At 39.0% G+C, this 72,089-nt stretch overlaps 1 protein-coding gene across 4 annotated transcripts; it reads right to left on the bottom strand.

The window, feature by feature from the left end:
* Positions 1-18,595: 18,595 nt before the first annotated feature.
* IWS1 (interacts with SUPT6H, CTD assembly factor 1) lies at positions 18,596-65,672 on the bottom strand. Of its 4 annotated transcripts, XM_052657990.1 has the most exons (15): positions 65,377-65,672; positions 63,284-63,402; positions 44,113-45,262; positions 42,908-43,097; positions 42,297-42,354; positions 36,886-36,983; positions 35,364-35,514; positions 33,433-33,515; positions 32,298-32,427; positions 31,286-31,403; positions 29,146-29,257; positions 28,279-28,335; positions 23,921-24,032; positions 23,264-23,421; positions 18,794-18,914 (listed from the first exon to the last, which is right to left on the bottom strand). In XM_052657990.1, the coding sequence occupies exons 1-14, from the start codon at positions 65,408-65,410 to the stop codon at positions 23,293-23,295; spliced, it is 2,541 nt and encodes an 846-aa protein (XP_052513950.1). In that variant the 5' UTR covers positions 65,411-65,672; the 3' UTR covers positions 18,794-18,914; positions 23,264-23,292. The 4 variants fall into 4 exon arrangements, with proteins under 4 accessions (XP_052513934.1, XP_052513959.1, XP_052513942.1 ...); XM_052657974.1 differs by lacking the exon at positions 23,264-23,421 and having other exon boundaries at positions 18,596-18,914; XM_052657999.1 differs by lacking the exon at positions 23,264-23,421 and having other exon boundaries at positions 18,596-18,914; positions 42,908-43,094.
* Between the last annotated feature and the right edge of the window lie 6,417 nt (positions 65,673-72,089).

Here is a 72,089-nt window from a genome sequence, read left to right as displayed (position 1 = left end):
TTTTTTTTTTTTTTTAGTATTTATCATACTTGGTGTTTTCTAGGCTTCCTATATCTGTGATTTCTTGTCTGAAATTAATTTTGAAAATTCTCAGTCACTGTTACTTCCAATATTTCTTCTCTTTCTTTCTTCTGGTATTCCCATTACACATGCTAGACCTTTTGAAACTGCTTCATCATTCTTGGATATTCTGTTCCATTATTTTTTCTCCTTGCTTTTCAGTTTTGGAAATTTCTAGTGACATGTCTTTAAGTTCTGGATTCTTTCCTGGGCTAGTACAATTTATTGATAAGTTCAAAAGCATTCTTCGCTTCTGTCACAGATTTTTTGATTCCAAGCATTTCCACTTGATTCTTAGTTTCTACTTTTCTGCTTATATTGCATATCTGTTTTTTCATGTTGTGCCCTTTTTTCATTGGAATCCTTAGCATATGAATCAAATTAAAAAAAAATTCCCAACCTGGTAATTTCAACATCTCTGTCATATCCAAGTTTTATTCTGATGCTTGCTCTGTCTCTTCAAAATGTGTTTCTTGTCTTTTAGTATGATTTGTAATTTTTTGTTGAAGGTCAGTGTAAGGTACTAGATAAAAATGAATTGAAGTAAATGGGCTTTTATGTGAGGCTTTATGTTTATCTAGCTATGGGTTAGGCTGTATGGTGCAGTGGTAAAAAATCTGCCTGCTAATGCAGGAAAAGCAAAAGACTCCAGTTTGATCCCTGGGTAGGGAAGATCCCCTGGAGAAGGAAATGGCAACCCACTTCAGTATTCTTGCCTGGGAAATCCCATGGACAGAGGAGCCTGGCAGGCTACAGTCCATGGGGTCACAAAGAGTCAGACTCAACTGAGCACACACACACACATAGATGTAGATGTCAGAGGATAAAATTCCCTCTGGAGTCTTTGCTTTGGCTCCCGTTGCCTTTGGGTTTCCTTAGAGCCTTCTCATATTACATCTGAGACCCACTTCTTTTTGTTGTATCCCTTGTCATTAAACAGGATCTCTATTGATGTGGTTGTACAGTGTGGAAAGAGGAGAATGTTCTATAGTACTGTGAGTAAGTGTCATCCTCTTGATGAGCTTGTGATCCTGGATTGTGATCTTCACAAATGCTTTTCAGTTGCTTTTTTCTCTGTTAGGAGACAGAAAGGCTAGAGGGGGCTGGTTTGGGTATTTTTCTTCACCCAGATAGAAGCTTAGAGGAGGCTGTAGTTAGGTATTTCCCCTCCCTCAAGTCAGTTGAGCTCTGGTAAACCGCTTTCTCTGGAGGGCAGGCCTTCTTAAGACAGAGTGCTGTCAGTATACTTCAAAATGGCCATTTCCATTGCTTTCTCATCCTTTCGACCAATGTGAAGTGCAAAACGGTCATTTTCCGTCTGCCTGCCAGAAGCATGAGGGGATTTTTTTTCTCTGGGGACTTGGTAAGGTTTCTGGAGATAAACCTCAGAAAACTGGTGGGGTGGCGTTGAAGGGGCAGGTGGGTGGTAATTCTCAAACTGTTTTCACTTAGCCTCTAGCAAATCAATTACAGTTTAGCTTTTCCTGCCCTGGTGTTAATTCCTTAGAGATTCTGCTCCTATAAGTTATGATTCTGTCTGCTTGTCACTTTAATTTTGAGGTCGTGATCTCGAAAGTCTGCTGGATCTGAGAATAGTTGTTGATTTTGTTTGTTCACATTTTTTTTCTTGAGGTCAGCAATGATGACTTTTTAACTCCTTACGTGCCAGGTTGAAAACTAGTGATGTTTTTTGAAGATCAAAAGTTGCTTTGAGGAAGTCCAATTTATTGATTTTTTTTTCCTTTACAGTGTGTGTTTTGTGTGTTATGTTTAAGAATCTTTGCCAAACTCAAGGTCACTAAAATTTTCTCCAAGAAACTCTGTAGTTTTAGCAATTATCTACAGGCTTCCCTGGTGGCTCAGATAATAAAGAATCCTGCCTGCAATGTCAGGAGATCCTGGCTCAACCCCCGAGTTGGGAAGATCTCCTAGAGAAATTCTACACTCCATTTTGGGTTATTTTTTGTATGTGGTAGTGAGGTAAAGCAAGAGATTTAATTTTTTGCATATCCAATTGTTGAAAAGATTTCTTGCAAAGATTTATTTCTTGTAAAGATTACCCTTCTTCATTGAATTGCCTAGCCAAAAATCATTTGTGAGTCTATTTTGCTCCATTGATCTAATTGTCTCTCTTTATGCCAATACCACAGTTTTGATTACTGTGGCTTTATAATAAGCCTTTAAATTATGTAATTATTGTAAAGCAAAATTAATTCAACATTATTTTTCAAAGTATTTTGGCTTTTCATTTCCATATAGGTTTTAGAATTGGCTTGTCATATTTTATAAAAAAAAGTCTGCTAGTATTTTTATTGGTATTGCAATAAATTTGTAGATCAATTTTGGAGAGAACTGATATTTAATTTCTCCACAATAAATTTATTGAATTTCTATAATATCAACAGGCACTGTGCTAAGCATTTTACACTTATTCTTTTTTAAACCGCAGTATAATTGCTTTACAATGTTGTGTTAGTTTCTGCTGTACAATGAAGTTAATCAGCTATACGTATACATATATCCTCTCCCTCTTAGACCTCCCTCCCGCCCTCATATCCCACCTATCTAGGTCATCACAGAACACCGAGTGAGCTCCCTGTACTACACAGCAGGCTCCCACTAGTCATCTATTTTATATGTGGTAGAGCTGTCAATCCTAATCTCCAATTCATCCCAGCCTCCCCTCCCGCCCGTGTCCGCACGTCCCTTCTCTCTGTCTGCATCTCTATTCCTGCCTTGCAAATAGGTTCATTTGTACCATTTTTCTAGATACCACATACATACGTTAATATACAATATATGTTTTTCTCTTTATGACTTACTTCATTCTATATAACACATTCTAGGTCCATCCACATCTTTACAAATGATGCAATTTCATTCCTCTATATGGCTGAGTAATATTCAATTACATACATATATATGTGTGCATATATGTATACCTATATATGTATCTATCACATTGTCTTTATTCATTCGTCTGTTGATGGACATTTAGGTTGTTTTAATGTCCTGGCTATTGTAAATAGTGCTGCGATGAGAATTATGGTATCTGTGTCTTTTTAAATGGGAGGGTAATTGTTTTACAATGTTGTGTTGGTTTCTGCTGTGTAACAGCATAAATCAGCCATGCGTGTGCATGTGTGCTAAGTCACTTCAGTTGTGTGCAACTCTGTGCGACTCTACGGACTACAGCCTGCAAGGCTTCTCTGTCCTTGGGATTCTCCAGGCAAGAATACTGGAGTGGGCTGCCATACCCTCCTCCAGGGGATCTTCCCGACCCAGGAATCAAACCTACATCTCTTACGTCTCCTGCATTGGCAGGTGGGTTCTTGACCACTAGCGCCACCTGGGAAGCCCATGAATCAGCCATGAGTATACATAAATCCCCTCCCTTTTGAGCCCCCCTTCCAAGCCTACCCCCATCCCACCCTTTTAGGTCATCACAGGCTGGTTCCCTTGTTAAACAGGAACTTCCCACTAGCTATCTATTTTACATTTGGTTATGTATATATTTCAATGATACTCTATATGAGTTAATATATGATATTCGTTTTTCTCTTTCTGACTTACTTCACTCCATATAATAGGCTCTAGGTTCACCTACCTCAGCTCAACTAACTCATATTCATACCTTTTTATGGTTAAGCAATATTCTATTGTGTATATGTACCACAACTTCTTTACCCATTCATCTGTTGATGGACATCTAGGTTGCTCTCATGTCCTGGCTACTGTAAATAGTGCTGCAGTAAATACTGTGGTACATGTGTCTTTCTGTAATTTCATTTATTTATTTTTGGCAGTGCTGGGTCTTTGTTAATTTGTGCAGGCTTTCTCTAGTTGAGGCAAGTGGGGGCTACTTTGTTGTGGTTCGTGGGCTTCTCACTGTGGTGGCTTCTCTCATTGTGGAACACAGATTCTAGGCATGCAGGCGTCAGTAGCTGCAGCACGTGGGCTCAGCAGTTGTCACTTGTGGGTTCTAGTGCATGGGCTCAGTTGTCCAACAGCATGTGGAACCATCCCTGACCAGGGACTGAACCCATGTGCCCTGCAGTGGCAGGTGGATTCTTATCCACTATGCCACCAGGGAAGTCCCGTGGGATACATGAGTCTTTTGTATTATGGTCTTCTCAGGGTGTATGCCCAGTAGTGGGATTTCCATGTCAAAGGTAGTTTTATTCCTAGTTTTTAATGGACTCTCCATTCTGTTCTCCATGGTGGTTATATCAAATTTACATTCCCACTAACAATGCAAGAGGGTTCCCTTTTCTCCACATCCTCTTCAGTCTTTACCATTTGTAGATTTTAAAAATATTTATTTATTCTTGATTGATGATTGGTTTAGAATATTGTTAGTAGATTTTTTGACGATGGCCATTTTGATCTGTGTGGTGTGATGCCTCACTGCAGTTTTGATGTGTATTTCTCTAATAATGACTGAGACTGAACATCTTTCCATGTCTTTGTTGGCCGTCTGTGTCTTCTTTGGAGAAATATCTGTTAGCTCTTCCACCCATTTTTTGATTTGGTTGTTTTTCTGATATTGAGCTTCATGAGCTGCTCATATATTTTGGAGATAATCCTTTGTCACTTGCTTCATTTGCAATTCTTTTCTCCCATTCTGAGAGTTGTTTTCTCATCTTGTTTATAGTTTCCTTTGCTGTCCAAACTTTTTAAGTTTAATTAGGTCCCGTTTGTCTATTTCCATTATTCTAGGAGGTAGGTCAAAGAGGATCTAACTGTGATTTACATTGAGTGTTCTGGCTATGTTTTCTTGTAAGAGTTTTATAGTTTCTGGCCCTAAATTTAGGTATTTAATATATCTTATATTTGTGTATGATGTTAGGAAGTGTTCTATTTTTATTCTTTTACATGAGCTGTCCAGTTTTTCTAGCACCACTTATTGAAGAGGCTGTCTTTTCTCCACTCTCTCCTCTGTCAAAGATAAAGTGCCCATAGAAGTGTAGGTTTTTCTCTGGGCTTTCTATCTTGTCCCATGGAACTATATTTCCATACTGTCTTGATGACTGTAGCTTTGTACTATAGTCTGAGGTCAGAATTGTTGATTCCTCCAGCTCCATTTTTCTTTCTTAAGATCGCTTTGGCTATTTGGGATCTTTGTGATTTCATACAAATTGTAAAAATTTTTGTTCTAGTTCTGTGGAAAATGCCATTGGTAATCTGATAGGGATTTCATTGAATCTGTAGACTACTTTGGGTAATACAGTCATTTTCACGATACTGATTCTTACAATCCAAGAACATGATATATTCTTTCCATCTGTTTATGTCCTCTTTGATTTCTTTCATCAGTGTCTTAGTTTTCTGCATACAGGCCTTTTGTCTCCTTAGGTACATTTATTCCTAGGTGTTTTATTCTTTTTCCTGCAATGTGAGTGGGGTTGACTTTTAAATTTCTTTCTGATTTTTCATTGTTCGTGTTTAGGATCGCAAGGGATTTCTGTGTATTAATTTTCTATACTGCAACTTTACTAAATTCATTGATTAGGTCTAGTAATTTTCTGATGGTATCTTAAGGTAGTATCATGTTTGCAAACAAAGAGTTTTTCTTCTTTTCCAATCTGAATTTTTATTTCTTTTTCTTCTCTGATTGCCATGGCTAGGACTCCCAAAGCTAGGTTGAATTACAGTTTCAAGAGTGATCATCCTTGTCTTGTTCCTGATCTTAGAGAAAATGCTTTCAGTTTTTCACCATGAGAATAATGCTTACTATGGGTTTGTCATATGTGGCCTTTATTATTTTGAAGTAGTTTCCTTCTACGGAGAAGGCGATGGCACCCCACTCCAGTACTCTTGCCTGGAGAATCCCATGGACGGAGGAGCCTGGTAGGCTGCAGTCCATGGGGTCGCACAGTCGGACACGACTGAAGTGACTTAGCAGCAGCAGCAGTTTCCTTCTACGCCCATTTTCTAGTTTACCATAAATGTGTATTGAATTTTGTTGAAAGCTTTTTCTGTATGTTTCGATTATAATAGTTTTATCTTTCAATTTGTTAATATGGTATATCACATTATTGTGTATATTGAAGAATCCTTGCATCCATGGGATAAACCCCTCTTGATCATGGTGTATGATCCTTTTAATGTGTTGTTGGATTCTATTTGCTAGTATTTTGTTGAAAATTTTGCATCTATATTCATCAGTGATATTGGCCTGTAATTGCTTTTTTTTTTTTCTTTCTAATCTTTGTCTGGTTTTGGTATCGGGGTGATGGTGGCCTCATAGAATGAGTTTGGGAGTGTTCCTCCCTTTGCAATTTTTTGGAAGAGTTTGAGAAAGATAGGTTTTAGCTTTTCTCTCAATGTTTGATAGAATTTTCCTGTGAAGTCATCTGGGCATGGGCTTTTTAAAGATTTTTGATCACAGTTTCGGTTTCAGTGCTTGTAATCAGGCTATTTATAATTTCTATTTCTTTTTGGTTCAGTCTTGGAAGGTTGTACTTTTCTAAGGATTTGTCCATTTTTTCCCAAGCTGTCCATTTTATTGGCAAATAGTTGCTCATACAAGTCTCTTATGGGCCCCTGTATTTCTGCATTGTCCGCTGTAACTTCTTTTTTTTCATTTCTAATTTTATTGATTTTAGTCTTCTCCCTTTTATTTTTGATGAATCGGGCTAATGGTTTGTCAGTTTAGTTTATCTTCTCAAAGAGCCAGCTTTTCATTGTTTTCTTCTTCATTTATTTCTGCTTTGATCCTTATGATTTTTTTCCTTCTACTAACTTTGGTGTATTTGTTGTTCCTTTCCTAGTTGCTGTAGATATGAGGTTACGTCGTTTATTTGATATTTTTCCTATCCTGGAGAGTGTTCTGTGTGCACTTGAGAAAAAGTGTATTCTGCTGCTTTTGGATGGAATGTTCTATAGGTATCAATTAGGTCTATCTGGTCTAATGTGTCATTTAAGGTCTGTGTTTCCTTATTGATTTTCTGTTTCAGTGGGGTATTAAAGTCCCCTACTATTATTGTGTCACTGTCAATTTCCCCTTTTATTTTTGCTAGCATTTGTCTTATGTATTGAGGTGTTCCTACGCTGGGTGCATAATTTATAATTGTTATATGATCTTCTTGGATTGATCACTTGATCATTATGTAGTGTCCTTTCTTATCTATCAGTTTTTATTTTAAAGTCTATTTTGTCTGATACGAGTATTGCTACTCCAGTTTTTACTTCCATTTGTATGGAATATCTTTTTCCATCCCCTCACTTTCAGTCTGTATATGTTCCTAGGTCTGAAGTGGGCTTCTCGTGAGCAGCATATACACAGTTCTTGTTTCTGCATCCTTTCAGCCAGTCTATGTCTTTTAAATGCTTTACTTTTAAGGTAGTTATCAATATGTATTGCCATTTTCTTAATTGTTTTGAGTTTATTTTTGTTAGTCTTTTTCTTCTCTTGTGTTTCTTGCCTAGACAAACTCCTCTACCATTTGTTGTAAGGCTGACTTGGTGGTGCTGAATTCTCTTAGCTTTTGCTTGTCTGTAAAGCTTTTCTTGATCCAATCTGAATGAGATCCTTGCTGGGTAAAGTAACCTTGGTTGTAGGTTTTCCCCTTTTATCACTTTAAATATATCCTGCCACTCCCTTCTGGTCTGAAGATTTTCTGCTGAAAAATCAGCTGACAGTCTTATGGAGATTCCTTTGTATGTTATTTTTTTTTGCTTTTCTCTTGTTGCTTTTAGTATTTTTTCTTTGCATTTAGCTTTTGTTAGTTTGATGAAAATATGTCTTGGTGTGTTTCTCCTAGGGTTTATCCTGTATGGGACTCTAACAAACCTACCAAATACATAGAGATAAAAATGCAAATTAGACAAAATGAGACAACAGAGGAATATATTCCAAATGAAGGCACGGGATAAAATACAAGAACTAAGTGAAGCGGAGATAGGCAACTTACCTGGGAAAGGAAAGCGACATCCAGGTCCAGGAAGCAGAGTCCCAAACCAGATCAACCCAAAGAAGACTACACAGAAACACACTACCATTAAAATGGGAAAAATTAAAGACAAAGAGAGAATAGTTAAAAGCAGCAAGGAAAAAAGCAGTTAAATTAGATACAAGGGAGCTCCCACAGGCTGTCAGCAGAAACTCTGCAGGCCAGAAGGGAGTGGCATGATATGGTTAAAGTGACGCAAAGGAAAAAAATAGAACTAATACTGGCAAGGCTTTTATTCAGATCTGATGGAGACATCAAAAGCTTTACAAGCAAGCAAAAGCTAAGACAGTTTTCACCACCAGAGCAACTTTACAAAAAATGTTAAAGGTATTTCTCTAAGTGAAAAAGAAAAGGCTTGTCTTTCCTGATTTCATAATTCATGAAAATTATAAAAAGAAAAAGCTCACTGGTAAATGCAAATATATGTAAAGGGAGTAAATCCACCAAATTGTACTGCTGATCCAGCTCACAGTGCCAACTGTCTCGCTGTTCACACTGTTAGTTAAACCCAGGGTAGGCAAGGTGTGAACTAAGAGGCTGGCAAAAGACATGAAGAACCGTAGGAACTACAAACACGTTTATTCTCTCCTGTCTGGCACAGAAGCCGTACCGGAATTCCGTCCTCTCATGGGCGACCCCGTGGACACAGCTGTAACGCAGCAGTAAATGACGCCGCTTTCTAGGTGGAGCTCCTGTCCCTACAGCACAAAGCAGCTTATGACCAGGCGAGCACCTCATAGCCTGCGTGTGCAGTGTTGTAAGTCATCTCAGCTGCTACACAGTCATTATTTACAAAACATGGGGCGACAGAGCCTGAACATGCCATCTTGGCTAATTTGCTCTCTCCCTCGACACACGGAAAGCTAGGTTACAGACAAAAGGAGCAAAAGCATCTATATCCATGATAAGTAGGGAATCACAAACAAAACAGTAAACATGGTAAGGAGTAAAAATGCAGGGTTGTTAAAAATGCATGTGAACTTAAGAGATCAGCAACTTAAAACAACCACATATTGTGTAGAGATTGCTATATATAAACCTCACAGTAATCATAAAGCAAAAATGTGTAATAGACAGAGATAGAGGAAGAAAGGAATTTGAACATAATACTAAAGACAGTCATCAAATCACAAAGGAAGAGAACAAAAGAACAAAAAAGGCAAAAAAACCCAGAACAATTTACATAATGGTATATGTACATACCTATCAATAAGTACTTTAAATGTGAATAGACTAAATGGATCAATCAAAAGATACAGAGTAGCTGGATGAATAAAAAAAAGCAAAAGGTATATTGTCTGTAAGAGACTCATTTTAAAGCTAAAGACACAAACAGACTGAAAGCATGGGGATGGAAAAAGGTATTCCCTGCAAATAGAAACAAAAAGAAAGCTGGGATAGCAATACCTGTATCAGACAAAATAGACTTTAAGACAAAAACTGTAACTAGAGAAAAGGTAGGACATTACATAATGCTCAAGGGGTCAATCCAAGAAGATTTAACAATTGCAAATATATATGCACCCAAAATAGAAGCATCTGAATACACAGAGCAAATATTAACACACATAAAGGGAGAAACTGATAGTAACACAATAATAGTAGGGAACTTTAAAACCTCACTTACTCAGTGGGCAGATCATATACACAGAAAATCAATTAAGGGAACACTGGCCTTAAATACCAGATTATTCCAGATAGATACACATGTTACATATACACACACTCCATTCCATCCAAAAGCAGCAGAGTACATTCCGGTACACACAGAACATTCTCCAGGGCAGATCACATGCCAGGTCACAAAACAGTTCTCAGTAAATTTAAGAAAACTGAAACCATACAAAGTATCACTTTCAACCACAGTGCTATGAGACTAGTAAGCAACTTCAAGAATAAAACTGGAAAAATCACATTCACATAGGATAAACAATACGCTACTAAACAATTGATGAAGCACAACAGAAATCAAAGAGGGAATCAATAAACACCTGGGAACAAATGAAAACAAATAAAATCACCCAAAATATATGGGATGCAATGAAAGTGGTTCTAAGGGGGTAGTTTATAGTAGTATAAGCCTTGACCTCAAGAAACAAGAAAAATTTCAAATAAACAACCTTACACCTAAAGAAACTAGAAACAGAAAACAAAGCCAGAAAGAAAGAATTGATAAAGATCAGAGCAGAAATGAGTGAAAAAGAGATTTAAAAAATACTAGGAAAGATAAATGACACTGAGTGGTTCTTTGAAAAAATTGAAGGAGACATAAGAGACACAGGTTTGATCCCTGGGTCAGGAAGATCCCCTGGAGGAGGGCATGGCAATCAACTCCAGTATTCTTGCCTGGAGAATCCCATGGACAGAAGAGCCAGGTGAGCTAGGGTCCACAGGGTCACAAAGAGCTGGGACACAACTGAAGTGACTTAACACACTACATGCAGTATCTATTTATGATACAGTCTTCAAAAAGTGGGTACAGCAGGAATATACCTCAACAAAATAAAGGCCATATGATGAGGTCACAGCTTAACAGCATACACAACAATGACAAGCTGAAATCATTTCCTCTAAGATCAGGAACAAGACAAGGATGCCTAGTCTTGGCACTTTTATTCAAAATAGTATTGGCAGTTGTAGCCACAACAATTAGATAAGAAAAAGAAATAAAAATCCAAACTGGAAAGGAAGAAGTAAAACTGTCACTGTTTGCAGACGACATGATATTTACATAGAAAACCCTCAAGGCACCACCAAAAATTACTAAAGCTCATCAGTGAATTCAGTTGTAGGATACCAAGTTAATATAGAAAAATCTGTTGAAATTCTATACACTAACAACAAACTACCAGAAAGAGAAATTAAGAAAACAATTCCATTTACAACCATATGAAAAAGAATAAAATATCTAGGAATAAATTTAACCAAAAAAAACAACAAAAAAAGCCCAATGTGATTAAAAAACGGGCAGAAGACCTGAATAGACACTTTTGCAAACGAAACACCATGCTGGCCAACAGGCACACAAAAAGATTCTCAGTGTCACTAATCATCAGGTACATGCAAATCAAAACCACAATGAGATTTCACCACCTCACACCTGTCAGAAAAGCTATTCTCAAAAACACAACAAAAAAGGGACCCTTCACACACTTCATACACAAAGTAGGCTTTTAAGTCAAAATCTGTCATAAGAGACAAAGAAGGACATATGATAAAAAGGTTAATTCACCAAGAAGATAAAACATTTATAAACATATATGTACCAAACATCAGAGCTCCTAATATGTGAAACAATAATTTCTTATTGGCAAAATTAAAGGGAGAAATAGATTTATAAAGATAGAAGAAAACTTCAAACCCCCCTTTCAGTAATGGACAGAACAGCAAGACAGAAGATCAATAAGGAAATGGAGGCCTTGAATAACACTAGAGACCAATCAGACCTAGCAGACATATACAGAAGTGTTACCGAACAACCGCTCTCAAGTGCATATGGAATATTCTCTGGGGTAGATGATATGTTAAGGCTGCCACAAATAAGTCCTGATAAATATTAAAGACTTGAAACCATACAAAGCATCTATTCTAATCATAATGGATAAAACTAAAGAAATCAATAGCAAGAAGAAAATTGGAAGCTCCGAAAGTATGTGGAATTTACACTGTACATCCTTAAACAACCAATGGGTCAAAGAAATCACATGCAAAGTTAGAAAATACCTTTGAGATAAATGAAAATGAAAACACAACATATGAAAACTTACAAGATGCAGCAAAAGTCATGCTAAGAGATAAATTTATAATTGTAAATTTTTAATTAAAAAACATTAAGTCAGTAACCTAAGTTTACACCTTAAAAAACTAGAAAAAGAATAACAAACTAAACCCAGAGCAAAAGCAATAATGAAGATTAGAGCAGAGATAAAATTTAGAATAGAAAAAAAAAAGAAAAAAACAATAAAACAAAGAGTTGGTTCACTGAAAAGATCAACAAAATGAACTTTAGCTAGACTGACTAAAAAAAGACTCTAAATAACTAAAATCAGATATCAAAGAAGGGATATTAGTATCAACTTTACAGAAATAAAAAGAATTATGGAGGAGTACTATGAACTGTATGTCAAAACAGGATAACCTAAATAAAAATGGACAAACTCCTAGAAACACAATGGGCCAAAACAGAAACAGGAAAAAACAGAAATATGAATAGGCCTGTAATTAGTAGAGAGATTGAAATGATAATTTAAAAAGCCACCCAACAAGAAAACCCATGGCAAGACGGCGTCACTGGTGAACTCTAGCAGACATGAAAACAACTAACATGGATTCTGCTCAAATTACTCCAAAGGAAACTGAAGGGGAGGGAACACCTCCAAACTCCAAATTCTGAGGCCAGCAGTATCTTGATGCCAAAAACAGAGAAAGATTGTACAGGACAAGAAACACTACAGACCAATATCCTGGAAGTATACAGATTCAAAAATTCTCAACAAACAAGGGGTGGGAGTGGGTGAAGGGGCTCAAAAGGCACAAATTTCCCGGATAATTAAGTCATAGGGACGTAATGTACAGCAAGCAAGCACACCAACTGTAGTTAATAATACTGTATTGCATATTTTAAAGTTGCTAAGGGAGTAAATTTTATAAGTTCTGATCACAAGAAAAAAATCTGAACTATGTATGGTGATGGATATTAACTAGACTTACTGCAGTGATTTTACAATATAAAGACTGAATCATGTTGTACATGTGAAACTAGAATGCTGCATGTCAATTATATCTCAGTGAAAACAAACAAAAAAACACTGCTTCAGACTGTAATATTAAAGAATCTATTTGAAAATAACCTTTAATTGTAGTAATTCATCCCTCCGTACTCCCCCCACCATTGTCACAATTCAGCTTAAGGAAGTATATCAATTCTTTAAGGGTCACATGTTTAGGGTGGTGGTGGGGGGGGAAAGTCACGTGTTTAAAAGAACTGTTGCAATTAAATGGGGATACTGAACAAGATAGGTGGAAACATCCTCTACACAGGAGAATCATATAACAAAGTAAATAAATCTAATAAGCCTATATTAATCACATGTAACCCAGTGAAGGCCTTCTTCAGAATGACTTTTTGAATATTGGTATGACAAAGATGATTATGTTATCAGGTGACTGTGAGGTTGTTTAAGTTAAAAATCTCTAACTGATGCTATTAGTATCATTAGAGTGATAATTATTACTGATTATCATTAGAGTGAAATTATCATTTCTAATTATTTCCAAGGTTATAAACTTCCTGAAATTGGGTTCATACTTTCTACACTTTGAGATTCCCTATATTATTAAGTATCATGATCTAAACATAAATGTTTGTTAAACTGAATTTCTGCATAAGTTGACAGCCTTTTATTTTCTCTCTAGGAAAATAAGATTTATTAAGCTAAAAAGACAGTGTCTTTGAATTATTTTCAAAAATGTATTTTGACTAAGAAAAAAAGCTCTTAGCAATAAAAGTTATATAGATACTAAACAATTATCTCAACTGTAACTTTAGTTAAGAGATAACTTTATATACGGATAAACTGTATATATTACCACATTTTCAAAAATAACTTATGCCAAATTCAATGTTAAAACAGAGTAGTTAGAGATTGCCCTTAAAATTCTGAATTTTAAGGTATTTAGGTATTTGGCTAATTAACCCTTTATTCTACCAGTAGAGGTGGGTAACAGTCACCATGCTGTGATAATTCTCTTGCCGCATGTAATACCACTGTGTATTACACCAATTTAAGCAGCTGAACTAGGCCACACTGCCAGCACAGCCAGAAAAATAACGGTAACTTTACAGTTAAAACACCAGTTGCTTTTTGTTAGGTAAGAACTATCAATGAGCAGGAAGAGCAAGGCCATCATCTAGGAACCGCATGACTACAGTATACAATATAAACAAGAGTGCACTTCATTAGCTATCACAGGTGTTCCACGCTTGCAACAGTTCAGACAGTATTCGACTAATATAGAGGTAAACACAAATTTTAATCACCTTGTGACTAATGTTACTGACAGCAACAAAATCATGGTGCTTTTCCTAGTAAATGTTTTAAAACAAATCTTCAACAAAATCTTAGCCAACAAAATTCAATAGTACATAAAAGAATTATGTACTTTATGGTTCAAAACACAAATATCAATTAGTGTGATACATCACATTAACAGAACAAAGGGTAAAACCCACATGACCATCTTAATTGATGCAGAAAAAGTGTTTGACAAAATTCAACATCTCTTCATGATAAAAAAACATTCAACAAACTGAACAGAAGGAAACTATAACAACATAATAAAGGCAATACATGACAAGCCCACAGATAACATCATACTCTGTGGTGAAAAACTGAAAGCTCTTCCTCTAAGATCAGGAAAAGTTAAAGATGCCCAGTAAACTGATGTGGCTGCTTCCGGTCTTCGCGGCAGCATGCAGGATCTTTCGTTGTAGTACACAGGCTATTTATTTGTGGTGCACAGGCTTCCTTGCTCTGTGGCATGTGAGGTCTTAGCTCCCTGACCAGCGATCAAACCCACATTGCATTGCAGACGGATTCTCAACCACTGGGAAGTCCCAGGATGCCTGTTTTTGAGACTTCTAATCAAACAGTACTAGAAGTCCTAGCCAGAGCAATTACCTAAAAAAAAAAAAAGTTAACCAAATTGGAAATAAAATCTATTGGTAGACATAATCTTATATGTAGATGTGCCAAAAGATTCTACACCCCACACCCACACACGTTAGAATTAACAAATTTAGCAAAATGGCATGAGATAAAATATGTAAAAGTCTGTTGTATTTCTACACGTTAACAATGAAAAACCCTAAAAGGGAATTAAGAAAACAATTCAATTTACAACTGCATCAAAAAGAATAAAATACTTAGGACTAGTTAACCAAGGAGGTGAAAGAAAGACTTGTGCGCTGGAAACTACACTGGAAACAAAGCTGATGAAAGAAGTTACAAAAGATGACATACAGGAAGGCGTTATGTGCCCATAAATTGGAAGATTCTTAAGATGTCAATACTACCCAAAGTGATCTACCAAACCAATTCAATCCCTATCAAAATCCCAATGATGTTTATTACAGAAAAATATAGTTCATTCTAAGATTCAAACAGTTTCAAATGACTCCCAAATAGCCAAAACAGTCTCAAAAAATAATTAAGTATAAGGACCCACACTTTCTGACTTAAAATTTTAATACAAAGCTACAGTAGTCAAAGCTGTATACTGGCACAAAGACAGGTATACTGACAGGAGTCCAGAAAAAGACATAATAGACATACACGGTCAAATAATTGTTGACGAGGGTGCCAAGATCATTCAATGGGAAAGGACAATATTTCCAACAAATGGTGTTTTAAAAACTAGTCACATGTCAAAAAAAAAAAAGTATATCCTTACCTTAAATCAAATGCAAGTTAACTCAAAATGGATCAAAGACCTAAATACAAGAGAGAAAACTCTTATAAAAAACTGTAAAAGCTTCACGACATTGGATGCGACAATTATTTCTTGGACACCACAGAAGAACAGGCAGTTAAAGAGGAAACAAACTGAACTACACCAAAATGAAAACCAATTGTGTCAGAGGGTGCAACAGTGAAAATGCAACCCAAGAAATGGGGGAAAAAATTACAAATCTAATAAAGTTATCCAGAATACATAAAGAACTCTGACAACTCAACAAGGAAACACTTACTTTTAAAATGGGCAAAGGATCTGAACAGACATTTCTTCAAAGAAGATATCCAAAGCCTCCAAAAGAACACAAATGTTCAGTATCACTAATTATTAGGGAAATACAAATCAAAACTACAATATAATACAATCTCACATCTATTAGGATGGCTACTATCAAAAAAACAGAAAATAAGTGTTGGTGAGGATGTGGACAAATTGGTCCTGTTGGTGAGAATGTTAAATAGCCATTATGGAAAACAGCATGGCAGTTCTTCAAAAAAATTAGACAGAATTACCATATGATCCACCATTTCCACTTCTGGGTATATACGTGAAAAAATTGAAAGTAGGGTCTCAAAAGAAGTATTTGTATACCCATGTTCAAGGCAGTATATTATTCACAATGGCCAAAAGGTGGAAGCAACCCAAGTCTGTCAACAAAATGGATTGATAAAAGGTGGTAGATACAGACAAGAGACTGTTACTCAGCTTTAGAATGAATGGTACAACATGGATGAACCTTGGGAACAGTAAGCTAAGTGATCAAGTCAGAAAAGGGAATGTAGGATTCCACTTACATGAGATGCCTAGAGCAGCCAAAATTGGAGACAAAGTAGAATGGTGCTTGCCAGGCTAAGGGGAGAGAGGAGAAAGGAGTTACTGTCCAAAGGGTAGTTTCAGCTTTGCAGGCTGAGATTTCTGGAAATGGAAAGTAGTGACTGTGGCACAACAAAGTGAACGCTGTACTGCCACTAACTGCATACATAAAAACTGTCCTCTATGATGGCAAAATGTATGGGTATTTTACATATTCACAATTTCCTCAAGTTAAAATTAATTAACAATTAAAACTTAACTGAAAAAATAAGTGTGATTCTGCATCACTGCATCCATGTGGTCAAAGTTGCCACCAACACTGGGAAAACCTAAAGGTCCATTTTGGAAAGAAATATGCTTAAGTATTTGGGGATCAAGAGGCAAGCTGTAAGCACGTTACACTTCTGTGAAAGCAAGTGTGCATGACATTCACACTTGCTGTACACAGGTGAAATGTATATGGGATTTAGTTCACCATTCTTGCAACATTACTGTAAATTGGAACTATTTCCAATTAAAAAAACAAGGCTATTTTTGGCCAGTTTTGAGACTAAAATAAACCATGCAGCAATGGCCATTTATACAGAAAACTATTTTTTTGACATTTAAAATTTCTCAGGTATGATTATCACATTAATACCTGGCACCATCACAAATTTTAACCCTATATAGGTGAAAGTTTTAGATGACTGGGACTTACCACTTTAAATGCTAGAATGGTGCACGGACAGCTTTCAAGTCTTTTTACTTTTCTTGTTTATAAATTTTAATGGTCAAGGTCATCAACATCTGCTTCAGTAGATGGCTGTGCTTGTTCTCGCAAGTGTTTCTGAGAATATGATGCAAAAATGACGCTGCAAATAGCTCTTCTGCCATCTCCACCTAGTGGTTAGTTGTCACCTCTATCTTTACCTACCTGCTTTTTACAACGATCACATTTGTACTTTCAAATTTACTGAAAGTAAGGGTAAAGAGATCCTGAGAGATTCTTTTGTTAAGTGCACAAACTTTGTATTTTCATTGTTCAAAGACTTTTATCAACAATCTCGTGTGTTTCTGAATATCAACTGTCAGATAACCCTTCCCCAATTTGTAACATAAGATCTCTATAATTAAAATCAATGACTTGTTCTTGGATTTAGTCATCTTGATTAATGAGATTTCTCATAAATAAGTCTGCAGAGACTATAAAAATGACTTTAAAGTATCACAAAAATAGAACTATACAGCTGTACGTTATACTATTCTGTCTCAATTGCCTGGCTGCTCATCAGCAGTTATAGCGATTTCCAACTATGTCCCTATTTCCTCTTAGATAGCACTTCTTAATCTTTTCTCAAATTGTAGGACTCTGCTCCCCCAAAGAGAAAACGAATTTGAAGGTGAAAATGAAGTTGCTCAGTCGTGTCTGACTCTTTGCCATCCCATGGACTGGAGCCCACCAGGCTCCTCCGTCCATTGTATTTTCCAGGCTAGAGTACTGGAGTGGGGGTGCGATTTCCTTCTCCAGGGGATCTTCCCGACCCAGGGATGGAACCCCAGGTCTCCCGCATTGTAGGCAGACGCTTTTACCATCTGAGCCACCAGAGAAGCCTTATAATTAGTTTTATTATAAAGGATTCAAATAAGGATCAACCAGTTGAAGACACTTGGAAGATCAGGTAAGGTCTGGGAGGAAAGGCAGAGCTTCTGCACCCTTTGTGGAATCAAGGCACATCGCCATTGCAGCAAATCAGTGTGTTCACTGAGGAACACAGGAAGCTCCACTGAGCCTCAGTGTCCCGAGTTTTTAACTAAGGTTTCATTATTTGGGTACGACTGATTACAACATGGGGCATTACAACTAGGTCACGTCAATCTCCAGGGTCCCTACCCATCTACCATGGGGCCTGCCCCAAATTCCAACCCTCTGTGTGGTAGGTCCTTTCTGGTGACCAGCCCCCATCCTAGTTATCCCGGGGTCTACCATGACTTGCCTCATTAGCAACACAAAGACATTCCTCGAACTCAGGAAATCCCAAGGGTCTTAAGAAGCGCACAGTGAGGAACCAAGGATGGAGGCCAGACAAACCACACCAGAGTTGGAAGGTTGAACTTTGAAGGGTCAAACCACTGTAACAGCTACAATTTTCCTTCACTCACCAAGAGCCAATTTTCACCCCGGTAGAGAATGCACCCTTGAAGACAATGAAGAGACAGCCCCCCAAAACCAGAATGGAATTTTATTGTGTAAAGTTTATAGAAGTATGACTAGTATTCTTCTGTACAAAGTGCACAACAAATGGTTTTAAATATAATCGAGAGAAATGCGAATCCTATGACATTTGATACAAGCTGCATCATTTACAGGTACACTAAAAAAGTTTTTAAAATATCATCTTTCTCCAAAGAGTCCATTGCGCATTTCTGAAGAGTAGCGACGGGGAACCTCCCAGGCAGTCACAAGGGCATCTTATTGCCCTCGATGCTGATTTTTACTGCGTGTGCAGATCTGCTTTTTTTCCTGATGTCTGTGAACTTTCTCATCTGTTTATCCAGTCGACTGATACCCTTCTTGGAGGTCCCCTGAAACTAAGAGTGGGGTAAAAATTAAAGAGCAAATTACTGAAACACATATATTTAGTTTTGTCGTTCACCTTCTTTTATCTGAAAGTCAGCAGACTGAAGAGTTCCCAGCTCTGGAATAACCAGAGTAAGCTTTGGTGACCTCAGGAACAACAGGGCAAGTACACACAGCAATGTCAGAAATGCATATTAAGCTCTCTCAGAGAAGAAGAATTTTGTTGTTATCTGTGCCGTATTTTAAAATTCTGCCTCAAGTCCACAGAAATTTGCTAGGAGAGAGAAACGGGGGAGGAATGAAACTACATTCCCCCTAATTCATCTGATTACATTCTGACTTTATGCTTTTCCCTTTCAAAGACCAAATATGGAGGTGACCTCTTAATATACACAAGTTCTAACAGTGCTGGCATAAAAAATTATGATCTTCTAAGGCAAGGAAAGTCATCGAGAAAAAACCTTAAGCGTAATGAATGAGATCAGAACTGCTAAGTGCTTGCTGGAGCTCTAGTTTCAGATTAGAAATAGTCAGGGTTGTATAACCCTGTGCAAATGATGCCCCTTGTCTGAACGACTTCCAAGACTGCTGGGAGAAGTGATCAGGTAATAATAACAAATATAAGCACACAATCAGGGCTCAAAATAAACATCAGGTACTACTACTATTACAACTACTTTGCAATCAGTTTGACACAAAAAGAAAAGTAAATTAAGTCTCTTGATCCAAGGGGCTTACTACTTCTTGCATTCTCTTTCTACTTGCCCTTTTATGGTTAAAGATTTGTTGTTAGGTAATTTCTTCTATATTTTGAAAAGATTGTTATGTCTCGAAATCGAGTGTGGTTTTCAAGAAATTGACACCTTTAAGAAATGCTGAAAAGGTCTGCCACTTATGTTGAATCAGGGCAAACTCTTCTCGTTTGGTACAGTGATGCCAGCAATCCCAATCTTCATGAATGGTGAGTAGTTGGAAAGAGATGAGCTCTTTTAGTTCTTTTCCCCAGATGCCTACTACTCAATCACCTGTGAAGCTCAATCCAAAGAATGCTAGAATTAGGTAGAGACTAGGAGATACTTCAGGGCTGGTATGAGTGTGGTGAAGTTCTTTTGAGTTGGGGAACCCCTCCTAGGCTTATCTCACCTTTAGATTCAGCTTCTACCTCAGATATAAGCAAGGATCTCTAATAAATCATTCTTGAATAAGAGCTACATTGATAGCCATCCTAGATTTTCTCTGTACATCCCAATTACAAATATTAAATTAACATCAATTTTAGTATTTGGCACTAGTACTGTGAGGGGGTGTAAAAATTCATTATCAGATGAGAAGGTGCTATCACCGTATCCAATACCCCAGATTTCTGGACAGTCCCAAGTAAGTATCTGACATCCTTTCAGACAATGTGCCCCAATTTTTAGTATGTGCAGTCAGTGCACACTGGGAAGCCTTACCTGTTCAGATCTCTGCCAACTGCCCAACTCCCAGCAGCTCTACTCATCAGCCTGGACTTCTTGTCCACTCCCAGCACCTTCTGTAACAATTTGAGCCCTCTAACCTCAGCAACTGGGACATGCCCAGGCTGCGCTGATCTATCCCTTGCTATAGATCATAAGAACTGTAGCTGGCAAGTGCCTGGTTGCCCCAAGTCTGAAAACTCACAAAACTGAGTGCCTAGCATGTCAGATTCAGTAACTGCTCTCTTGATTGCTTAACCCTACGCCACCTAGGACAGTAAAGCTGTATACTGCACCACTTTATCAGTGAAAATCAAAAGTAGCCTAAAAGATTAGCAAGATGGGTTTGCTTTAAAAAATATGGCACAATCATATTATAATACAATATTTAATCACTGAAGAATGTTTACTCAAATGAATTTTTACCATGTGAAGCAAAACACAAACCTAACAAGATATAAAAGAATATGATCACAATTTTGCTTAAAAGTTAAAACTCTACCACCACAACAAAAGAAACCCCAAACCAGTAATAATATGTTTATGCACACATATTTAAAGGATTAAAGAAATAACCCAGAATGTTAATATAAGGTGTGGTGGGATTATAAGTGACACTAAGTTTATTTGTGCTTTTAGTATTTAAAGATTTATATAAAAACATGCACTGCTTTGTCATTTTAATGTTATTTTAAAAGCATTCCATGGAATAAATTAGCATATAAACATACAGTGTAGTGCAGGTTATTAAATTATTTAGAAGTGAAAAATCAGAAACCATAGAATAATGAACAAATTATTAATATATTTTTACATGATAGACCTATGCAGCCATTACAGATGATAAATATATAAGGTGGTTTAATGAGAGGAAGTGATCAAAATTATATAAATATAATTTTAATTATATTAAAATATCAATAGGAAACAAGGCAAAATTTTTGTCAAATTGCTTTTGAGTGGTGAGTGATTTTTCTTTTTATAATCTCAAAATTTTCTACAATTATAAGCAGGAAAAAATAAGTTTAAAACATTACTGAAAATACATTTAATACATCAAAATTGTTAACAGTGGTGCTTTACATGGAGGAAGAACAGAACTTTGGGGAATGGGGTTTATTCTACAGTATATTTACTCATGTAATTTCAAAAATAAGAATTATACTTAAAACAAAAAGAGTTTCATGTGAAAGCCATTAATTCACTGCAGTTTCCTCTTAGGAGGCATGTTCTCCAGTGACACTCACGTGTCTGCAGTGTGGGAGCCGGGAGGGGACATGTGAGGGATCCTAACAGGGAGACAGTGCAGGGCGATCACTGCAGTGCAGCACGGGGTGTGCTGGCTTGGGGTTTAGTTGCTCAGTCGTGTCCGACTCTTGTGACCCCATGGACAGCAGCCCGCCAGGCTCCTCTGTCCATGGCATTCTCCAGGCAAGAACACTGGAGTGGGTTGCCATTTCCTTCTCCAGGGAATCTTCCCAACCCAGGAATAGAACCCAGGTTGCTTGCATTGCAGGCAGATCCTTTACCAACTTAGCTACGAGACCAGCTCCCAAAACGTGCCTTAATTATTATTTTTCAGACAGAGCTCTATAAGCCAGACAGGCCAAGAGAAGTAACAGTCCATTTTGATCTTGGCAATGCTGGACAAAGGAGAACTCTGAACTTCCCTCTCGTCATGCTGGTCACGTCTCAGTCTAGCAGGAGGCTGGGCCACCTTTTCCCCCCTCCCCAACACCTACAGGGAAGGCGGGATCCAAACTGTCAAATTGCTGACAGGCACATGCCCTTCCAAAAGAGACTGGCCATTACGGCTTTTTATTACATTTTTCTCTGCCCTATTGTAGATCTTGATTTTCTAAAATAAGTGTGTTGGGGAAGAAAATATATTATGAAAGAGAAGAATAAAAGAAGAGACAGTGAGAATAGTAAAGGTAAAGAAAAACAGGGGTGGTGGGGAGGGGAAGGAGGGATATCAAGGGAAACAAATAGAGGAGAAAAGGGAAGGAGGAGACTCCTGGTGGTCTTCTGGTTAGGACTTCAGGTTTTCACTGCCTGGGTTCAATTCCTGGTCAGAGAACTGAGATCCCACAAGCCACAAGGTGTGACCAAAAAGAGGAGTAGTGGGGAGGAAAAAGGGAAGGAAGTAGAGATGAAGGAATTCTTAGCACTGAACCAGTGCTCTCCTACCCTTTATTTATTCTCAATGAGTAAGACTGTGTGCTTGGACTTGCTAGTAGCTTGACAGCAAAGTGAACCGGCAGGAAAGTGAGTGTGTCTGTGGAAACAGCTGCCCAAGTAGGGCTAACAGAGAAGGCACAAAAGGCAGGCAACCCACTTGACTCTCAACTGTTCACTGCAGCAAAGTGCTCCTGCTGACCTGGGAGCACAGTGGGTCAGTGGGTCTGGCTTTGTGAATGTTCCAAAGTCGTCTTCATTTCAGGCCATGGACCAAATGTATATTAATTAAATTTATCTCCTAAATATTCAGTGTCAGGATTTATGCAATGAGCCCTCAAAGGCAGGTTACTGAGCCACTGACAACAGGAAGCCACCTCCCTTCCACCAAGATGTTACTAACCAGCTTATATGCCTGTAAGGCAGACCAACCACTATGATTCTGGGCCCTGACAAAAACCTTTTTAATAAAAAGGGTACCAGGCAGAAAGACCAAAATATCTATCAGTGAGGTAATTATGTACTGGGGTACTGATTAAGGAAGGGAACCTCATATCAATTTCTAAATATTCAAGATGACCAGAATGTCACTAGGTGCCTGTCATAGTCATTATGTCAGGACTAAAAGTGGTTCTGGCCTTTTCTGGTTAGGAAAGCACACACACACACTTGGTTCCACTCTAGCTGCTCAAGCCCATGCACAGAGCATGCTTCCTTGGGGATACCTCCCAGATAACGCTCTGGCAGGGCCAGGCTACAGAGGCATCCTGTTGCCTTCAATGCTGAACTTGACAGCACGGTGCACTCGGCTGAGCCGCTTCTGTTCTGCAAATCTCCTCTTATGCTTTTCCAATCGACTTAGGCCCTTTTTAAGTATACCAGGCTAGAAAGAGTAGTTTGAATGGAGAATAAAAAAAGATTACTGAGCAGCAATGAGGATCAGCGAGTAGTATTTACAGTGATGGCGACACTGTCTCCCCTAACCACCTCCTAGCAGGCTGACTGACACCAGCTCAACAGGAAGGGAGGGGTAGGCTGCAAAGCAGGTGAGTTCTGTTTCTCAGGGTTCTAGAAAATAGAAGACTACACCAAAACACTCTACCTTCAAGCTTCAGTTGAAACAAAAGGAGTTAATATGAAGAGACTTCCCAAATGATAATGCTTCTTTAAGTCTGAAGTAATGCTCACTGGTAATAATGGTCAGAAATATTACCAAACCAGTAATAATAATAACCAGATAAACTGGCTAGATAAAGAGAAAATAGCTCCCTTCAAATCAGATAAACCTTAAGAGCTGCTTAAGGGTTCTCAAACATGAAGTAAAAGACAGACAGTAATCCGCGTTTCAGATCCACCTTGCTGTCCCTGGACTGATGACTTACCCTGGATGATTCCATTTCCACATTCCACTTGGGCCTGACAACATAATCCTTGTTCGAGGGCATGGGGACCCTTGCCCGGGCGCAGAATCCAGGATCTCCAGGTCTAAGAGCCCTGAGAACGGGAAGAAGAGCACGCTGCTTATGCAGCCAGCCTTGGCTGGGCCCATGCACTCACCTGCACACCTGCGTCAGACCTCCTCTGCCCTCCCAACGTCACCCCACCCATGCCCTGCTGTCTCAGATGGCTTCATCACCACTCACACTGCTCTATCAACTGCAACTTTCCCCACAAAGCCAGCTTCCTCTGCAGGACTCCTTATCCCCTCTTCTCAGCTTCAGATGGAACCGTGCCTCTCTCCTTTCTAAGGCTGGCTCCTTCACGAGGACTCTGAATCTCAATTTCTCTGGTCTAATGGAGTCACTTGTGTTCATTTGTGAGATGAGAAGTCAGGCAGGTAAAATGACCTCCCAAACTGAGCATGCCCATAAAGCGGTTTACATGGTTGTGCATATGCAACCCATACAGTAATCTTTTGGTCTGTTTCCTGTTTTGTAAAAAAAAAAAAACTTGATATAGATTCACATGCAGTTTTAAGAATACAGAGAGATCCAGTGTCTCTCAAAAAACAACATGCAAATCACTACAGCACACTATCACAAGCAGGATATTGATGTTGTTGTCACTCATCAATTTTTGTTTCATTTTCCCCAGTTTTGCTCGCACTCATTAATCTCTGTGTATGTGTTTCTTCATAAGAAACCACCACACTATCTTCCAGAGTGGCTGTACCATTTTACCTGTAGCAGTGGATGAGTGATCCAGTTTCTCTGCATCCTTGCCAGCATTTAATGGTGTCACATACAGTAACTTTCACATACAAACTGAAGAACCACCATGCTAAAGTAAGACTGCCATCCTTCAAAAGTAAAGTCTATTCAGTGTCTGGGAATTCGAGTCACTCAACTTTTAGGTACCTATCTCCACTGGTATATGGAGATTGGGTATGTGTGGATGTTGGGGTGGGGAGTGGAAGAGAAGGCTAAAAGATTCTAAACTGCTTCTCTTCCCTTGTATGGTTTGCTCTATTCTTGAATATCAAGCCTCTAGAACTTTCATGTATGTGAATAGATCAACTGAAAATTTCCCACAGCTCTTACTTTCCCCCTGAAGCCACTGGCAGCAAACCTATCCACAAGGAAATGACACGTGCTCCCTCCAACTCATTTCCTGTTTTCCTTTTGAGATGTGGCTGCTGCGTAATTGCCAGCATTCACTGCATAGCCCCTCTGAAGTCTACTCTCCACCACAGCCCCCTCCAGGGCAGCCTTGTCCTTCTCTAGGTTCTCTTCCAATGTGTAGGATCACAGCTCCTCACTGGCCTTTGGTGGCTACACCCCTTTCCAAAGCGTTCAGTTTATTTTTTAATGCATTCATTGGGTTTTTTTGTTTTGTTGTACTGTGCAGCTTGCGAGATCTTAGTTCCTCAACCAGGGACTGAACCTGGGCCACTGCGGTGAAAGCACCCAGTCCTAACCATTATACTCTGTTAATTTCATGATTCAACAATCTTTTCTAGGGAGATAACTATCAATGTCTCTAGCTGAAACTCCAGCTCTAGACCCAGGATATTTACAGGACTATCTCATTCACCTTCTATTTAATATGTTCAAGAAAAAACTCACCTATGACTTCACATCAACTTTCTCCACCCTAGTGAAGGGTAACACCATCATCTCAGTTAAGTTTAAAATTCTGGTTGGTTTATCTTCAACTCTAGCCAGCTCTTTGCCCACCAAGTCACCAACTCCTGGCAGTTTTGCACCTGCAAAGTCTCCTCAACTTTCTGCTTCTCCATTATAGTTTCAATTGACCTGTATCATGACCTTCAGCTCTTCTGCCCTGCAACCCATCCCACAGCATGCCACCAGCAGTGCATTCCAAGTCAAATTTAATTTCACATCCATGGTCAAAAAACTTTCTCTCCCAGCATCAGGGTCTTTTCAAATGAGTCAGTCCTTCACATCAGGTGGCCAAAGTATTGGAGTTTCAGCTTCAGCATCAGGCCTTCCAATGAACACCCAGGACTGATCTCCTTTAGGATTGACTGGCTGGATCTCCCTGCAGTCCAAAGACTCTAAAGAGTCTTCTCCAACACCACAGTTCAAAAGCATCAATTCTTCTTTGGTGCTCACCTTTCTTTATAGTCCAACTCTCACATCCATTCATGACTACTGGAAAAACCATGGATTTTTAGATAGACCTTTGTTGGCAAAGTAACGTCTCTGTTTTTTAATATGCTATCTAGGCTGGTCATAGCTTTTCTTCCAAGGAGAAAGTGTCTTTTAAATTCATGGCTGCAGTCACCATCTGCAGTGATTTTGGAGCCTAAGAAAATAAAGTCTCTCCCTGTTTCCATGGTGTCCCCATCTGTTTGCCATGAAGTGATGGGACCGGATGCCATGATCTTCGTTTTCTGAATGTTGAGCTTTAAGCCAACTTTTTCACTCTCCTCTTTCACTTTCATCAAGAGGCTCTTTAGTTCTTTGCTTTCTGCCATAAGGGTGGTGTCATCTGCATATCTGAGGCTAATGATACTTCTTCCAGTGATCTTGATTCCAGCTTGTGCTTCTTCCAGCCCAGCATTTCACATGATGTACTCTGCATATAAGTTAAATGAGCAGGGTGACAATATATAGCCTTGATGTACTCCTTTCCCTATTTGGAACCAGTCTGTTGTTCCATGTCCAGTTCTAACTGTTGTTTCCTGACCTGCATACAGATTTCTCAGAAGGCAGGTCAGGTGGTCTGGTATTCTCATCTCTTGAAGAATTTTCCACAGTTCGGTGTGACCCACACAATCAAAGGCTTTGGCATAGTCAATGAAGCAGAAATAGATGTTTTTCTGGAACTCTCTTGCTTTTTCCATGATCCAGTGGATGTTGGCAATTTGATCTCTGGTTCCTCTGCCTTTTCTAAATCCAGCTTGAACATCTGGAAGTTCACAGTTCACCTACTGTTGAAGCCTGGCTTGGAAAATTCTGAGCATTACTTTGCTAGTATGTGAGATGAGTGCAATTGTGTAGTAGTTTGAACACTCTTTAGCATTGTCTTTCTTTGGGAGTGGAATGAAAACTGACCTTTTCCAATCCTGTGGCCACTGCTGAGTTTTCTAAACTTGCTGGCATATTGAGTATAGCACTTTCATAGATACATCTTTTAGGATTTGAAATAGCTCAACTGGAATTCCATCACCTCCACTAGCTTTGTTCATTGTGTTGCTTCCTAAGGCCCACTTGACTTCACATTCCAGGATGTCTGGCTCTAGGTGAGTGATCACACCATCGTGATTATCTGGGTCATGAAGATCTTTTTTGTATAGCTCTTCTGTGCATTCTTGCCACTTCTTCTTAATATCTTCTGCTTCTGTTAGGTCCATACCATTTCTGTCCTTTATTGTGCCCATCTTTTATGAAAGGTTCCCTTAATATCTCTAGTTTTCTCTAGTCTTCCGCATTCTATTATTTTCCTCTATTTCTCTGCATTGATCACTGAGGAAAGGTTTCTTATCTCTCCTTGCTATTCTTTGGAACTCTGCATTCAAATGGGTATATCTTTCCTTTTTCCTTTGCCTTTAGCTTCTCTTCTTTGATCAGCTATTTGTAAGGCCTCCTCAGAAAACCATTTTGCCTTTCTTTTTCTTGGGATGGTCTTGATCACTGCCTCCTGTACAATGTCAGAAACCTCTGTCCATAGTTCTGCATCTATCAGATCTAATCCCTTGAATCTATCTGTCACTTCCACTGTATAATCGTAAGGGATTTGATTTAGGTCACACCTGAATGATCTAGTGGTTTTCCCTACTTTCTTCAATTTAAGTCTGAATTTGGCAATAAGGAGTTCATGATCTGAGCCACAGTGGCTCCCATATTGTTTCTGCTGACTGCATAGAGCTTCTCCATCTTTGGCTGCAAAGAATACAATCAATCTGATTTCGGCTACTAGCCATCCCTAAAATAGGCCTTGAATGCTTACCCTACATCTTTGCTTAAGCTCTCCCCTTTGCCTCTGATCCCTCTAAAGACTTTGAGAGAATGGACTACTTTTAATATGATTCTGTATTTCTGGAGCCTAACACAATTTATTATATACCAAGTGGCAACAAAATCTTTACTCAAACTATTTTTCAATCTTCTTGCAGCCTCCAGAGCACTAATACAGTGTGGATATTCAATAAATGCTACACTAAAAATCATCCCCCACCACTCTGAACCATCATTTCATTTGCTATTTTTCTTAAAGCAGCAAGAAGAACTTCACAATATCGTGTAAGTAGAAAATCAATACAAAAAAATCTTACTTTTCTTCTCCTGTCAGCACCTTTTCCAGATCTCTTCGGGGTGTCTGACCACCAGTGCTGGGAGAAAAGCAATTGATGAGATATTAGGACTGTTAGAACTTTATAATTAAGGGTAAAAGAGCAAAGTGAAATATCAAACTCAGATCACAATTAGGTCCTTTATATTCGATCAGAGAAAATAATTCCTAATCTCATAAAAGTGCTATTTATTTCAGTCATCATTTGCACATCAGGTTTCACTCACCTGTAATGATCCTGCTAGATGCAACTGTATCCAGTTTATGGATACAAATTTAACCAGTAATATCCAACCCTCCCCCACCGCCGCCCCGCTAAGAATCTGGAAATGGGACTAAGAAAGTTGTTCCTGTGAGTGGCTGCAACAACAGAAGCAACCTCCAAAACGGCGGCAGAGGCCAGATGCAACCAGGAAAGCCTGGGAGGGGAGCAGGTGACAAGCTTCACCGGACACTGCTGTTGCTAAGTCGCTTCAGTCGTGTCTGACTCTGTGTGACCCCATAGACGGCAGCCTACCAGGCTCCTCTATCCATGGGATTTTCCAGGCAAGAGTACTGGAGTAGGGTGCCATTGCCTTCTCCAACTAATTCACTAGTTTAGTATGCAATAAAATAACAGAGGCTTTGAATAAGACCAGACTAGTGTCTAGTCACTAGACACTACCCACATTTAAACTTAAACGGTATTATGAACTACAAGAGATAGCAAGCGGAAAGACAAACTCCTACATCTTATGGGTTTCTTAATCATTTTTATTTACCAAACAACAACAACAACAAAAACAACAAAAACCCTGAGTTATCAGAGCAATAGTATTTGCTTCACTTACTCATACCTGTTCCCTCATACCTGTTCATTCTTCGCCTTTGGGGCATCTGTTCTAGGTCTCTCTGCTCCCTTTCTTCTCTTGTCATTCCCTTATAGTTTGAGGTAAGACCAAATATAGGCCGAGACCATTCATCTACAACAAAGGGAAATCAATTGTTTAGTCAACAGAGTGGCATTCTTGAAATAATCACACCCTATGGGAATGTCATAGTCTAGGCATTCAGAATATTCTCTCCTTAAAGACACCATTATTTCAGAACCATTTATAGGATAAACGTCTACTTAAGTCTTCTGCCCATTTTCTGATTTTTTTTGTTTTTAATACTGAGTAGTATGAACTGTCTGTATATTCTGGATATTAAGCCTTGTTGATCACATTGCTTACAAATACTGAAAACAGAAAATCTTGAAATTCTCTATGTTCTTATTCTAACCAAAAACAAGCTCCTTTACTACTTAGTTGTCAAAGTGGTTTAAATCTTTAAAAATTATCTTTTGATAGTGAAGACGTCAGGCCTGTACTCATCTAGTCTAAGAAAGCTGTTAGCGAAAGTGCACACACAATGCTCTACATGCACGCTGTTTAGCCAGCCAAAGGCCAGAGGTGCCACTCGATGCTTTGCTCTTACTGCTGCATTGTATGTGCTTCCCCGGTGGCTCAGAGGGCAAAGGACCCGCCTGCAATGCAGGAGAGCTAGGCTCCATCCCTGGGTCAGGAAGGCCCCCTGGAGGAGGGAATGGCTACCCGCTCCACAGGCTCGCGGTCTCCAGTCTTTTTGGCACCAGGGGTCACTTTTGTGAAAGACAATTTCTCCATGGACATGTAGAGCTCAGGTGGTAATGCAAGTGATAGGGAGCAGCTGTCAACACAAATGAAGCTTTGTTTGCTCGCCAGTTGCTCACCTCCTGCTGTCTGATCTGGTTCCCCTGATACACACTATCAAAACAATAAAGGACCTTTATAGACACAACACAGGTGTCATCAGACTTAGAAGGAAGCAAGGAGTCTCGGGGGTCTCTATCTCTTTAAAAACTGACATGCCTTCCCTATCTCTGGATTCAGAATCACTTGTAGTACATCATGGGTATCAGTAGGAACAGCCTGCTTCCCTCTGCCTAGGGCAAAAAAGGTTGAAAACCACTGCATCAAAGCATCAAAAGCTTATTACTTAATAGGCAGTAAACTGCAGGTTAATAACAAGATGTAATACTCCTCTAGTTTATTTAAAAAATTAAATTTCTTCTAAAAGTTATTGATAATCTTAAAATAGCAATAGGCATGTAACTACTGTATTCAGATATAAAGTCAAAGTGAAAGTGAAGTCGCTCAGTCCTGTCCAACTCTTTGTGACCCCATGGACTGCAGCCCACCAGGCTCCTCCATCCATGGAATTTTTCAGACAAGAGTACTGGAGTGGATTGCCATTTCCTTTTCCAATTCAGATATAAGAGTAGTTACTACTTCAATCTAGTCTTAAAGTTTAAAAATCTTTCCAACACAAAACACGGGAAGAATTAAGGAGGGGGATGAAGATACACATGGTGTTCAATACAGCAACTGATTAGATGAATTTCAGTTAAGACTTCTCGGGATTTCTCTGGTATCAGTAAGTAACAACACACAAAAGGCTTTGGAGATCATTATAAAAAAGTAACAACAATAGCAGCAGCAGCTAACATTTCTTGAGGATTTACTGTATTCTAGGCACCATGCTTTCTATGTATCTTGTTTAATCTTTACGACAACCTAAGTTAAACACACAGTTCTCTGTTTTACAGAGGAGGAAACGTGATTTAGAGCTTAAATCACTGGCCCAAGGATATGCAGTAAGGCAGGTGGTAAACGGGAAGCCAGGTATGACTGACTCTAGGGCCTATATTCTAATCTCCCTCTCTCTACATGTTCTTGATCCATAATTAGAAAACGCATGATTTTACTTGTTATACACTGGGATAGCATCCTTAAATATACTGAGAAGCATTTTAAGTCTAAGGACAAGAAGCTTGGTATCTCTAAGAAGGTATCAAAAATTTTTCTACTTCGTTTCATAGACTCATTTTAAAAGAATACTAGTGAAAATATAGTTAGTTTATATATATATATATACATATGTCTCTCTATAAACATGAACACAAGAAACAAAAAGCAAAATGTACATACTGATTAATTTCCCTGCCATGTCCTTGTTGGACCTTGATTCCTTGGGGTGTTTATAGAGATACATCACTGCTCGTCCAATCCCACTATGCTTCAGGGTCTCCTGGCTCACACTAGGTAGCTGGGGAACATAAACACATACACACATATTAATCATTAAGAAGCTGGGAGTCCTGTCAATCTACTCTAGCGGGCCTGCAACACCTGGTTCATTCACAACAGAACAAATGACAAAAAAGTTCCATTTTCAGTATCTATATTCATTGAACACAAAGATACTCTGTGTTCCCATAAGGAGTTCAGAGTTCAGTACTACCACTGAGTTGAAGTAAAACTTAACAGTGTGAGAAAGTGTAAACTAAGCACCTCAGAGGTTGGTAGTTTAACAAATCAAGGGTCCTCTCAGGTCTTTGAACCAAACAGACCTACGTCTGGACCCACAGCCACTTGCTAGTTTTGTGACCTTGGACAAGTCATTTAACTTCTCTGAGTCTTAATTTCCTCATCTGTAAAATGGAGATAATACACCTATCCTGCAGGTTTGCTGTGAGGAATAAATGAACCTATACGTTTAAAAAACACCTAGCACACAGCAGGTTCCTCAGGATTCCTTCAGAAGTTAAGCAGCTTGCCCAAGGTGTCACAGCCACAAAAGGTGGCCCAGTCCAAGATTTAAAGGCACATCTGAGGCTGAAGTTATTGCTCTTTCTACATCAAGTACCTCCCTAAAACATGCCAACTACCATACTACTCTTCTCAGATAAACCAGAGAATCTAAAAGATCTACCGCAAGATCTTTTTTCTTCAGTACCACAGTCACAAGAAGTTTTAAAAGGCCTTCCTTTTAAGTTCATTTTACTTGGTATGCTCCTAATAAACATACCGAATACAACTCTTCTGATAGGCTATGGCAGACAGAATGCAAAAATACACAGTAAAATGCAGAGGTTATGATAATACAAGCCATGTCAAATAATTAATCCAGAGCAAACAAGTCAGATTATCTGCCTCTCACCTCTTGCAGAATCCTCAGCAGCTCTTCTCGAATCTTCAGTGCTGGCAAGCTCCTATCTGGTAGAGGGGAGAGCCATTCTTTGATGGCGGACATCACACCACTGTCAATAAATGTTTCTTTAAGGTCCTGCCTGAAACAATAACAATAATGGAAAAGGTCAAGGCTATGAAAGCTGGTTCTACTGTAGCTTCCTTTGATTTTCTTATATATTGGGTGATGTTTCAAAAAACTGCTTAAAAAAATTAGGCATTTTTTTTACTGAGCACGTGTTCATAGATTTAAACAGCTCTATGAAATTTAGTTCCTGTTTTCAAGAAACAGACATGATATGCAAAGAAAGATGGTTTGTTAATGGTAACCCGCCACCGCCCCCAAAACACACCAACTTACACGAGGGTAGGCTAATGTTGGTATGAGTGGTGCAGACAGCAAGCATAATGAGCTTCAACCATCACACCTAAAAAACTTATGTTGAACCTAGGAGAATAGTGATCCTCAAACTGTTTCAAGTAATACAGAACCCAGAATTATGCTATTCTTTGCAGGCAGAATACCACCACTCTCCCAGCAGAAAAAAAATCACAATGAAATACTGATTACTATTCAAATTCCATTTTATGTACCAGATCAATTCTGTTAACAGAGAACATGGTATTATATATATGAAGTCTGGCACAGATCATCTTCTCTGTTGGCACAGAGGTAGCAATTTTCTAGAATAAAGTCCTAGACCATGTGTTTGGCTCATTGGTATACTAATACAAAGATAAAATTCATGACATAACAGGTCGCAGGAGTCTTGTTCAATACATCCTCCAAGTAGCCTTCCAGGATTTGCTCTGCTCTCAATCATACTGGGAAAAGAGACCCAATTTATAGTGTATAAAGAACAAAATTAGTAGTTTCCAAGTTTTCTTTCATTAACATCAGCTTGCTATTTGTTCCGTTTTTATCGGGCATAAAAGTTTAAGAAAAATCTATGAGAACGTAATAATTGAGGAAATTCTATTCATTACTATTTTTCTGTAAACTGATAGAAGGCGATCATTCTTTAATGTCTCTAGAACACCAGTACATAGCTTGAATATCATTCCATTAAAAGGAAAGCACTTTTTAAAGAAAACAGAACACTTACTTCTTAAGGTGCATGACCACAGTAGGTAATAATGTTAATTTTTTCAGTGCTGGTTTTTTTTGATTATTCAACTGTCTGTCTTCCTATAGAAAGAAAAAAGATTTTTCTAAAAAAAAGTAAAAAGAAAGCAATGGCCTTTTTTTAAACTTTTTAAAAAAATTTATTTTTAATTGGAGGAAAACTACTTCACAACACTGTGTTGGTTTCTGCCATATATGAATATCAATCAGCCACAGATATACATGTGTCCCCTCCCTCCTCCCACCCTATCCTGTCTCTCCAGGCTGTCACACAGCACTGGATTTGAGCCCCCTGAGCAATACGGCAGATTCCTACTGGCTGTCTCATCTTGCACATGGTGATGTCTTTGTTTTAATGCTGCTCTCTCAATTCGTCCCACCCTCTCCTTCCCTCCATGCCCATGAGCCCGTGCTCTGTCTCAGCTGCTGCCCTGCAGATAGATTCATCAGTACCATCTTTCTAGATTCCATATGTATGTGTTAATCTACCATATTTGTCAGAGAACAATCACTAATAGCAAATTATTAACACTATAATTCTAAGCTTTAGATATAACAAAGTGGCAATTTCTCTGAGACACTAGAGGTTTTCCTACAAGAAAGAATTACATACAATATAGGCATTTTGTAGCGCCAAACCCCACAAAATTGTTAGAATGATTAGTTTTAACAGCTACAAATTGAGAGTAACAATTTTAATTTAAAATACTGACACAAATGTCAGGTTTTCAGAGTTCATTCAATGTAAAATTATACATGGAAAAATTTAGTTTATCATCAAGAATAATATTCTAGCTATGCGGTTTGTAACAAAAAGAATATGTTATTAAAAACTTTTAGTCTTTGATATTTGGGTATTTTTTTCCTACTTTTTTTTTGGTTGTATTGCAAGGCTCGCAGGAATCTTAAGTTTCCAGAACAGGGATTGAAGCCCAGGCCCTTGGCAACAAAATCTTGGTGTCTTAACCACTGGACCACCAAGGAATTTCCTCTGCTTTTTTAATTGTAGAAAATTTAAATTCTACAAACACAGAAAACAAAATGACACACTCCTGACACACACATTTCAATGATTAAACACACATGGCCAATCTTGCTTACTGATCTCTCTAGCTGCTTTCCCCTTCACCCTTGAACTATTCTGGAACAAATCCTATACACATAGCAAAATACCTCAGCAAGTGCCTCTAAAAGAGCAGGACTTGTTTTTAATCATTGTATTTGGCCAATTTTTACATTTGAGCACAATTTTAAAATGCAATGAATTAAATGTAATCTCTTAATCAGAGGCAAAAGCATGACACACGAGTTTAAAACCTATTAGGCATAAGTTTATAATTTTTTTGTATGTGAAGAACCATCACTTTGTGGTAAACTAGCCAAACCTGAGAGCAAAATCATTCCTCCATAAAAACAGCAAACCAGGGACTTCCCTGGCAGTCCAGATATTAACATGCCATACTTCCAATGCAGAGGGTGCCAGTTTTGAACCCTGGTTGAGGAATTACATACTGTGTGGCCAAATAAATAAAACAGCAAAATTTTATGAAAAAGGCAAACCAATTCAGGTAAAAAGGCTCATTTTACTAAATATTCAAGTCTTCATTTTTTCCCCCTAAAACATACTACTAAAAATTTCCATGTTTAACATTTAGAATATTAAATACTTATCATAAAAAAATTAAGTATCTTTAATGTAAATTAAGCAAGAATTAAGCTTTTTTTTTTAAAAAAGGCAGGAATTCCCTGGTGGTCAAGTGGCTTGGACTTGGTGCTTTCACTGCCAAGGACATGAGTCCAATCTCTGGTTGGGAACTCAGATCCTGAAGCCACAAGGTGTGGCCAAAAAACAAAACAGGCTATATAATCATTTATGGGAGAGAAAAAAGGATGAAGCCGGAAGTGACCCACCTCAGCAGCTTCATTCATCTTGACAATCATGGCACTCACAACATCATCAGCATCACTAATAAAAGTGCCACCATCACGGTTGCGTCTGCGCTTGCCACTCATGCTCTTTTTCCGCTGTAACATCATCTCAAAGTCTGACAGAAAGTCCATGCTAAGCAGTAACACAAAAGCAAGTAAAATATAAATTCTCTTTTAAATACACATCTTCTTTTATGAGTTAAGAACCACCAATTTTTAAAATTCTAACTCAATTAAGTGCTACTTTTTTAAGTACAAGTACTTTTAAAATTGTTTTTAACAGAACACAATAAGTGATCATAAATTTTATGCTCAATTTTTCTGCTATCCCAACTGTTACACATGAAACACATTTCACATTTTGAGTTTTACCTGTCACTCCATGGTTCAGTTTTAACTGCACTGCCTTTTGGGGGGAGGGAAAGCGCGGTGTTCAATCATCTAAACACTTCTGTCTTACATAGGAATAACTAGGGAAAAAACTGCTGTTTCTTAATAACAGGAAGTATGTACTTCTCTCAAAACATAGTATGACTGAGATAAAGATGGACATGTACAAATCTGCTGCTGCTAAGTTGCTTCAGTCGTGTCCGACTCTGTGCGACCCCACAGACGGGGGCCCACCAGGCTCCCCCGTCCCTGGGATTCTCCAGGCAAGAACACTGGAGTGGGTTGCCATTTCCTTCTCCAATGGATGAAAAGTGAAAAGTGAAAGTGAAGTCGCTCAGTCGTGTCCGACTCTTCGTGACCCCACAGATTGCAGCCTACCAGGCTCCTCCGTCCATGGGATTTTCCAGGCAAGAGTACTGGAGTGGGGTGCCATTGCCTTCTCCGACAAATCTGCTAAGAGCCTCAAAAAGTCATCTTAAGAGTTCACCTGAATCTTTACACTTAAGAAGGAAGCAAATATGCTCTACCAAGTAAATAAGATGATATGGTTTATATAATTTCCAAAGGTATTAGAAACTCAGCTTAATTCTTGCATGTCACTAGGAATTAAGAAGGAAACTATTATTTACAGTATCATCTTTATAACCCTAACAGTAACTAGTAAATCTTTCTATGTTTGGCACCTTTCAAGACACCAGATTTTTCTGTACAGATTCCTATCATCTCAACAAAAGTATGTGAAATACAATCAAGCAGTATTCTGTATCTAAAACTTTCCCCTCCGGGACTCCTAAATCAGCTTTCTCTTTCTCAACGAACTTTTATTGGGCTACTTTTTAGACTGAAAAGTAAGCTGAGATGTGAATTTAAAAAGCCTGACAACCAAATAGCTCCACAAAGATAGCTAAGCACAGGGCAAATGAAAGAAAAATAACAAGTGGAAATAATTTTAAGATAGCAACTGTATATAGAGAAGTAGATGGGAGAACAAGAATGGAAGATTCTTTCCTACACTTAATCAGGAACCAAAGCAAGAAAACAAAGTTTGTTAGTCTTCATCTCATTTTAAAGTTCTCTTTAACAAAGTCCATTAAAAAAAATAAAACAAACTTACTGTTTTCCTCTCTTTATGTTATCATCAGAATCTGAATCTTCTGCTTCTTTTACCTGTGTTTCACTTTTTTCTTCTTCCAAATCTTCTTGGTTAAAACCCTAAATGCAGGGTAAGTCAGTCAGTTATCACAACCTCATTACAGACTCTTCCGTGGAACTGCTTGCTCTTGGATACCAAAAGATATATAGCAAAAAAGCTCCCTTCCCCTCTAGCCATTAGTGTTACTGGTTTTGTTTCCTTCCAGAAACACTTATGCTTACAGAAGCACTTTTACTTACTACATTCTTTCATTATACACACTGAGTATGGTATACTGTTTTGCACATTTCACATCTAACAAAAGAATCTGGAGTCAAACTGATACTGGTACAAACTACCTTTGTTTTTAAGGTTTTGTTTGATTTCATCAAACAATTGCAGCCATAATTTAAATATTTCCCTATTGACATTTAGATATGTGTAGTTGAAATCTTGAGAAATATCTGCAAACTGTCTGCAAATTGGTTATACCATTAACTCTCCTTCCAGCAAAGCACAAGTGGACCCGTTTCCTCACCTTCTCAGGACTATAGCAGGTTATCAAGCATTGACATTAGCAATCTCTGCACTGAGAAAAACAAAAGACATCTCTGTAGTTTTCTCTGCATCCAATTATTATGAGTAAGGTTGGGCATTTTTCAGGTTTCAAAGCTATCTGTTATTATTTCTCTGGCCATTTTCCCACTGGATCTTTGTCTTACTGGTACAGAAAAATCTCTTTAAAAATGAAATCAGCCCTTGTTACGTGACAGGAACAGCACAATCCTCACACCTGTACAGTTTTGCAAATACAGTTTGCTTTTGTTTATGGTCATGTTTTCCAGGCACAATTTTTTAACTTAAATGGCCAGTATTTTCTTCATAGCTTGTAACTTTCATATTATACTTAGAAAGGCCTTCCCAATGCTTTCCCTAGGATGCTGTTTTTCTCACTGAACTGAACCTACCAGCTGATGTCCATTCTCCACACAAGAACAATATATCTTGTCCTTGTAAATGTGGCTTAATGTTGAGTATAAGGCCCATGAGGGCAATGTCCAAACAATCTCTGGCACTCATTGAGTGAATTCTTTTCTATTTTCTTTGGATTTGCTATTTTTCTACCATCTTGAACTATACTCTAAATTCCTCTATTTTCATTCTCTCTTGCTTTAGTAATGAAAGTACTGACTTCTTTTTCAACATAAGAACTGTTTAACAAGTTTTAATTTTCTCTGGATGGCAAGGGTGTTTTATTTGCTAATTTTGTTTCCGACTTTTAATTTCATTGCATTCAGAAAATGCTGTCTATAGTTTCTATGTTTGGCAGAGGTTTAAATTTTATTTGGAAATGCAAAGAACTAGGAAAAGTCAAGGCAATCTTTGAGAAAAACAAACTTAAAGGACACAAAAAACCAAATATCCAGAGTTATGCATTAACAGTACAAGGATAGACCAATGGAACAGAAAAGATAATTCAGAAAAAGACTAGAAGATATATATACACACTTGATTTATGACAAAGATATCACTACAGAGTAGTGGAAAAGAATAATCTGGGTCAACTAGGGGGTGGGGGGGCAGAAATCTTGACTATCTCATACATATTGAACTTGTTTTTTATTCACTGAGTCACGTCTGACTCTTACAACTCCACGGACTGCAGCCCACAAGGCTCCTCTGCCCATGGGATTTTTTCCAGGCAAAAATACTGGAGTGGGTTGCCAGTTCCTTCTTCAGGGGATCTTCCCGAACCAGGGATCTAACTTGTGTCTCCTGCATCAGCAGGCAGATTCTTTATCACTGAGCCACCGGGAAAGCCCACATACTGCACATAGAAACTCATTCTAGACAGACATTATAAATTAAATGAAAAGATATGCAGGATTCTTAAGAATTACTCACAAGAATGTTTTCATAACCCTGGGAATAGGCAAAATTTTCCTACAATTCGAAACACTTTCAACATAAAGCAAAAGATTGGTAAAGTGGATTTACACTAAAAAGCTTTTGCTCATTAAAGACTCCATTAAGAAAGTGAAAAGGCAAACCACTGAACAGAAGATATTTTTATCTTTTATAATCTCCAAAGGGTTTCTATATCTGGATTATATAAACAGAGAAACTTCTCGGACTTCCCTGGTGGTACAGCAGACAGGCATCCGCCTGCCAATGCAGGGGGCGTGGGGTCAGTCCCTGGTCTGGGAAGACTCCACAGGCCACAGAGCCACGGAGCCCATGCACCACGGCTACTGAGCCTGAACGCTGCAGTTACTGAAGCTTGCGTGCCCAGAGCCAGCGCTCCCCAACAAGAGACGCCACCGCAGCGGGAAGCCCGCAGACCACAACTGGAGTAGCCCCTGCTCTCCGCAACCAGAGGAAGCGCAACGCAGTAACGAAGGTCCAGGTCCAGGTCCAACAAAAATTTTAAATTGAAAAAAAAAAAAAAAAGAGACTCTTTCCTATCTTTGGTGGTATTTTTTGGTCTGATGGTTCTATTGTTTACATTTCACTTACAGAATTGTGCATTCTCTTTGCAGTTCTATCAATTTTTGCTTTGTATATATTATGAGTATTTAAAGCCATGTTACTAAGTGCATGGCTAGGTACAATTTAAAACCTTTTTCCAATATAAAGTGACCCTCTTTATCACGAACAATGGGTTTTGCCTTAAAGTCTACCTCTTTGATATTCATATAGCTACATCAGCTTTCTTGTGGTTAGTGTTCAGAGACAGTATTCTTTTCCATTCTTTTATTTTCAACGTTTCTTTATCTTCTGTTTTGGATAAATTTTGAAATGAGTATATATATATGCTCATTTAAAAAATCTAGTCTCTTTAAACTCGTTCTTTAACTGGAGCACTTAACACATTTCAGTGTGATATAACCAAGGTTTGTTACCTGTTATCTTATGATGTACTACTTTCTAACTGTTCCTGTTCTGTATTTCCTTTATTTTTCTCTTTCTTGCCTTCTTTTGGATTGACTAGCTTTTATTATTTCCTTTTTCCTTTCTATTAGGTTGGAAGTTACACATTTCAATAGTATTTTTAGAGATTACAATGTGCATCCTGACTTACCAGACTACTAATGTATTTTTACATACCTTTGCAAAGACCCGTGAACATTTCAATTTCATGTAAATGCCCAATTTGTTACTGCCATCATGGTTTAGTTTTAAACACATTTTAAACCTTACCAAATGTGACTCTGGCTTGCATGACCACTACCCATTTAGACTGAGCCACATGCCTTTGTTCCCGTTTTTCCTTCCTGCATCCCTGACTTTCTGCCTGAGATATTCTTTCTGCCTTTACCACTTCTTTCAGTTGGCATTTTGATAAGATGAAATAAGAAGGGAATCTTCATTTCTGTAGAATACAAAAGAACTCTAAGTTTTAGTTCCTGGATTCTATTACTTCTGCTGACAAGTCAGCTATTAAAATAACTCGCTCTCTGAGGGCTTCCCTGGGGGCTCAGACAGTAGAGAATCCACCTGCAATGCAGAAAACCTGGGTTCAATCCCTGGGTTGGGAAGATCCCTGGAGAAGGGCATGGCACTCACTCCTCTCTGAATGTACTTTTTATTACCCTTTGGCTGCTTTCAAGACTTTTCTGCAATTTTATTGTGATGTATTTGTCAGCAGACTGGTTTGTATTTATCCTACTTGTAATCTGCAGAATTTCTAGACTCTATGATTTATGAATTGTTTCTTTAAATACTGCTTCTGATATACGTATATTTTTCATTTCTCCTTCGAGGATTCCAATTCACCATTAAACCGTCTCATTATGGTTTTTAATTTTCTACACTAATATCTCAGTATTTCATTCTACATAGTTCCTTCTAACTTACCTTCCAATTCACTCATTTTCTTGTCAAATATGTCTACTTTGTTGTTAAACTCATTCACTAAGTTTTAAATTTCAGTTACTGTAGTTTCACAGTTTCAGAGTTTTTTAAAAAAACTAATTAATGTCTTTAACCACCCTGGTTGTGGTGGTTTAACCATCACTGGTATTTAACCGTCCCAGTGTGGGTCACGGGATCCTTGCTGCACCACGTGGGACTCTCCTTCCAGCCAGTAGTGGTGTATGGCCTCCAGAGCGCGTGGGCTCAGCAGCTGCGGCCCACTGGCTTTAGCTGCTCTGCGGCACACAGGATCCCAGTTCCCTGGAAAGGGATCACACCCTCGTCCCCTGCACTGCAAGGCGAACACTTAACCAGTGAGTGGACTGCCAGGAAAGTCCCCAGAATTTCTACTTGGTTCTTTTCCAAATATTTAAAAAAATATACACACACACAACTATTTGCTCTAAGAAACCTTTTAATCTTTTACCTTGCTGAACACAGGTACGATCTAAAATTTCTGTATCTAGAGCCCTTAGGTCTATTTCTACCATCTGTTGATACTACTGTTTTCTTTTAAATTGTTAAGTGCGTATTATGTATTTGAAAAACTACAGAAATAATTTGAGGTCTATGATTATGTTAACTTTATCCTGAAAGTTTTTTTTTTTCTTTTTTTTTTAATGTTTTGGCACATGGGATCTTAGTTCCCTGACCAGGGATAAAATCCAAGCCTCGTGTGGTGGAAGCACAATCTTAATCACTGGACTGCCAGGGAAGTCCCTGTCCTGAAAGGATTTCTGTCTGAATATATCAGGTTCCTGAGAGCCAATGGGCTAATCACAGTAATCAAACTTCTGAGACTGAGGTTCTCCATGCTGCTAGATGACTCAAAGGTAACCTAAAATCTGAGCAAAGGCTATTTTAACTTCCAGTTCACCCTTAATCTTAGGAGTCTCAATCCAGAGCATGGTGTTTTCAGGGTTACCTAACCTCAACAGGCCCTGACCTCGAAGATTTGTCTCTTGAGCCTTGAGGCAGCTGAAAATAAACTTACCCTCTCAGCCTGACTAGATGAATAGCCCAGAGAAAGCAATTCTAAATGCTGAGCTTACCTCTTTACGTTTCTACCTTTTGCTGGGTTTTATCTCATTTTATGATGATGAGCAACTTTCTGCAACATTTTGTCTAGCTTTTGTAGCTGTCCTTAGCAGAAGGACAAATTACACTGCCTGCCATTGCTATAATTAGAAGTTCCGTAACTATTGTGACTCTTTCTCTTTAGCACTGTAAAGTGCCTTTCATTGCACTTTAATGTGTTCCTTCCTGCCCTTAGTACAGTTTTGCCTGTTATATTCCTTTTATGCCTTTGCAGGCCCTTTCATTTCACTTTCTGAATACCTTTTTTCTAGATTATTCTGCTGGATACATCATAGTTGTTTATTCTGACTTACTGGAATCCCTTAATAGAGAACCACTGCCAAAAAAACAAACAAACAAAAAATATAAACAAACAGGAAATATTTCCATCTTATACGTACTGTAAATTCTTCCTCCTCCTCATCACCAGATTCTCCAAATATGTCTGCAATAAGATTTCTAGAAAAGAAATACAAACAATTTTCATTTGTTTTCTTCTCATTTGCATAGGAATCATGAAATCTTTTTCTACTAGGGTATAATTTACATATAGTAAAACATGTGGGTCTCATGTGTCCACTTCAATGGGTTTTGACAAAGGCACACATTTATGTAACCATTACTTAATAGAACAACTCCATCTCCCAGAAAGTTCCTTTGTGGCCCTTTCTAATGAGTCAAATATATAAATATCCCAGAGGCAACCGCCATTCTACCTACCATCACAGTAGTTTTGCCTGTTCTTGCACTTCACATGAGTGGAATTAGATAACACGTCCCTTATGCTTCTTTCACTTTTAAGACAGTGTTTTTGAGAGTCACTCATGCTGTAGCATGCAGCAGCAGCTGAAGAATTAAACTCCTACATCTCCCACAGCCATGCAGTTAGGCAGGGCGTACTGTATTACGCTTCAACACAGAATTTTAATGTAAGTTTAAATAACTTGAAAGACAAACTCCTCTCTACCACCTTACATGAACCCTGGGAAGCTCAGGTTACACTGTCACTTACTCTTCTTCATTCCCTGACTCACTATCACTCCCAAACAGGTCCTTCTCTTCATTTTTCTTATCAGACAGTTCTTTCCCCACTTCGTCATCACTGTCAGATGCTATTGTCTTCTCTCTTTTGCCTGATTTGTCCGATATAACATCACTGTCAGAGTCATCTGCATCAGAGACAACACGACTCTTCTTTGCTGCTGTTGAAAAAGAAAACCATCATTAGTCTTATTCACCATGGTTACTGTGTTAGTAAGTACAACAGGTGCTCTAAGATGGCAGTATATGGCAAAAATCAAAGGTCTTATAACACAGTTTAGAATAAAAAAAACTTAAAAGATTCACCCAAGAGTCATCCCACAATTAAGAAGATGTTAGGAAAAAGAGGCCAAAAGATGAAGTTTTTCCCCAAAATAAAGTGGGCATCAATAGCTACCTTTCCTTTGGGGGAACGAAGAAAATAAGACTAGAATCTCTTCCATGCTGCCTAGTATTAGCAGAACTTTTAAGGCTTGGATATTCTTTTGTGGAATCCCCATTTCTCAATTATCCATCACTGCTCAATCTGGAATTTCAAACTGCACGTATGTTGCTCTTTTCCCTTCTCCCTTTAATAACTGTCAGGTTACTGGGGAATGTCTTTTCCAAAGAAGATATTTCATAAAAAAGTAATCAAGTAGTAAAGATTGGAATACTCTGTGGAGACACTGAGTCTCTAAATAAGAGTGCCTCACAAACTTCCCGGCATTCAGTGATGTTTAACAAATGAAGACAGGCACCCATGGGAGTTCAGTCACTGTATGGATGGGATGCAGTGCATCAGCTGTCAAAGAGACCCACCGCTAACTCTGGATACAGCTGAGTTTTCATGTAAACATATTTCCTTGAACATTACCCTTTCTAGTAAAACACAAACAAAAAATTTTCATGTAAATCTTCCATACTGCCGTTGTCATGCAGTCTATCTTATCAACTTGAAGCAGTCAGAACTTAACAAATACTGCTAAAATAATTCAAAGGAAATTTAATATTAAGACTTGCCAATGAGGGAATTTCCTGGTGTCCAGTGGTTAAGATGCTGCACTCTCATTGCCAAGGGCCTGAGTTCAATCCCTAGTTGGGGAACTAAGATCGCATAAGCCAGAACTATGCTTCATAGTTTAAGTTTAGACAATAAGTAAAACTATTGATAAACAGCCCAAAATAATTCCTTACATGCTTTCTCTTCATCATCACTATCAGAAAGCACAGCAGCTTTTCGTTTTGCTACTTTCTCCTCCTCCCCTTCTTTTCCTTCATCCTCATCACTGTCAATTTTGGCCCTTTTAGGTTCTTCCTCCTCGCTGTCAGAACTGTTGAACCGCTTCCTGTCTACACCGGCATCTGCAGGAAGGGAGTCTTTCTGCACTTCCGTATCCTCTCCCTTATTCTCCCCATCACTGTCCTCATCAGACTCTGGTTTCTGTTTGTGTCTGGAGGCATTCTCAGTTTCTGAATCACTGGCAGGTCCCTTCTGAGGCTCCTCACTCTCAGAGTCACTGACTTGGGGTTTGGGAAGCTCCTCATTTTCAGAATCACTGGCCTGGTTCCTTGGGGGGTCCTCACTTTCCGAATCACTTATCCGGGGTTTGGGAAGCTCCTCATTTTCCGAGTCACTGGCTTGGTGCCGTGGGGGGTCCTCACTTTCTGAGTCACTGATACGGGGTTTGGGAAGCTCTTCATTTTCCGAGTCGCTGGCTTGGTGTCTTGGTGGGTCCTCACTTTCTGAGTCACTGATTCGGGGTTTGGGAAGCTCCTCGTTTTCAGAGTCACTGGCCTGAGTCCTCTGAGGCTCCTCACTTTCTGAGTCACTGATCCGAGGCTTGGGAAGCTCCTCACTTTCAGAATCACTAATTCGAGGTTTAGGGAGCTCTTCATTTTCAGAGTCACTGGCTTGGTGCCTCGGAGGTTCCTCACTCTCTGAGTCACTGACTTGAGGTTTTGGAGCACCTTCTGTTTCCGAGTCACTGGCAGGACTTTTGGGGAGCTCTTCAACTTCTGAATCACTGGCAGGAGGCTTCCTAACATCTTCATTTTCTGAGTCACTTGCATGCCCATTAAGCAGTTCCTCATTTTCAGAGTCACTCGCAGGTAATTTCCTGGTCTCCTCACTTTCGGAGTCACTCCCATGGTGATTGACGTCTTCATTTTCAGAATCACTGGCAGGAGGCTCTGCATGCTCTTCAGATTCAGAGTCACTGTCCTTTTGTCTCTGGAGTTCCTCACTTTCAGAGTCACTGGCATTAAGATTTGAGGGGTCATCATTGTCAGAGTCTGTCACCTGATGTCTTTTGTTGAGGCTATCTTCTCGATCACTAGGTTCATTCTGAAAAATTAAGGGAGAAAAAATTAGAAAAGTAAAAAAAACTGGTAGTAAAAATGTTAAACTTTTCAGCTACTTTTTAAAAAATGTAGGAGTATACCTGCTTAAATGTAGAATTCTTGTAGTATACATATATAGAAACACCCCACTGATCTGTGAAATGGCTAATACAGTTTAGATATCAAAATGAGGAAAGACAATATGACTTCATGAAATCTGTAAAGCATACCTACTCTACAGCACAGTTATATTTTGAAAAGCTAGATTAAAAAACAGCAACAAAAAAATAAACCTTAACTTTCTCATATAATTCTAGCTCCTAGATAAATTCTTTAAATAAATACATGCAAACATATACCCAAGTTCTTTTTTAAAAAGGAACAGTCTTCGGTTTTATGAGGTTAAAGCTATTTTAAAGAAAAGAATTATAAAACTTTACTTAAAGGGCCAAATTGTACCTAAAGCACATTCTCCCAAGTGAATCTGAACAAATGGGGAGCAAGCAGTTCACAGAGCCAAGTATCAAGTGTTAGGTTTTCTCCTGCTGGTTTACTCCTCACAACAGTGTTTTTCATAAGAAAACTGAGGTTTAGAGCAGTCTTGGTCATACATCCAAGTAACCCTGGCACAAAAATTTAAGTTTTAGGGAATCATATAACATCACATGAAGTAATCTGAAAACTCTAAGGTACAAAGGTAATACAAGTATATTATAGCTGTGCTTTTTTAAAATGCAGAGAAAAACATATAAAATTAAACATATCAAAATACTAACAACTAGAATGGGGGGGATTTTTTCCCTTCTAGTATTTGAACTCTCAGTAATACAGTAATTAATATTCTGGCTTAAAAAGTAAAGCACTTCTGTGTTTGAGTTTAGCCAGTATTTTTCTTTATATGACGAACATTACCTGGACTTACTTTAGCACAGATCAATCCTCAAGCAGCAAAGAAACAAAGTATAAGCCCACCATATTATGCAATGAAATAATTAAGTAGTAAGACAATTCAATGACAAGATAAAAGGCTTATAAAATAAGCTTATAACATAAAAATTTGAGGGCTTTTCTCCCTCTGTATTTCACTGCCATCTTGACAGTAGAGTTCCAAACACATAAAACTGGCATTTATCTATTAAAATAGGACAGGAGAAATAACAGAATTTTTTCATACTGTACAAGACATAGTACTCCATATATTGCTAGAAGCTTACTTTTGGCTGTATTTCATAATTTAATTTTTTATGTTTTAAAAGAATATAGATGAAAAAATTAACTATCGAGAATGTGACGCCTAAAAAGGCAGGCATTTTTTGGCCTGCTGTCTTCACTGAGAAGACACACTCTGCTTCAGAGCACAGAAGGGTGTCTAGTATACACAAAATCACAGTAAGAATTCGTTGAATGAATAATAAGAATTAAATGTTAATAATTTAAAGTGAGGAATAATTAACTCGAGTATTTGCTTCAAGTCTTCTATATACAAGGTGCTAAGAATCAAGGCTGAACATGTCTCAGTGCCTGACCTTAAGGAAATATTATCTAGTGAGCTGGCCACATGTATCATAGCAATAGTATAACATACACTATCATGAAGGTGATATTCTGAAAGCCAGGAAGTGATTTATATGAAACTAAGCCATAAAAGGTGTGCAGACAACAAGTATTTAATTAATTGGTGATGACAGAGTTAAGAAGTTAACTGTATTATTGAGGGTGGAAGGCAAAACATACCCGTGCCAGCAGAGGTAACTAAAGCAGGAGGCAAAAGGGAAAACTGTTAACCGCCTTTTGGAATGCTTTCAATAACATATTCATGACAACATGTTTTTATGACTCAATTTATTTCAGCTGCAAACAACACAAATCATTTCAGGCTAACTCCAGAACAATCTTTCCAGAATCATAGTGGGATGAATGGTTAAAGGCTCTAGAAGGGTAGGAACCAGGGCAGTTCAGAGAGCTCAGAAAGGAAACTCAAGGACCTTTCACTAGAGACTTAGCTCTCACCATTGATAAATTCTGGTGCCTTGGACCTCAATTTTAAGTTCCCAGAAGACACGAACTAACAGGTCATGGCAATAGAGGATGTCCAATGGGTTATAGCCAAATCAGAGGCGCAGCGCTTGGAGAAAGAAAGAAGACAGAAAGACTCCCAAAGAAAGAAGAGACGCCATGAACTGAGCAGTCATTCCAAGACGCATCTGTTACACTTTACCCTGGACTTCCCGACCAAGGTCAGGACATGCAATAACGGCTGTGAAACTTATGAATTCTCACCAATTTTTGAGGAGACTTATAAGAACTTAGGTATCTACCCATCAGGTGTGGCACAATGGAGGAAAAGTGGGAGATCACTGTGGTAAGAAAGTACTGATTGACAGAATCAAGTTAGACAATGTACTTTGGTGAATACATTGTAAGACTTGGGAAAAGAGTATATTAGAAATTATATGGTAGAACTTAGAAGTTATCAAAACGATATTAAAAAAAAACTTTAGATGGTTTCAGTAATTAGTTTAAATTGTAAACTTAAAAACAGTGCTTTTTAAAAGTCATATTTGATATCAACAAATAAACAAAGGGATTCCCAGGTGGCACAGTGGTAAAGAATCTGCCTGCCAATGCAGGAGATAGAGAGATGCAGTTTCAATCCCTGGGTCTGGAAGATCCCCTGGAATAGGAAATGACAACCTACTACAGTATTCTTGCCTGGAGAATCCCACTGACAGAGGAGCCTGACGGGCTACAGTCCAAAGAGTCACAAAGAGTCGACAAAGAGTCGACACGACTGAGCAACTCAGTGCACACACGTGCCATTTAAACACTATTTCTTAATATAAAAGCATCCCCAATTTTAACTCTCAGAGAAACTGAGCTCTCTAACAGTCCTTAGAGGCTTTAGACATGTCTATAATGCCTCATATCCCGCTCTTAAAATCATTTAGACTACAGTAGTTACCCATAATGAATGAATTGGTTGATGAATTGGTTGTTCATCTCAGCAAACGGTAACAGATTCCTTACGACCAGTGCCACAATATGCAGAAATAATTAACATCCTAAATTAAAAATAATTAATTAAAATGATATAAAGCAAGTATCAATTTGTAAATGTCAAAGAAGTATAAGAATGTCAAATAGAAGTCCTTGTAAAGAACCAAAAAACTGGGGAAAACTGTTTCCTCCTTATTAATTAAAAGAATTAAACTCAAAACAGTTGAACTTACAAAGCAACCCCTCATCATAAATTGGTAAAACATTCAACACCAAGTCACATAGTAAATTCCATGAGGAAGTATTTACAGGAACATTTTCCAAAACATATTTCACTGGATCTTAGTTCAAGAAGATAAATTTTAAATCCTCATCATGGAGCTTTGAGAATACATAATCACTGTAAGAGCATAAGGAAGGATCTGAGAAATCCAGTTTTTATTACACAATGCTGTTAATCTAGTGTAGCTCCTGAAGGGCTGCAAGGCTTTCGACTTTGTGAAACTCCAGCTTTACAGCAATCATACACATAATAAAATAAAGATATATTCCTGAGTGTCTTTTGTCAAAAGCTGGCTGATCTTAGAATCAGTCAAAAACAAAAACACTTCTGCTGGGTACTAGAAAACGTCTACACAAAGTTTAGGAGTTTATAATGATGGGACTTCCCTGGTGACTCAGTGGTAAAAAATCTGCCTGCCAATGCACGAGACACAGGTTTGATCCCTGGTCTGGGAGGATTCCACATGCCTCAGAGCAATTAAGCCTGTGTACAACTACTGTGTCTCTGCTCTAAAGCCTGGGAGCCACAATTACTGAAGCCCGTGCCCCCTAGAGCCCGTGCTCCACAAAAGAAGTCAGTGCAATAAGAAGCCCGCACACTCCAACTAGAAAGTAGCCCCTGCTGGCCGCCACTAGAGAAAAGTCCACGTAGCAATGAAGACCCAGCACGGCCAAAAACAAACAAACAAACAAACAAATCAAAATAAAAAGTTTGTAATGATGACACAACTCCCATCTACCTCTCCAGACTCACTTCTGCCCTTTCGCCAGCATCAGCTCTAGGCACTGCACCAGCAGTTCCCAAACTCTTGCATGAAGAATCACCTGGGAAGCTTTGGTGAAAACACAGATTTTTGTGCTTCTCATCTCCAGGTATTTAGATAGTAAATCTGGGGAAGGGGTCAAAGAATCTGCATTTTGACATCTAATCCAAGTGACTCTAAATGCACATTAAAATTTTACTGCAGACACATGGAACTACAGACTTCAATACATTACTCCATGTTTTCACCTCACCTTGTCCTTTTCATATCTGAACACGAGGCAAAAATACCCCTTTCCTGAAGACTCTTTCATCCTTCTCTCTAGGTAGAAAGGATTCTGTGCAATATAATATGGCAGTTCACAATGTGGACTTAAGAGTCTATAAGGTCTAGGCCATCTAGGCTCGTGGCTCATCTTCTACAGTAAAATTTAGGGAAATTATCTTAATTTCCCAAAGTCCTCAATCTGACAGAGTCAGAAATAGGATTTACAACTTAGAGGTTGGTCTACTCAGAGGGCCAAATGCATGTGCCTGTGAGCACTCAATGTATGTTGCTACGGTTTTTCCTGTGGTCATGTATGGATGTGAGAGTTGGACTGTGAAGAAGGCTGAGTGCCAAAGAATTGATGCTTTTGAACTGTGGTGTTGGAGAAGACTCTTGAGAGTCCCTTGGACTGCAAGGAGATCCAACCAGTCCATCCTAAAGAAGATCAGCCCTGGGATTTCTTTGGAAGGAATGATGCTAAAGCTGAAACTTCAGTACTTTGGCCACCTCATGTGAAGAGTTGACTCATTGGAAAAGACTCTGATGCTGGGAGGGATTGGGGGCAGGAGGACAAGGGGACGACAGAGGATGAGATGGCTGGATGGCATCACAGACTCGATGGACGTGAGTCTGAGTGAACTCCGGGAGTTGGTGATGGACAGGGAGGCCTGGCGTGCTGCGATTCATGGGGTCGCAAAGAGTCAGACACGACTGAGCGACTGAACTGGACTGAATCATCCATAACCAATTATTAGTTATAAGACATTCACCCCTGAAGACAGAGCTCAAATACATCATCTGTGCAGGCTGAGCTGGTCAGTCATTCCTCCTTTCATGTCACCAGAGCATCTTGTGCATCTGCCTCACTAAAAGGTGATTTTTTTACATTTATCTTCATAATAAGAATGAAAAAAAGACCTTAAGATAAGAGACCATTTAAGAAAAGTAACCCCAAACCTACCTTTTACCTTTAGTATACAAATAAAACAAACCCCACAAGATAATGCTTAACAAAAAAGAACCAAAGCAAAATGTTTTTCTCATTAATTTGATAGATTCAGAGACAAAGGCTGAAACCTAACACAAAGAAAGGACATAAATGGAATTGAAAGAAGTGCTAACAAATAGGGTAAACAAGGAGAGCAATGTCTAAAGAGAATCTTCTACAGGCTTCACTGTACTCCTCATAGGACTGCTTTCCTTATAGTAGCACAACCTTTCTGTGGAAAGACCCAAATGACTGCAGACTGCTATCTCTTCCCAATTCAAAGTAAAGCTGGGGCTAATGGGGCTGTCACCAACTTCAACCAAAGAAGGATACTTGTGCCCACTAGCCTCTGCCTACAGTCAGCAAAAAAGGAGAAGCCAGGAGCGATTTCCAAACAACCTCTTTCTGAATAGCCCCATACACTATTTTTTCCTGTGAGATCCTCAAGAGGGGAACATTACTTTCTATGTAGATGAAACCTATAAAGTGGATTCTAAAATGCACATTACCTTCCATATATTTTCTGTGGAACAAAAACCAGCTGATCACAATCCACAACTAATTTCATGCTGCTCAAGAGAATATTCAAATAAAACAACAGAAATTAGAACTGGCAACTAGTTATAACTAGGTTGCATTCATGCTCAAATTGCTTTATTTAAAAAATTGTGTTTCCAAAGAAGTTAAACTGTCACTGTTTGCAGATGACATGAAGATTCTAAAGATGCTACCAGAAAACTACATGAACTCATCAGTGAATGTGCTAAATTTGCAGGTTACAAATACTCAGAAAATCTGTTGCCTTTCTATACACAAGAATGAAAGATCAGAAAGAGAAACCTCAAGCAGTGATTCTATTTACCACTGCATCAAAAATAATAAAACACCTAGGAATAAACCTACTTTCCAGCCACAATACTCACTCCTGAAACACAAGTCCTTCTCAGTTCTAGGCCTTTGAACCAGTGCTTCTCTCCAGCTAGAATTATCACCACCACCTCTAACTGGCTTCTCTATCTGGTAATGTCAGTCATTCCTCAGAGTCTACTTAGCCTACCCTCCCACCCTCCTACAGTCCTTTGTATGTGCCCTTTATGTGATTTAAAAATATATTTAGTTATCTGATGCATGCTAATTAAAATAGGTAACTATATAGAATGATGGGACAGTTATTCTAGTTATTTTCCTTTGATTTCAAATATTAATGTGCAAACACAGAAAAGTATATTAAAATTGCCTTCAACAACACAACCCAAAGATCACCATTATTTACAAGAAATTTCCTCCCAATCTCTTCTCTGTGTGAATTTACTTTAAAACAGTAAATAAGGATCTAGAATCACAATTTAATGGCTGGTATCTTTCAAGTAACACACTGAATTCTCCCGTTTCGCAAAATATTTTTTTGGAAACAACTGTAATGGCTGCATTGCCATTCTTAGAAATGTTCTCTTTATATTTTAATTACTAGTTTTCATTTTGTTCGATACTTATTGCTTCCTATCTTATGTTTTCTATGCCTCATTTGTCCATTTCAGTGTTCTCAACCTGAGGGTGTTCCGAGTCCTCCCCTAAGGGGACGTTTGTGAATGCAAAGGCCCTCTGGTTAGCAATGACTGGAGAGGATATGTTACTACCATTTTATTTAATGCTTTGGAACCAAGATACTAAATGTCCCGCGACATAAAGGACTGCCTCTAAATGCCAACAGCTGGCTTACTCAGAATCATCTGTTTAGCACTGGGCGGCTCTCCGGGCAGGGAGGCCACAGCCACACACAGGCAGGAGAACCAATGAGATGAGGGAGCCAAAGGGCCCAGCAGAGACTGTGTTAACAGAGTAACGAGTAAAGCATCCTGGCTCCTTCTGGAACGTGAACTGGGAAACATAGCTTCAACCGACTAGTAAAGAGAGAAAAATGAAGCGAAGTGAAAACTTCTGGTATGCTCTGCTGACGCACTCTACAGTGAAATCTGTTAGAAGTATTTAAAAACAGCCATTCAGGGACTTCCCTGGGGTTAAGACTCAGCACTTCCACTGCAGTAGGTGAGGGTTTGATCCCTAGGCAGGGAACTAATATCCTGTATGCCATGGGATGTGGCCAAAAGAAGAAAATTTGAGAGGAAATAAAAAGACACACCTTTAAATGTAAATTAAAAAAATTAAAACAACCATTCAAAGCCTCTGGAAATGGTACTAAAGACAAAGAGCAAATAAAGAAGCATCTATCCAAGAACGTCTACAAAAATTTGGTAAGAAAGGCAAAAATAGCTGGTATTCGAACCAATACTACTCCTTACTTCCACCCTCAGAGATCAGCAAGAAAATGATTCTACTCCAGGCTGCTGCAGTCAAAACCAGGGTACTCTCTTCCTCTAGCTCCCGAGGGTGGGGTTTCTTCCCAGGAGAAGCATGATGTCAGTGTTTCTCATTCTGCCTCCAGCTACCTGTTGCTGTAGGTAAGTTCCCAGCAAGTGCAGTTGAAACTGGTAGCTCCCAATCACAGTAAGAAGGCTCTACTGGGGGCAGAGCACACTGAGGATGCTGGAGCCCTCATTGCCTTTGCCCGAATTTGTGCACCATGGTTCCAAGCCAAGAAAGGAAAGCCAGGAGCACTTCAGGTTGCTATCCAATTCCCACCCCACACTATGAGCTCAGCTTCTGGAACTGGGATGTCACTCAGAGAGAAACCTGCCATCGCCCTTTCCCTCCCCAAACTCCAGATGCCTGGCTCAGAGACTTTGCTTGGGGAAAAAGCAGGCAGTAGGATTTCTCTGGCGGTCCACAGGTTAAGAATCAGCCCACCAATGCTGGGGGACACAGGTTTGATTCCTGATCTGGGACGATTCCACATGCTGTGGGGCAGCTAAGCCCGTACACAACTACTGAGCCTGTTTGCCTAGACCCCGTGCTCTGCAACGAGATGAAAGCCACCACAATGCGAAGTCCATCCCCTGCAACTAGAGAGTAGCCACCACTTGCCGCAACTAGAGAAAGCCTGCATGCAGAGATGAAGACCCAGCATAGCCAAACATATACATAAGTGAGAAAAAGTAGGCAGTAGACCAGACAGCTTCTAATGTTTCCCCGAAGAAACCAACTTCATCTGCAGCCAAGCTTGGGGAAGTTCAGACTAAGGCACTTTCACTGGAAGCTGTGGTGAAATGCACTTAGGAGGAGATTCAAAATATAGATAAGCTGTAGGCCAGCTAGTTTGCAGGAGATAAGCAGGTAATAATATAGCTGGAAGGAGCCAGACTAACTTGCTGAGCGATTTATGCCACAGGGCAATGCTGAAAAAAACAGCCATTTGCGGAGTTTTAACAGCTGATGACAGTCACAGAAAGAGGAAAAAAAGAGCCCTATTAATACGACTCTCATCCCAGGTGACAGTCAGCATGTCCCAAATTGCACATCTGAGGATGCAACATCAGAGATTTAAGGCTGTGGGTGAGGAAACAGAAGTCACTAAGATAATCCAGCCAGTCATTAAACAATTCAAAACATCCAGTTTCCAACAATAAATGAAAAGGTATGCAAAGAAACTGGAAAGTTGACCCATAACCAGGAAAAAAGCAGACAACAGAAACTGCCTGTGACAGCAAGCAGATACCAGATTTATCAAAAAAGACTTCAAAGTGGCCATCTGTAAACATGCTTAAAGAAATAAAGGCATGATGACAATATCATATCAAATATACAATATATACAGAAACAGAAATTTGATCACTTTATAACACAATAAGATTAACAACTGACTCCTCAATGGAGACAATGGAGGCCAGAAAGCAGTGGGATAACATACTCAAAGAGCTCAAAGAAAAACTGAGTAAAGGAGATGGCAATCCACTCCAGTATTGTCGCCTGGAGAATCCCATAGACGGAGGAGCCTGGTAGGCTACAGTTCACAGGGTTGCAAAACAGTCGGACACCACTGAGCAACTTCACTTTCTTTCTTCAAAAAAAAAGTTAACAACAAAAAAAGAAAACATTCCCAGATGACCAAAAGAGGAAGAATCTGTCTAGCTGACCTACCACACAAGAACTGCTAAATGAAGTTCCTCAGGCTGAAAGCAAGTGACCTCAGTGAATCTACATAAAAAAAACAATAACCACCACCAAAGGTAACTCTGTGATTATAAAATCCGTATTTTTTCCTTTCTTGATGTGACTGATTGAAACAACAGTGCACAAATATGTATATATTGTATTGCTGAACCTGCATTTCCCAATGACAACCAAATGGCAACCCACTCCAGTATCCTTGCCTGGAAATCTCATGGACACAGGAGCCTGGTGGGCTGCAGTCCATGGGATCACAAAGAGTTGGGCACGACTGAGACACTAACACTTAACACTTCCCAATAACAGTATAAAGAAGGTGGACGGGAACAAAGTTGTATTACATTAAGGAATAACTTTAGCATGTACTTGAAGTTATCAGCTTAAAAGAGACTGGTAGAAGATATTTTACATAAGCCTCATGGTAAGCCACAAAGCAAAAAGGTATACGTAATCTTAGCATATTGCTACAGAAAATCATCAAACCACAAAGGAAGAGAGCAGGAGAAAGAAAAAAGAAATGGCAAAACAGTAAGAAAACAATGAACAAATATGCAATAATAAGCCCCTAACTATCAATATTTACTTTAAAGGTAAATCGAGTCAATTCTCCAACCAAAAGACAGAGTGGCTGAATGGATGGGGGAAAAAACAAACTGAGCTATGTGCTGTCTACAAGAGACACTTCAGCTTTTAGGACACACGCAGGCTGAGGGAAAAAAGGGATGGAAAAAGATATTCCACGCAAATGGAAACCAAATGAAAGCAAAGGTAGCTATATTAGCTATATTTATAATAAGAAAATAGAGTTTTAGCAAAAACTATAAGATACAAAGGAAATCACTATATAATGATAAAAGAGTTACTCCAACAAGAAAATTTAACATTTGTAAATATTTATGCACCCAAATCAGAGCACCTAAATATTAATAGACCTGAAAGAAGAAATAAGATATCAATGCAATAATTGTAGGGAACTTCAACCTCTCACTTTCAACAATGGACAGAACAGACAGAAAATCAATAAGCAAGTACTGGGCTTAAACCACATGTTAGACCAAATGGACTGAAGAGACATTTACAAAATGTTTCACTCAACAGAAGGAGAGCACACATTTTTCTCAAGTGTACATAGAACAAACTCCAGTACAGATCAGATGTTAGGCCACAAAATAAGTCCTAATAAATTCAAGAACACTGAAATCATACCAAACATCTCTTCCGACCACAATGGTATGAAAGTAGAAATCAATTATGAGAAGAAAACAGAAAATTTCACAAATATGTGGAGATCAAACATCATGTTACTGAACAACCAATGAGTCAAAGTAGAATTCAAAAAAATACTTTTGAGACAAATGAAAATGGAAATACCATATGCCCAAACTTATGTAAAACAGTAAAGTAGTTCTAAGAAGGAAGGTCGCAATGGATGCCCACCGTAAGAAAAAGAAATATCTTTAACAACAACTTAATACCTCAACGGATGGGAAAAAGAGAATGAACTAAGCCCAAAGCTATCAGAAGAAGTAACAAAGGATGAGCAAAAATAAATGAAAGAGAGACTAAAAAGACAACAGAAAGATCAATAAAATTAAGAATCGCTTTTTAAAAAGATAAAAAAATAGGCAAACTTTTAGCCAGACTTACCAAGGGGGGGGGTGGGGGGAAAGAGGATGGAAAGAAGTTAAACTATAAAGGAAAGAAAAGGTGTCAACATTACAAACTGACACCACACAAATACAAAGGATCATAAAAACTAAAAAACTGTATGCCAAGAAATTGGACAATCTATAAGAAACAAATTCGTAGAAACATTCAAACCAAGACTGAATTGAGAAGAAACAGAAACTCTAAACAGATGGATTACCATAAAGGGACTGAGTCAGTAATGAAAAGCTTCCCACCATGGCAAAGGTCAGGACCAGACGGCTTCCCTGGTGAATTCTACCAAACACCGAGAGGACTTAATACCAGTCCTTCTCAAACGGTGCCAACCGAAGAGGAGGGAACATTTCCAGAATCATTTTATGAAACCAGCATTACCCTGATAGCAAAACCAGACAAGGACCCAGAAAAGAACATTACAAGCTGATATCCCTGATGAACATAGATGCAAAAATTCTCAAAAAATTATTAGCAAAGTAAATTCATCAAGACATTAAAACAATCATACACTATGATCAAATGGAATTTATTCCATGGATGCAAGGATGGCTCAATATCCACAATATTAACAAAATGAAAGCTAAAAATCACATGATCATCTCAATGGGTGAAAAAAAAAAAAAGCAGACAAAATTTTACGTCGATTAACGACAAAATCTCTCAACAAACTGGGTAAAGAGAGAATGTATCTTAGCATAATAAAAGACCATGTGACAAGCCCACAGCCAACATTACACTCAATGGTGCAAAGCTGTAAGCTTTTCCTCTAAGATCAGGAAAAGACACAAATGCCATCCCTCACCACTTTCATATAACACTGTATTGGAAGTCTTAGTAACTGGGCAAGAAAAAGAAAGAAAAGGCGTCCAAAACAGAAAGAAGCAACAGGGTCATTATTTGCAGATGACATAATATATAAAGAAAACCCTAATGACTCACCAGAAAACTGCTAGAACTAATCAGGGAATTTGGTAAAGGTGCAGGGTACAAATCAACATACAAAAAAATCTGTTGCATTTCTTTACACTAAAAATGAACTATAAAAGAAAAAAAATTTAGGAAAGGAATCCCATTTATAACTGCATCAAAAAGAATGAAAAATCTAGGAATAAATTCAACCAACAAGGAGAGTACACTGAAAACTATGACACTGATGAAAGAAACTGAGGACACAAATAAAAAGAAAGCTAATCCATGCTCATGGATTGGAAAAATTGATGTTGTTAAAATGACCATATTACCCAAAGCAAGCTATAGGTTCAATCCAACCCCTTTCAAAACTGCAATGGCATTTTAAACATAACTAGGGAAAAATAATCCTAAAATAAACCACAAAAGAACCTAAAGAGCCAAAACCCTGAGAAAGAACAAAGCTGGAGATATCACGTGCCCTGAACTATGTTATAATGCTACAGCAGTCAACAAAGTATGGTACTAGCATTAAAAAATAGACACACAGATAGACACAACAGAATAGAGAGCCCAGAAATTAACCGAAGCACCTATGGTCAAGTAATCTACAACAAAGGGGTCAAGAATATACAATGAGAAAGTACAGTCTCTTCAATGAATGGTGTTGAGAAAACTGAACAGCTACATGCAAAAGAATCAAACTGGATTACTTTCACACCATATACAGTAATATACTAAAAATGGATTAAAAACTTAAATGTAAAACCTAAAATCCATAAAGCTAGACGAAAACATATGTAGTGCACTTCCGATGCCAATCTTAGCAATATTTTTTAAGACACATCTCCTCAGGGAAGGGAAACAAAAACTAAAATAAACAAATGGAACTATATCAAACTAAAAAGCTTTTGCACATCAAAAGAAACTATCAACAAAACAAAAAAAGCTGCCTACTTAATGGGATAAAATATTTGCAAAAAACGTATCTGTTAAGCGGTTAATATCCAACATACACAAAGAATTCACACAACACATTAAGAAAACAAATAACCCCAAAACAAAATGTGCAGAGGATCGAAATAGCTATTTTTCCAAAGAAGACATACAGATGGCCAACAGACACATGAAAAGATCACTCATCATCAGGGAAATGCACATTGAAACCACAGTATCAGTCGTATCACCTCACACCTGTCAGAATGACTCTTATCAAAAAGACAAGAAATAACAAGTGTCGGCAAAGAGGTAGAGGAAAGGGAACACCTCAGCACTGTTGGTAGGAATGTCAACTGATGCACCAACTATGAAAAAACAACAGCGGAAACAATTTAAATGTCCATTAACTGACAAATGGATAAACAAAATGTGGTTTATCCGAACAACAGAATACTACTGATCACAAAACAGAAAGAAATACTAACACATGCTACAACTTGGATAAACACTGAAAGCACTAAGTGAAAGAAGCCGGTAATAATAATTCTATTCAAACGAAATGTCGAAAATAAGGAGTGGCTGGGGGGTGGGAGCACAAGCTGGAATCAAGATTGCTGGGGGAAATATCAGTAACCTCACATATGCAGATGACACCACCCTTATGGCAGAAAGTGAAGAACTAAAGAGCCTCTTGATGAAAAGTGAGAGAGTGAAAAAGTTGGCTTAAAGCTCAACATTCAGAAAACTAAGATCATGGCATCTGGTTCCATCATTTCATGGCAAATAGATGGAGAAAGTGGTAACAGTGGCAGACTTCATTTTCTTGGGCTCCAAAATCACTGCAGATGGTGACTGCAACCATGAAATAAAAAGACGCTTACTCCTTGGAAGAAAAGTTATGACCAACCTAGATAGTATATTCAAAAGCAGAGACATTACTTTGCCGACTAAGGTCTGTATAGTTAAGGCTATGGTTTTTCCAGTGGTCATGTATGGATGTGAGAGTTGGATGGTGAAGAAAGCTGAGCGCCAAACAATTGATGTTTTTGAACTGTGGTGTTGGAGAAAACTTGAGAGTCGGAGATCCAACCAGTCCATCCTAAAGGAAATCAGTGCTGAACGTTCATTGGAAGGACTGATGTTGAAGCTGAAACTCCAATACTTTCGCCACCTGATGCAAACTGACTCACTGGAAAAGACCCTGATGCTGGGAAAGACTGAAGGCAGGAGGAGAAGGGGGCGACAGAGGATGAGATGGCTGGTTGACATCATCGACTCAATGGACATTGGTTTGAGTAAACTCTGGGAGCTGGTGATGGACAGGGAGGCCTGGCGTGCTGCAGTTCATGGGGTCACAAAGAGTCAGACACAACTGAGCGACTGAACTGACTAACTGGGGGGGTGGGAGTGGGAAAGAGGTAACAGCTAAAGGGTTTCCTTTTGATGTGATTAAAATATTCTAAAAAGGACTATGTTGATGGTTGTACTGCTGTGAATATACTAAAGATCACTGAATTGCACACTTTAAGGAGGTGAATTGTATGATATATTAGTTCAGTTCAGTTGCTCAGTCGTGTCCGACTCTTTACGACCCCATGAATCGCAGCACGCCAGGCCTCCCTGTCCATCACCAACTCCCAGAGTTCACTCAGGCTCATGCCCACTGAGTTGGTGATGCCATCCAGCCATCTCACCCTCTGTCGTCCCCTTCTCCTCCTGCCCCCAATCCCTCCCAGCATCAGAGTCTTTTCCAATGAGTCAACACTTCGCATGAGGTGGCCAGAGTACTGGAGTTTCAGCTTTAGCATCACTCCTTCCAAAGAAATCCCAGGGCTGATCTCCTTGCAGTCCAAGGGACTCTCAAGAGTCTTCTCCTACACCACAGTTCAAAAGCATCAATTCTTCGGTGCTCAGCTTTCTTCACAGTCCAGCTCTCACATCCATACATGACTACTGGAAAAACCATAGCCTTGACTAGACGGACCTTTGTTGGCAAAGTAATGTCTCTGCTTTTGAATATGCTATCTAGGTTGGTCATAACTTTCCTTCCAAGAAGTAAGTGTCTTTTAATCTCATGGCTGCAATCACCATCTGCAGTGATTTTGGAGCCCCAAAAAATAAAGTCTGACACTGTTTCCACTGTTTCCCCATCTATCTGCCATGAAGTGGTAAGTTTATCTTAATAAAGCTCTGTAAAAAAAAAAAAGGTGTTATTTTTAAAGGTCAAATTTGACATATAAAAAAAATCCATGATGAACAAAGTATCAAAGTTTAAACACTGGGATATGTATTACTTATTTTTTCTTTGCTTCAGGCTCTAATATGGACCACTAAAGCACTGTTACTAATCCTGACTTTAAGATTTTGCTATTTTTTTCATCATATTGATTGTATTAACTTTACGTTTTAAAATATTATCTTGATCTTTTTCAACACTTTCCTTAGAGATCTATAGAAACATATGCAGAGTGAGTACTACAGGTAAAATGAACTAGAAAAGAGACAAAACCTGGCCTGTAGAACTCCAAAATCCAAATGGGAAAAACATTATTTGGAACATCAAGTTGTGAGTACCATCTTGCACCAGGCAAAATAATGCCCCACAAAAGATGACCACAGAACGTGTAAATATGCAAAAGCAATGTACAGATATAATTAAGGATAGGGAGATTATCCTGGATTCCCTGAGTAGGCCCAATATATTAATAATTATCCCTATGCAGGGGTCCTTATGCAGACTTCCCTGGTGGCTCAGAGGTTAAAGCGTCTGCCTACAATGTGGGAGACCTGGGTTCAATCCCTGGGTCAGGAAGGTCCTCTGGAGAAGGAAATGGCAACCCACTCCAGTACCCTTGCCTGGAAAATGCCATGGACAGAGGAGTGTGGTAGACTATAGTCCACGGGGTTGCAAAGAGTCGGACACGACTGAGCGACTTCACTTCACTTCACTTATGCAGGGGAGGGAGGAAAGTCGGAGAAACAGACATATGAGGAAGTAAGCAAAGGTTTGAGAGATCTGAAGATGCTACAGCTCTAGCTTTGAAGATGGAAGAAGCCATATGCCAACCAGTGCAAGTGTCCCGTGGAGTTGAAGAAGGCAAGGAAGCAGATTCTCCCTTAGAGAAAGAACACAGCCCCAGTGACACCCTATTTTAACCCAGTGAGATCCACTTTGGATTTCCGACCTCTGGAATTTTAAGAAACAAAGCTCTGGGGTTATTTTTAGCCACTAAATTTGTATCCGGTTGTTATGGCAGGAAGAGGAAACTAATACACATCTTTCAAATTATGGGGCTATAACCTGCGCTGCTCCATATAATGTAACTCCATATAATGTAACAACTGCCACTCAAAACTACTAATAATTAGGATGACCCTTCTAGAGGGGAAAATCTATGAAAAGCGCAAAAGCATGTTCATGGCAGACTTCACTGACAATTGCTAGACAGTCTAAATATTAACAATTAGGAAACTGTTGAATAAGTAATAGTTCATCCATGTTATGAAATATTAAGCAGCCATTAAAAATTACACTTAGCGAGAATCTTTAATGACATGGGGAATATTTAAAATCTTAAGTGAAGAGATAAAAATGTTATACAGACATATATATATATTTGAAATAACTTAAAACATATATATATACATTCTATATAGGAATAAAAATGCAGGAGAAATAATATTAAAAAGTTAATAGTCATTTCTGTGACAGGAATATGCTGACTTTAATTTCTTTTAAAAACTTTCATATAATCTCGAAATTTACAACATTCACATTTATTTACTTAGAATCTATCTCATTAAAAAAAAAGTAGTTGAAAAGAAGAAAGTCAACACTACATTTATAACACACTTATAACTGAAGCATGACGCCATGAGTCAATCTCCTGCTGCTGTTTTCCAAAATGGGAAATTAAGACGTTACACGCTAAATATACTATAACAATGTTTACATTATCAAGTAATTTCTACCTATCAATTACATATTAATTAGAATTTAGTCTAACTGCCTAATAGTATACAAAAAACCAAAATGACACCCAAATAACTAAAAGGTAAGCCCTCCTCCCACTTCTGACCTCATCTGCCCGTATTCATTCTACTGTGGCCACAATGGCTCCCACCTTAGATCTCTGTTGGGAATGGTCATTTGCTACAGAGCCATGTAGCTATTCCTTCACCTCCTTTCACATCTTGATTCAAATGTCACTTTCTTAATAAGGCCTACACGTACCTCCCTATTCAACACTAAAGCCTGCCCTCCATCCCGGCACCCTTCACTCCATTCTTTCTTTCCTCTTTCTTCACAGCAGTTACCATTTTCTAACAAACTATACAATTTTCTTTTTTTAAAGTATACTGTTTAATGTCTTTCTTCTGCTACTGGAAAACAAGTCCAAGAGAAGGATTTTCATGGCAGTGGAACCTCATTAAGTCACTGATATGTCAAAAGAGCCTGACACATAGCAGCTGCTCAGTAAGTATTTGTTGGATATATGGCTAAACTAGAGACATATCAAAGGACAGAGTCAGTAATACAGTCTCTAACAACTGCATCTATTATTGCATGTAATAACCTAAAATTGGGCAATTTTCTGTGCATGTGTAGTTAAGCAAAATATATGGCATATTGGCCATCTTTATCATTCCTACACTTCAATTTGTGTTTTATTAAAAACTTACAGCTGAATTTTTTTTAAAGCCTCAATTTTATTTTGTTAACATTGTGCAATACAAGACTGTATAACCAGGCAAGCAAATTAAAATGACACAAAGGTAACAGGTGATAATCCCCATAACTTTCTGTTTCAGTTGGTATTTCTTCAGACTGCAAATCCTCACTGTCGCATTAAGACATCATTCTGGGAATGAAGAAGTGTAGTCAAATATCAAACACCTGACCTATTTTCTGAATCAATAAGCACAGTTGAGACTGCCTAATATCCAAAATGAGACTCAATCAGTACTTACTCCCTATGATTTCATAAGTAACCAGACTATCCCTATTTATTTTTAAAGCAGTTCTCTATTATTTTTGAAGGGTTTGCAGCCTAGACCCCATGACAGGGCCTCTACATCTCCTAAATAAAACAAGTCTCATAGAACAAGCAAGGGAAAAGCCTCCCCAAAGATGTTGTTTAGCCAATACCTCTGAATGACGTTCTACACTTCCAGTGTCTGATCCAGAGTGCTGCTCATTTACATCATCCTCAACGTCTGACCCTGAATCCCGTTCATCCTGTACTGGGGTAGCGCCACCATCATCTGCTTAAAAATAAAACAAAAACCCACTTAAGGAGTAAGATGGATGACATCCTCGACTCAAATGAACACAATGAATCAAGAATAATGTAAGAGCAAAGGTTACCACTGATGAAGCATAACTAATAATGCTAATTTGTGAACAAGTACAATACATACATAAATACTAACAGTCATAAGCTGTACTGTTGACATGGGGCAGTGAAAATATATCATTAAAGGAATGTGAAGCTTAAGAAATGCCACCAAGAATCAAGTCAACAAATTCTAAATAACAGTGTGCACTTTCAACTTTGTTAAAATAATGAAGTCTACTTTCTCCACAGCATGCACTTACCACCTACTAACGGACTACATGAGTTTCCAAGTTAATTTTGTTTAACGTGATTCTTTCCTCACTTGAATAAAAGTGCCAAAAGAGCAGAGATTCTAGTTCACTGATGAATCCCTGGAGTGGAGAACACTACCTGGTATAGTATTTGTTTATGAATGAAGAGCATACAGAATTCCATTCCAGAAATAGTGTAAACTCCTTGAAGCAAAAGTATATACTACTATACTATTATAAAACAAATCGCTACCTATCTTTAACCAATACTTTAAAAATACAAAGTAAAATTGTACTGAGAGGAATTCAGAGCTGTTGGAGGATACAGGAAGCCTTGGTTAAAAGTTAAATAAAAATAAAATTTTAAATATGAATCAGCCAACTACAGGAAAACCAAAAAACAAAAAAAAGTTTAAGAACGAAATCACTATCATGCTAATGAACTATTCTACTCAGCTAAGCAGTACTGAATATACATATATTTAACCTTTTTACTATAAGGTCATAATAAAAAAAATTGGAAGTGTAATGAAAAGTTATGCTTCAACGGTCAGAATTGGGGTGGGGAGGGGAAGAAGAGGTTAAAACCCTGTCCTAGCATAATAGGAAATAATTACAGAATGCCTAAAAATGATGCAACAAGATACCGTAAGTTAGGAATACAGGGATAAACATCAAAAACGGCTAAAAAAAGAAAAAGTCGGCGAATTGCTAACTTTTTATATCTTTCAGCATGCTAAATTTAAAAACACAAGTGAACTGACAACTATTTTGAAAACATCAGGAAAACGTTTAAAGCCAAACAGCAGAATATGTTTGGAAACGTGTTTGCAGTCTACTATTCGTCGTCATATACTAGAATCGATGCGAACGCAAAACAGAAAAGAAGGTAGTTAATGCTTAGAAATTGATTTAAGCACTTCTGACAGAGAATATTCACTGGAACTAGAACACAATAGAAAAACAAAAGTATGTTTTTATTCCCCATGAGGTTCTGCCTTATTCGTCTTTGGTTCCCCGGTGCCCAGCACTGTGTTAACAAAGTGGGGTCCCGTGTTTATAAACAGGAAAAGCAAGCACTTAAGGGATGAGAAAGAGGAAAGATCTCAAGGTGAAGGAAAGGCACAAAAATCACTAGCAAGCCCCAGAGGTACACACCTTATTCTAAAATACGTATACAACTCAACTCCGATGTTTTCTTTAATGGGAGACACCAGTTTGCAGGCGTAGTCAAACCAGTTTCAACTCCAAGTGAAAAGTCCAGGTAAGATTCTGCACCCCCACTGAACAGCTAGCTCCCCGGGATTCTCGAAAATCACTCTCAACCCCTCAAAGAAACTCCCTATCAGGAGAGGCCATTCCTAGTACTTTGCATACAGTAAGCATTTGATATATAGAAGTGGCTCCCATTTCAGCATCATCTTTCGCCGATCTGGAAGACGGCTTTCCGTCCAGAATTCCCTCTCCAAGGTTCTAACTTCTGGGTCCGCAGCCGGGCTGCCAGCTCTCCTCGCTACGCGTCAGTCAACACCAGACCCAGTCCCGGGAGAACGTCTCTGGGGCCTCCTTCTCTTCCCCGCGGGAGTGCGTGGCCCAGCCCGGTCGAGTAATCGCACCGCCCCCCAGCCCTGTCCCCTACGTCCCTGCCTCACCTGACTGGTCGCCGCTGTAATACTCCGAGTCCATGGCAGGCGGCTCTCGGCGGGGAGTGTCTGGGCCCCGCGCCGCCCCCGTCACTTCCTTGCCGGCGCTGTGACCACCGATAGCGCGGTCCGGTGCTCAGAGGCTCCCGCCCCACTGGAGGTTTGGGAAACTGCGGAGAGTAAGGCAGCAACGGCGGCAGACGCGCACACTTGGACCTTCAAACGCCAGCAGAAAAGGCCGTACCCTGCTGGCGACCACGGCGCGCGGGTCGGTAATCTACTTCCCAGAAGCACCTCTGGGCCAAAATGGCGTTTGCCCACGACCCTCAAAAGAGTGCAGTGCGCAGGCGCTGTCTCATGTCATCTGGCCAATGAGAAGACTCAATGGTAATGACGCACGGCATGGCCGGAAAGGAGACTAGTGGGAAAATTGAGCGGGAGCCGCGACTGCAATTACAGTCTTCTCCTTGGAGGAACTTGGTCTGTTCCCCATGGAGATGATAGTGTTGCTTTATGGGTTCTCCGTCTGCGCTTTGTTTCAGTACCTTCTGGACTACTGTTCCGAAAAATGAAGACTCGCTAAAATTAAATTTTCCATCATACGGAAATTAACTATCATTCCCATCATGCAGCGAGGCGCTTGATTCCCGCCCTTAGTACGGGAAGTGGCGCATTTCCCTCTGGGACTTGTAGTTCGAAGCCTAGCGAGCTATGATGTGTTTCTAAGTGGCCTGATCAAAAGAGCCTCTTTTCAAGGCATTTTTCTTCCTTTCTTTTTAAAAATTACGACTTAATTTCCATCTTAAGAAACCATTTGGTTTACACTGGGAAGTACAGGTTTTTGCTTCCAGAAGGGTTCCCGGATGAAATCTTGCTTAAGTGATAATGTTGAACTTCACCTGAGCACTACATGCTTGTGAGAAACAACAATGGTTGAGAAACTATCTGACCTGTCAGAAAGCTGACTGTAAAGAACCATCCTTCTTCCTATCTCTCAAGTAAAAGTTATTCTCCACTCTTTTTCATGAGACCTGTAAGACTTTACCGTCTGAGCCACCAGCAGAGTCGGACACGACTGAGCGATTGAACTGAACTGAACTGTAAGAATTAAGAGATGACCCCCTAGTTTACCCATGACAAGGCAGAAGACCTTTCCCCCTTCTTCTGAACCTGCTCAGATCTTGCAACTCTCTGTTCGTGTCTTTGCCCCTCTAAAACTAATGCTGTGCTGTGCTTAATCGCGCAGGCGTGTCTGACTCTGAGACTCCATGGACTGTAGCCCGCCAGGCTCCTCTGTCCATGGGAATTCTCCAGACAAGAATACTGGAATGGGTTGCCATGCCCTCCTCTAGGAGATATTCCCAGCCTAGGGATGGAACCCAGGTCTGCTAGCGGATTCTTTACCGTCTCAGCTACCAGGGAAACCCAAGAATACTGGAGTGGATAGACTATTGCTTCTCCAGGGGAACTCTGTGACCCAGGAATTGAACAGAGGTCTCCTGAATTGCATGCAGATTGTTTTCCAGCTGAGCTACCAGGGAAGCCCCAAAATAACTAGATGCAGGAATAAGCATTTTTCTGTTCTCATTACTGACTGAAACTTCTGATTGCAAATCAATCACAACTATAAATCATCAAGAATTCCTTTCTAGGAAAGTCTCAGACAACCCCATCTCCCCTGTACTAGATACTCTGATCTTCATATCTGGTGTACTCTCCCTATTGCAATACCCTGAATAAAGTCCATTTTCTTGCTTATTTTTGTCTTAAACAGAGAGGACAATATTACTGCCTTTAGACTGGAGGAAGTATAGGAAATATTCCGCAGGAGGTGTAGACTTGCAGAAATAAGGCCTTTCGTTTGTTAGTTGGTAAAGCATACATCTTGGACTGGATTTCTAGGCATACCTAGCCTGCTGTAAGGACCCATGTGGTGCCCTGAAAAGTCCACATTCTACCTTGGAGTTCAGATTTATGAATTTTATGATGTTAGCTATGCTATGAATTCTCAGAATGTCATTAGTGAAGCCACATCCCAGCTTTGATAATCCTGGAACCATTGCTAGGCAGTCAGAATACTCTGGCAGAACTCAGTTCTAGGCTCCAAAAAGGTACATGGAAAGGAAGAGAGAGGGGTGGTTTCTCTAGAAATAACCATTTTCTTGCAAGAGAGTTCATAGGCAATCTTTCCCCTCCACATACAGTGGAAAACAGCTTTGAAATCCCAGTCTACCCCTTCAGCTGTAGGAGTGACATCTTATTAAGCTATTGTGAGAATCAAGAGCAAGGAATTAACAGTGCCTGGAACCAAAGGTACAAAATTTAAAAATTCATTTCCTTCCATTTAGTAGAAGGCGGCTCAGGATCCACCTCTCTTCCAAAGAGATCAACCTCTCTTCTAAGAGGTTGTACCTGTGTAATAAAGTGAGTGAATAGAGCAGAAATCCAGGAAGAGAACACACTGCAAATCCTGTCAATAAAGATCTTGTAGTTTCACCAAACATACACAACCAACAGCTATGAAAGTAATTGGGTTAAGCAATGCAATTACAAAAGGATAATGACTCAGTTTTAACATAAAAATTCTAACTGTCCTGATGGTTTAGAGAATAGAGAAATAGAAGCAGACTGAACACAGCATAATGTGCAGAGAGCCAGAAGGCTGTAAGGAAGTGTCAGGTCTTTGTTTTGTACTCAAGAAGCCATTAACTTAGTGAGATAGGACAGGCTTTTTGAAATGAGCATAAGTCTTAGTTAAAGCATTGTGCTTGCAAATGCAAACACACCTCCAGGAGAGTTTTCCAGAGCCCCTTTCCACCAGGTGGCTGTCTTTCAGAGCCTCCAAAGGACAGATCTTGGAGCAGAACAGATACACTTCCTGAGTCTTGTCTGCCTTGGATTTTGAAGGCCACCGTCTCTCTCCACTCCTCATTCCAGTCCCAGCACAGCTGGTGGTAGAGAGGCCACTCGGAAGGAAGGCTGTTTTTTTCCGCCTAAGGATACTAAAGATAGAGAAGGGACATGAGAGGCATGGGAGAAATGAACTTGTGGCAGACCTGAACTCTGTTTCCCTTGAATGATAACCATGAAAGAACCATCCTCCCAGCCTTTTGAGACACTGCAACTTGCTGAATATTTCTGGGAGTGATAAGTCATGCTATTTTAAGAGCAGCCTGGCACTGGCAGAACTTCAGACTTGGGGGTCAGAAATCTGGGTTCTGTGTCAAACTCTGAGCTTATTGTGTTAGATGAGGGAGTTGAATCAGAAGATTTCAAGGCCCCTTGTTGTTATTGTTGTTCAGTTGCCAAGTCATGTCTGACTCTTTGCAACCTCATGGACTGTAGCATGCCAGCTTTCCCTGCCCTTCATCATCTCCCAGAGTTTGCTCCAACTCATCTCCATTAAGTCGGTGATGCTATCCAACCATCTCATCTTCTGTTGCCCCCTTTTCCTCCTGCCCTCAGTCTTTCCCAGCATCAGGGTCTTTCCCAATGAGTCCGCTCTTCCCATAAGGTGGCCAAAGTATTGGAGTTTCAACATCAGCCCTTCCAATGAATATTCAGGGTTGATTTCCTTTAGGGTTGACTGGTTTGAGCTCCTTGCTGTCCAAGAGACTCTCAAGAGTCTTCTCCAGTGCCACAATTTGAAAGCATCAACTCTTTGACACTCAGCCTTCTTTATGGTCCAACTCTCACATCTACATATAGCTACTGGAAAAACTACAGCTTTGACTATACGGACATTTGCTGGCAAAGTGCTTTATAATAAACTGTCTAGGTTTGTCATAGCTTTCCTTCCAAGGAGCAAGTGTCTTTTAATTTCATGGCTGCAGTCACTGTCCACAGTGATTTTGGAGCCCAAGAAAATAAGACCTGACATTGTTTTCACTTTCCCCCCTTTTATTTGCCATGAAGTGGTGGGACTGGATGCCATGATCTTAGTTTTTTGGATATTACGTTTTTAAGCCAGCTTTTTCATTCTCCTCTTTCATCCTCACCAAGAGGCTCTTTAGCTTCTCTTCAGTTTCTGCCATTAGAGTGGTATCATCTGCATATCTGAGGTTTTGATATTTCTCCTGGCAATCTTGATTCCAGCTTGTGATTCATCCAACTTGGTATCTTAATGGCACATTCTGCGTAGAAGTTAAATGAACCAGGTGACAATATACAGCCTTGACGTACTCCATTTTGAACCAGTCCATTGTTCCATGTCCGGTTCTAACTATTGCTTCTTGACCTGCATACAGATTTCTCAGGAAACAGATAAGGTGGTTCAGTATGTCCATCTCTTTTAGAATTTTCCACTGTTTGTTGTGATCCACACAATCAAAGCCTTAAGCATAGTCAGTGAAGCAGATCTTTTTTGAAATTCCCTTTCTTTCTCTATTATCCAATGAATGTAGGTAATTTGATCACTGATTCTTCCACCTTTTCTAAATCCAGCTTCTACATCTGGAAATTCTTAGTTCACATTCTGCTGAAGCCTAGCTGAAAGGATTTTAAACGACATTACCTTGCTAGGATGTGGAATGAGCACAATTGTGTGGTAGTTTGAGCATTCTTTGGCATTGCCTTTCTTTGAGATTGGAATGAAAACTGACCTTTTCCAGTCCTGTGGCCCCTGCTGAGTTTTCCAAATTTGCTGACATACTGTATTTTAACAGCATCATCTTCTAGGATTTGAAATAGCTCAGCTGGAATTCTATCACCTCCACTAGCTTTGTGCATAGTAATGCTTCCTAAGGCCCAGCTGACTTCACAGTCCAGAATGTCCGGCTCTAGGTGAGTGACCACTATTTTCATTATTCTCTGTTTCATTATTATTTTATTCTCTGTGAGAGAAGCCGTCTCCAAGTCTGACCTGCCTTCTTGTGCTTGAGCCACTAGGGGGCCCTGCAGGTGAAGAAACAAATGAAACAAGCGTGTTCTAAGCCAGCTTTCCAGCTCTGTGCAGTGTTCGCACATCGCAGACTCACCACTCACTAAGACACATGCAAGATTTGTCCTGCCACATCGTTAGAATACTGAAAAGTTGGACCCACTTGAAAGCCCATGAGTAGTGGATAATGAATCATTAAACGTCAATACCATGGCACACCGCACCGCCACTAATACAATTTAATTGAATCTTTAGCCCTCACATGGAAGGATGGCGAGAATATATGAAATTAACAAAACAGTCATAGAATACTATAAATGGCAAAACTTTGTGTGAACAACCAAAACCCCACCTAAGAATTCCCTAGTAAAAATGGAGGGAAAAAAACTTTCAGACAAAGATTGAAAAGCCAAAAGCCAGAGTCTGAAAATTTTGACTACACACAAAAAATTAAACGTAATAGTAAAACAACTGTAAAAACATATGCATGGCAGAAACAACACACCATTAACAAAACCAAAAGATTAATGACTAGGAATTAAAAAATTTTTTTATTCAACTATCATAGAACCTTCTCTATGTGGTTAAGAAAAATGATTAAGACTTCACCTTCTAGGTAAAGTTCCATCCCTGATCATGCAGCTAAGATCCCACATGCCTCTTGGCCGAAAAACCAAAACATGAAACAAAAGCAATATTGTAACAAATTCAATAAAGACTTTAAAAATGGTCCACATGACCCTGGAGAAGAAAATGGCAACACACTCCAATATTCTTACCTGGGAAATCCCATGGACAGAGGAGCCTGGTGGGCTACATTTTAAATATGAATTTATTTTCCATTTTGTTACCTGGAACTTTTAAACCAGAGGGTGGACTTTGTGTCATTTGATAAAAGGGAACTTTCTGGCTCAGGTCTTCAGTACTGTTCTGCTCTATTACTAACAGAACAGTGCAGTACAATTCACTTGGTGGTAAACAACAGATCTATTACTAAGGATGATGTTTAACATTTCCACTTGTGCTGAGTAAGGACCGGGGCAAAGTCAGGCCTCAGGCTGTTGAATTTAAATGTCTTGTGATAAATAAGGCCCTACAGTGTAGCACCGGGAACTATATTCAGGATCTTGTGATAAACCATAATGGAAAAAAATATTAAAAAAAGAGTGTCTACATGCATATAACTGAGTCACTTTGCTCTGCAGTAGAGATTGGTACAATACTGTAAATCAGCTATACTTCTATAAAAAAAATGAAACTAAGAAAAAAATGGTCCACATTAAAAAAAATCTTTAAAAAATTTATAGAACAAAAGGTTAATCTCCTTAATGAATATAGAAACCCCAGAAATCAATAACTCAATAGAAAAGGACCAATAAACCAGTAGAAAAATGGACAAAAGATATGACAATTCACAAAAGAGAAAATATTAAGGGCTCTAAAATTCATAAAAGATATCCTAAAACAAGATCAAAGGAAATTAAAATTATACTGAGATATTATTTTTCACTTCAGATTGCAAAAATCTGAGAGCATTCCACTGGTGAGGCCATGGAGGAAGAGGCCCTCTCCCAGGGTACTGGCGGGAGTATATTACAGCAGCCCTTCCTTTCTTACTACTTGCCGGAAAGTAAGCTGGAATATTTATAAAAATTACAAATGCATATACTCTTTAGCCTACTAATTGAACTTCAGAAAATGTATCCTACAAATACACTTGGCTATGTACAAATGATGTATCTACAAAATTAACTTACTTCAGCACTAATTGAAAAATGCTGGAAATAATTATCTAATCAGGAATGATCACAATATTATGATACGTCTGTACAATGAAATGTTA

The sequence above is a fragment of the Budorcas taxicolor genome, chromosome 2 (assembly GCF_023091745.1).
Source record: "Budorcas taxicolor isolate Tak-1 chromosome 2, Takin1.1, whole genome shotgun sequence".
NCBI classification, from domain to species: Eukaryota; Metazoa; Chordata; class Mammalia; order Artiodactyla; family Bovidae; genus Budorcas; species Budorcas taxicolor.
Note: the sequence above shows the minus strand (reverse complement) of the source record. Positions and strands in the feature narration are given on the sequence as shown.

Excerpts from the sequence above, each read along its gene's own strand:
- IWS1 (XM_052657974.1), bottom strand. The coding sequence starts at position 65,410 with ATGGACTCGGAGTATTACAGCGGCGACCAGTCAG. Across the intron at positions 33,516-35,363 it reads AGATGAATGAAGCTGCTGAG|GAAGACAGACAGTTGAATAA; the intron begins GTGGGTCACTTC and ends TTCTTTCTATAG. Across the intron at positions 24,033-28,278 it reads GTGCTGACAGGAGAAGAAAA|GGCTCTTAGACCTGGAGATC; the intron begins GTAAGATTTTTT and ends TCCCGTTCTCAG.